Below are 62945 nucleotides of genomic sequence, written 5' to 3'. Positions count from 1 at the left end.
ATAAAAATGGAAAGCCATTGTTTTATTTCATCGGGGTAGTAGCGTGTAATGTATTTGACTTGTTGACTTAGCCCACATGTTTGTCTTCCTCCGTTTTTATAATCTCCTTGAACTCAGTTTGTGTAGTTGGAATTTATTTATTTTTAAACTGTATTGGCTTTGTTATAGGACATACAGGGACCCTAAATTACCTCTCTTTGCCAGAGTCAGTTGTTATTTCTGGATATAGCATTTAAGGTGGTTTCGAAACAGCTTTTCATCACATACATTAAGTCAATATGATGTGTAGAAGATATGTAACAGAGGAGTACTGAAGGTTATGTTCTATTTGATGGTAAATGCTTGTCTTCAATTTGAATTTTTAACCACAGTTAAGCCCACACTGCTAGCAATGTGATAGGGAAACAGGGCCTTTCCAGAGGACTAATCCTTTAAAAGCCAACCAATCAAATGCAGAGATGTTCCCTTATCCAGCTCTGCTAAACAGAAGCAAATAGCTCACCTTGTCACACAAAGATTGCAGAAGATGACTTGGAAGCCTAAACCCCCGTGAAAGAGAGTTACAGGACAAATTAAGGTTAAATTGAAAAAATTGTGGTTTGGTCACTAAGTCAAAATATCAAGCAACAATTGTTTTTAGAAGCATCTTTTAAACATTTTGATAGCAGATTTTGTATTGGTGTCAGAGAATTGAAAGAAGGCTTCACTAGATTCCAATCGTACAGAAGTTGAAATATCCAAAAAGTATATATAACCAATTGAATACTTAACTTCCCATCTTCCAACATACTTTTTTTAAAAGATTTTTTTTTTTAAGTAATCTCTATACCCAACATGGGCTCTAACTCACAACCCCAAGATCAAGAGACACTTGCTCTCCCACAGAGCCGGCCAGGTGCCCCTCCAACATACTTTGAAAGGACAGACTTCCTCTCACTTCCACAAATAGATTTGTTTGTAGTTTATTTCTAAGAAAATTTTAATGATTCTGACTTTTTCTTACCAAAAGGAAATGGAAATTTCACTCTAAAGCTGAGCCATTTACCCCATGCCACTTGACAAAAAAAAAAAAAAAGAACTCTTAATATTCCTTATTTTATGGAGTTGTTTCTTAAATTACATTTCATTGCATAATATAGTATTAAACAAACGCTCTGAATGATTCTGAATATCAGAAGATAGAGTAAGAAAAGCGCATTCTATAGTGGGAGTTCGGTTATAAAAGTTGCAGTCTGTAACTTCTGGAGCTGGATTTGATTCACACTGAAAAGAATAAATGAGCTACAATTCAAAGGCTTGAGCCCATAGGGAGAAAGTTGGCCTTCAAGTAAGGAAAGATGTCTTCCTGCCTTCCAGGATATTCTAGAATGTTTTTCCTTCAAGAACCATTCCAAATAGATGAGCATCCTATGTTCTCTAAGAGGTCTGATCTGAGCAATGGATGTCTTAGCTTCTTGATACATGTTAGAAAGTACTGTTTTATAAATAACCCACAGTGAGGCTGCCGCCATGTAAGCTCATTTGCCCTTGCTTGGTGTCCAAAGATGGAGGCCCTCTGGTTAGCATTCTTTTTAGGAGTTGAACGAATGTATTCACAGTTCAACTTTTCGTTCTTCAGCCCGAATCACATACATTGGAACCTGGCCATTGTACTTTTTCACCTACATCATGGTTCTGCTGCCTGGACCCCAAAAGACAATGATATGGAAAGACTCCAGCTTAATTATGTTCTCTTTTGTCTTTCTATATAAATAGGTTTTAGAAATGTAGATTATTCTTTTGAAATCCATGGTAACAAATGTGAAGACTACTGCATTTTGGTTTGAATAGCAAAAGACTGTTGAGGTCCAGGATCTAAAAAGTTAACTACTAATTCTTTTGCTTAATAAAGCATTGAGTGGTTTTATTTTTTAAATTATTGAATAGTTACTTTTTCAATGAGTTGGGCATAGAGAAAAAGCACTGCTAGATGAAAAGTCATTCCATGTGATTTTTTAAATTAAATTAATAGTAAAAATTTTAAAGCCACCTTAAGGATGCTTTATTTTGAAAAGGAAAAAAAAAATCAACATCACCTGCACACTAGTTTGGAAATCACTAGAGTTTTTTTGAATCCGATTCTTAAATATATTTATTAAAGATAATTCGGGGGTTGCAATAAGAGAAAGTTGATTACCGTTCACCAAGAACACCAGAACTATATGCTCTGGCGTCTGGTATTAAAATATGACTAAAAATAGATGCCTTAAAGGCAAATTATGGAATGAGAAGCCATTAGAACAAGACTGTGACTAAGGGTAAGCTAGGCTGAAAAAACAGAAATGCAATTAATTTTGAACTTACTATTTGTTTTATTTTATTTTTTTCCTTAAGTAGACTGCATGCCCAGTGCTGAGCCCAACATGGGGCTTGAACACAACCCTGGGATCAAGACCTGAGCTGAGATCAAGAGTCAGATGCTTAATCGACTGAGCCACCCAGACACTCCCCTACTCATTTGTTTTAATCTATCTGCAGTTGAAGTTTGCCACTGAAGAAAAAGGTACTAAAGTCTATTAAGATATAGGCGATAGAGAACAGACTTTCTAAGAACTTTTAATATTTTTAGTATTTGCCAATAGTGTTTGTTTGTAAAAGTACATAGCAAAAGTGTCCTCTCAGATTATCTCCTTTGTGGCAATAGTTTTCTATTTGTACCTATAAGTAATTATTTTAAAATATAAACTCTACAACTCTTCTTGAATTAGAGATCAATTTCATGCATTCTGAGAAATTAGCCATTTTTAAATGAATTTCTAGTTGAAATAGCAGGTCCTCAGAAGAGTATACCTATACCCTAAATTTTCTCTGGAATTCCTGAATCCCAGCAACTTGAATCTAAAAATTATGCCTTTATTTGCACATGACCGAACAAAGATAGCAATGTTAGGTGTTTGAGGACTTTTACCCACCAGAGGAGCACAGGCTTTCCCCTGCTAGATTAGTTCTGTCCCAAGAATTCACCTGAAATCATTTTATATGCCTTCGCTTCTCTCCTTTCTCTCTCTCCCTCTCTCTCTTTCCCTCTCTCTCTCTTTCCCTCTCTCTCTCTCTCCCTCCCTCTCTCTCTCTCCCTCTCTCTGTCTCCCTCTCTCTCTCTCCCTCTCTCTCAGCAGAGAGAGAGAGAATTCCAAGCAGGCTCTGCCCTGTCAGCAAGGAGCCCAACACTGGGCCCAAATTCACAAACCATGAGATCATGACCTGAGCCAAAACCAAGAGCCAGACTGAGCCACCCAGGTGCTCTTCTACATATATTTGAAGGGAACTTGAGTTGAGTGTGACAAGTATTCTTTACTAGGCTAGACTAACTCATTATGTCTGTGTTTCTTTTCTCTTTTTTTTTTTAAATTTATTTTTAATGTTTATTTATTTTTGAGAGAGACAGTACAAGTGGGGCAAGGGCAGAGAGAGAGGGAGACACAGATTCTGCAACAGGCTCCAGGGTCTGAGCTGTCAGCACAGAACCTGATGCGGGGCTCGAACTCACAAACCGTGAGACCGTGACCTAACTGAAGGTGGATGCTTAACTGACTGAGCCACCCAGGTGCCCCTGTGTTTCTTTTCGTATGGAGAAGCAATGCTATAGATGAGGCCAAATAGCAGGCAAACACGAAGCCTGTGGATTGCGGTGTGTTACCACTTTTTATAACAGCTAAAGAAAGAAACAATATATTCATGTGCCCAGGAAAAAAGTTGGGGAGAGTGTGCCAGAAAATGTTTCAAATATTTTTTTTACAAAGTTTCTCTATGGGTGATGGGGTTACAGTGTTTTCTTGTTTATGTTTTTTCAGTTGATAACTTTTGCAATGAGATAAAGTTATTTGTAATGGACATATAGGTATAGCAGATTTGAAGGATGCTTGTGCTAGTTGGAATTCTTGGCTGCAGACAACAGAAGCTTTCCCTGACCCGTGCAAGCAGAAAATAATTTCATATAAGGCTATCACAGAACCTAAGCAGAACAGGGTCCGGGAAAAGAGCAGGAAACGGGAAGCTGGGCAGCCTGGGATTGCCAAGATGGTGTTCCATGTATAGTCTGCAGAGGAACCCCCCCCCCCAATACCTCAGAAGTCATATCTGGACTGTGGACTCTGCCTCCCTCCATTGCTGCAAATGATCTCTCAGGAGCCTCCATTTTTGTGTCACTCCCTCAAGGTTCAGAGCCCTTGGCAGGAACACTTGCAGATGCCCCAGCTATCAGGGAAAACGATTATCTGCCCTCTTTAGCTTCTACGGTGGGATGTGTGACCCTGCCTCCTATCTGTTTCAGGATTCTGCCCAAAGAGTATTCTGATGTGAGGTGACCAAAAGTAAAATCCACTAAAGCGTTCTGGTTGAATAATACTGTGAATGTTTCTTAATGACCCGAATTACCCCTGTCTTAGCTCCTCTCTGGCTCTCTACTACTTACCAGGAAAAGACTTGCTATGGTCTGAATGTGTTTCCCCCAAATTCACATAATGAAATCCTAATCCCCAAGGTGATGATATGAGGAGGAGGGGCCTCCAAGTAGGAGGTGACTAAGTCATGAGGCTGGACCTTCAGGACTGAGATTAGCGCCCTTATTAAAGAAGACCCACAGAGCAACTCAGAAGACGATGGTACCTGATCTCAGACTTTTAGCCTCCAGAACCGTGAAAAATAAATGTTTTGTTTTGTTCCTAAACCACCCAATTTGATATTTTTAAAAAAATTTTAAGTGTTTATTTTTGAGAGAGAGAGACAGAACATGAATGGGAGAGGGGCAGAGAGAGAGGGAGACACAGAATCCGAAGCAGTCTCCAGATTCTGAGCCGTCGGCACAGAGCCAGACGCAGGGCTTGAACCCACAAATCGCAAGATCATGACCTGAGCCGAAATTGGACGCCTGACTGACTGAGCCACCCAGGCGCTCCCCAATTTGGTATTTTGTAGTAACAGCCCAATCAGACTAAGACAAGACTGCAGCATCTTCCTAGGGTCAACCTAAAACAGAGCTAAAAATCTGAAATCCTTGATTCCCTTCATTTCCTTTCAAATGCTTCCCTGTCCAAATCCTAAGCCATAATAAGTGATGTATATATGTGTGTGTGTGTGTGTGTGTGTGTGTGTGTGTGTGTGTGTGTGTGTATTATTGTTCATGTCAATGAAATACTTAACCAAAACAGAGCTGATGATAACTCTGGGACTTTGAGAAGAAGGATCCCGGTAGAGATATTTGATTTTAAGTCACAAGGAATTTAGTCCTGAGGAACACACCAAAGATAGGAGTGATCTACGTGTTATATTTCATGACTAAACACAGCAATCTCTGGATATCTAGTGATCTAAGATCTTGAGTAGTGATGCATTACTGACAGTGGGTTTCAATGTACTGCTCTGAGCACAGGTTCAGGCTCCAGTGCAGAACTAAGCTGAAGTGGATGAGATTTGTTGTAAAAATTTATGGGGAGTAGGCAAGTGGTCACAGGCTAAGTAAGGGATCATAAAAGGATGCAGTCACTTTAAGGACAATTTTGAAGAAAAAAAATGCTGATGGTGAGAAAAAATGTCAAAACCACAAACACATCAAAGAGGCCATCTTCCTGGGAACAGAGAGGAAGGCTGCAGAGGATCTGCTGATAGAAAACATATTAATCCTGGGGTACTGCCTCTTTCCTCTTGCCCCCCATCTTCTCAGGTCACTTAGCATAGATTGCTTTCGGTGAGAAAAAGCAAATGATAACCCTGCGAAGACTCTCAACAATGATCTAGGCATTCAGCTGTTTTCTCGTTTGATATTTATAACTATTAAAGCATGGCCTAACTGTTACACGAATAGAAGTTCCTCAGGAATGGCAATAACTTCTCTCCAGAGAGGCAGTGCTAAAGATGCTGTCCGTTGACACACAACATGCTCTTCGTGACCAACTGCTTTATTTATTTAAATGTAACATTTACTCAGACGATTTGATGCAAATTGTGGCAGGCTACTAATTATTCAACAAAATCTGTTTCCTCTTCTTCCTGGACACAAAGTTTGACTATGCCTCCCAGCTGCCCTAGTAGTTAGAGCAGGCCATATGACCGAGTCTTAGGCAGCAAAGCATTCTGAGAAGTGACGTTTGCCGGCTTGAGGCCTTATACCTCCCACGCAAGCCGACTGAGATGCAGGTAACAGTGACCTTAGTTAGAAGCCATGTGTCGTTCTTGAGGGTGGAGCCTTCCGCAGCTTGGGTCTCTAAGGAGAGCTGGTCTACCAACCTATTCACTTGCTAATCAAGAGATAAACTGTGACCGAGACAGAAACTTCCATGGTGCTGGGCCATTACATGTTTGATCTATTTATTACTGCAATCCTATGCTAACTAATACACTAATAAAGTTGCTTTTCCTGTCTTAGTTTTCTGTCCATTTATGATTTTGTAGATGCATTGCAAATTTGAAATATTTATTATTGTGTTTGCAGTGTATCTTTGAATCATAGGTTCTCAGAAGCACCATAAAGCAGGCATAAAAGAATTGTGTTAAATAACAAGGACTTAATGAAGAAAAGATCATTGTAAGAGAGTCTACATAAATGACACACAAATATCTCTTTCCCCACATATAATGTTCGGTTCATAGTAGGTGTAAAATAAATGTCTGTCATCTCATCAATAAATGAGCCTCCCTCGCGAGCTCCACACTGACATTTCCATTGCCCATGAGACAGTTCCAAACAGCTCTCCTCAGGAACATCCACAGAACATTCCCCAAACTAATCTTCCCTGTCAGCCTCTGCCTGCTTTGCTTCCACCAAAATACCATCGTGCTCCTCACTCTCTTGTTTTTGTCCGTCGCACCCTTGGCGTTGTCCTCTGTTGACTCACATAGCCAAACGGTTGCCTGTCTTCTGAGTCTGATTTCCCAAAACTCTTTGTCCCTTTCAGCCATTTACTCTACGCTAAGAGTGCTTGACCCAGCTCCTGTCTCCCTCATGTCTACATTGACCAAATGCGACCTAAAGTTCCCAGGCTTCTGTTTTTTCCACCAAAAATGTTTCAAAAAAAAGTGTTTTAAGGACCAACATAGGATTACCAAATTTTACTTTTGCCAGATAAAAAAATTTTTTTATGGTTGAGAGATGTATATACACACACATACACATACATACACACATATATAAATATATGTTTATATATTTTCTTTGTCCGTTCATCCGCTGATGGTCCCTTACGTTGTTTCCATGTCTTAGCTAGTGTAAATAAGGCTGCAGTGAACATGGGCATTTATCATTTATTTATAGACTTTTAAAAATGGTAATGTAGAGAGGACTCATTCAGAATATAGGGGAGTCCTTCACATTACATATTAATTTTATGCAAACTCACCACAGTGTCCAAGACTTTCTACCCACGTAATTGGAAACTCTCCTGTGGGCCCTCGCTTGCCCTGAGGTCCTGATATCCTCTTATGGCCAGATGAATGTTGTTCTGAGCTGTGGTTACAATACTCCCATGACCAACAGCCTCTGGCTCCTGGTGGCCTACACCGCCCCCCCCCCCCCCCCCCCCGCCACAGCCTGGCATTGAAACTCCCAACAAGGAGATCCCACACTACCTTCTCCCTGTTCTCTCTAGTTTCCAGACAAATTGGACCTTCTGCTATTCCCTTCTTTTCTATCTTTCACTGTATGTTTCTCCCAGCTTACATATTCTTTTATTTATTTATTTTTTGCACCAGTCAAAACTCCACCCAGAATTTAAGACCAAATTTGATGCCACTGCTTTCGTGAAACCTTTTATGATCCACCCAAACAAACAAGATCTTTGCTCACCTTGACCTTCTGTAACAGGTCAAGGGCAGCAGGGGGCTGGTGCCTCCAGGTGCTTTTTTATCGACCCCTCCCACAATAAGTCCCTGAAGATAAGAATAATGTTGAACACATTTTTGTTACCCCTGCCTTACTGGAGCATTAAATATTCGGTATATATTCAGTAACTAAATAAATGTTTTGAACATACTGGGCACCCTATTTTTAAAAAGCCCCTTTGACACATTTCAATAACTTTAATCTTCAGTGTCAAGTAAATAGCAATTGAAACGGATTGCTAAGTAAAGTATTCTTTCTAACATGAGGGAAGCAAGAATAAATCCTTGTTTCTATGAGCATAACACAGAAGCTTTCCTACTATAAAATTTTTATTTTAGGCTTCTACCCAGGAATTGTCTTGTCTTTTATTTTAGGTTCCCACCCAAGGATTGAATTGTCTTAAAAGCAATTCGTAAGAGAGATGGGAATTACAGAGCTCACTAACTCTAATTTTGTGTCTATGCCAATTTTAAAGAGGATACACAATTTTCCTTCCTTTGAGTTTTGCATTCTTCCAAAAGCAAGAAGGAATGAGATGGCAAAGCTCAACGATGTGAAACCATGAAACTCCTAGAAGAAAACATAAGGGGTAAACTCCTTGACATTGGTCTTGACAATGACTTTTTGGATGTGACACCAAAAGCAAAAGCAACCAAAGCAAAAATAAATAGGTGGGACTACATCAAGCTAAAAAGCTTCTGCACAGCAAAGGAAACCATCAGCAAATGAAAAGGCAACCTACAAAATGGGAGGAAATATTTGTAAACCATACATCTGAGAAGGGGATAATATCCAAAATATATAAAGAACACATACAACTGAATAACAAACACTCCAATGATAAAAAATGGACAGAATGGGGTGCCTGGCTCAGTCGGTGGAGCATACAACTCTTGATCTCAGGGTTGTGGGTTGAAGCCCCACGTTGGGTGTAGAGATTGCTGAAAAATAACATCTTTTAAACAAACAGATGGGAAGAGGATCCGAATAGACATTTTCCAAAGAAGACCTACAAATGGCCAACAGGTACATGAAAAGGTACTCAACATCACTAATCATCAGGGAAATGCAAATCAAAACCACACAGAGATATCACCTCACACCTATCCAGAAGGTCTAGTATCGAAAAGACAAGAGATAACAAGCGTTGGTGAGGATGTGTGAGGAAAGGGAACCCTCGTGCACTGTTGGAAATGTAAATTGGTGAAGCCACTATGGAAAACAGTATGGAGTTTCCTCAAAAATTAAAAAAAGAGCTACCATATGATCCAACAGTTCCACTTCTGGAATATATCTGAAGGAAAGGAAATCGTTATCTTGAAAAGATATCTGTACCTTCACATTCACTGCAGCATTATTTACAGTAGCTAAGACATGGAAATAACCTAAGTGTGCATCAGTGGATGAATGGGAAAGAAAAATGTGAGATCTATCTGTTTATATATTTATAACTCAGTCATAAAAAAGTAGGAAATTTTGCAACAACACGGACAGAACTTGAAAGTATGCTAACTCGTTGTAAGTGGAATAAGTCAGACAGAGAAAGAAATATTATATGATCTCACTTATGTGTGGAATCTTAAAAAAAAAACCAAAGTCATAGGTACAGAGAATAAGATTGTGGTTGTCGGAGGGAGGGGTCAGGAGGTTGGACAAAATGTGTGAAGGTAGTCAAATGGTATAAACTTCCAGTTTATAAGTTCTGGGGATTTATTGTACAGCATGGTGACTGTAGTTACTACTGTATCATATATTGAAAAGCTGCTAAGAGAGTAGATCTTAAAAGTTCTCATCACACACACACACAATTGTAACCATTTGTGGTGGTGGAAGCTGACAAAACTTACTGTGGTGATCATTTTGCAATATGTGCATATATCGAATCATCATGTTACACCCCTAAAGCTAATACCATGTTATGTGTTCATTATATCTCAATACAACCGGGAAAAAAAAAAATCTGATTTTTTTCAAAAAGAGGGAATGAGAAGACAAAGCTCGTCTGTTTCACTCTCCTTTAACAGCTGGAGTTCTGAGCACTTTCACTGCCATGTTCTGTCTCTGACCAAAGAAATCTAATTTCCACCTCTCATGGTCTATAAATATGAACATCAGTATGTCAGTGTTGCAGGCTTACTCCAATTATATGAACAGGAAATTTAGCAAAGGTGAGGATGAGTATATTTGATTAAGCTATTCATTGTTTTATTGAAGGTGTGAAAATAAAGGACTTTCGACGTGGGATTTGAATTTGACAGAGACTATTTGGTAAGAGGCTTTATGTGTTTAGCCTCACACTAGAGTGAGAGATGGGAAAAAACAGAACGGTTCTTTAAGTTAATTCCTTTTAAAAAATGAATTCTCTTGACTTCCAGCTCTAGTTATGATTGAGTGCCTGACATTGGACTCACCTTCCTGCTGTAAACAACAATAGAAGCTAGACAATTGTATAAGACAACAACTGCGGGCTTTGAACAGAAACCAAGGCAGGGTTATTACCCTTCAGAAAAGGGAAGCGCATGAGGTCAGCCTTGCATTCATCCCAGCACAGGGACGTGGAGCCCAGGCAGGGAGCAGCAACGTCTCTGGGCAGAGGAAACAGAGGTCAGAGCACAAGCCCTCTAACACTGCTGGGTGTGGAGGGCAAGGTGCCTGGGAGGAGGGAGTTGCAGAGAAGGAATCCTCCACCATTGCATCCAAACTTCCCCTGAGTACTTGGCCCACTGGTAAGCTGTGTATGAGCAGGGCAAGACTCCAGGAGACCCAGCAGGGAACAGTTTCCAGGAGGTGATTGCCAAACAGACTTCAGAGGCTTCACTATCAGGGGAAGGAGACAGGGGAGGTTAGGCCCAGCCTAATGCAGAATGTATAAACATTCATGAATACGGAGGCACGCATGGAGACCCCAGAAAGGTCACACCCCGGGATTGAGGACCATGAAATATCAACGTCAACAGAAGTTTGGATTCCAGTCCACGTGGAGGACTTGGAGGTGTCAAGTCTTCAGTGGAAGAAGTAACTGCGGATGTGGTAGAAATAGCAAGAGAACTGGAATTAGAAGTGGAGTCTGAAGACGGGGCTGAATGGCTGCAGTCTCAGGATAGAACTTAATGGACGAGGAGCTGCTTCTCATGGGTGAGCAAAGAAGGCGGTTTCTTGAGATGGAATCCACTTCCGGCGAAGATGCGGTGAAGATGGTTGGAATGACAACAAAGGATTTAGAATATGACACAAAGTTAGTTGATCAAGCAGCAGCAGGGTTTGAAAGGATAGATTCCAATCTTGAAAGACTAAAAGATAGATTTCCAATTTTGAAAATGCCATGAAACAGCCTCACATGCTGCAGAGAAATCGTTTACGAAAGGAAGAGTCAGTCATTGTAGCAAACTTTGTTGTTGTCTTACTTGAAGAAATTGCCACAGCCACCCCACCCTTCAGTCATTACCGCCCTGATCAGTCAGCAGCCATCAACATCAAACAAGACCATCCACCAGCAAAAAGTTGATGACTCACTAAAAGCTCATGTGATGGTTAGCATCTTTTAGCAGCAGAGTATTTTTTACTTAATGTACATTGTTTTTTAGACATGATACTAACTGCACACTTAATAGACTACAGTGTAAATAAGCATAACTTATCTGTGCACTGGGAAACCAAAAAAATCACTTGAATCTTTATTGTTTTATTCACTTTATTGTGGTGGTCTGGAACTAAACCCATAGTACCTCTGGTATGCCTATATACTGCAAACTATGAACATTGTGAGAAGATTTAGCAAAGACCTAAATAAAATGAAATGTGTAATGGTCATTGAATAAAAAATTTGATATTAAGATGGCAGTTTTCCCCAATTTGACCCATAGATTCAACGTAGTCCTTTTTTTAAAATTTCATTAAATTTTTTTAATGTATGTTTATTTATTTATTTATTTATTTTTTCAACGTTTATTTATTTTTTTGGGGACAGAGAGAGAGACAGAGCATGAACGGGGGAGGGGCAGAGAGAGAGGGAGACACAGAATCGGAAACAGGCTCCAGGCCCTGAGCCGTCAGCCCAGAGCCCGATGCGGGGCTCGAACTCAGGGAGCGCGAGATTGTGACCTGGCTGAGGTCGGACACTTAACCGACTGCACCACCCAGGCACCCCAATGTTTATTTATTTTTGAGAGAGAGAAAGAGCGCACACGTGCACAGAAGTGGGAGAGGGGCAGAGAGAGGGAAACACAGAATCTGAAGCAGGCTCCAGGCTCTGAGCTGGAGTACAGAGCCCGATGAGGTGCTCGAACTCACAAACCGTGAGATCATGACCTGAGCCAAAGTCGTACGCTTACTTGACTGAGCCACCCAGGCACCTTAGATTCAACACAGTCCTAATCAAATTCCCAGGTAGCATTTTTTGGCTAATCAACAAGCTGATTCTACAATTTATATGGAAACCCAAAGGACCTAGCAGAAACAATCTTGAAAAAGAAAACAAAAGCGAAGGACTTACACTACCTGATTATAATGTTACAATAATCAAGTACAAGAGGGGTGTTGGTATCTTAGTAAACTACAGATCAATGTAACAGTATAGAGAATACAGAAACTAATCCACATGTATATAATAATTGTTTTTTGACAAAAGATTCAAGGTCATTCATTAGAAAATGAAAATCTTTTTTAACAAAAAGTATAGGTACAACTGGGTATCTGCATGGAAAAAATAACCTTGGCCTTTGTCTCACAGCATAAACAAACATTAATTTGGGGTGGATCAGAGATCTAAACATAAAATCTAAATTTTAAAGCTTTTGAAAGGAAACACAGAAGAATATCTTCATGAGCTTGGAGTAGGCAGATATTTTGGATGGAATACAGAAACACTAGCCATAAAATTAAAACTCATAAGTTGGACTTAATAAAAAGTAAAAATTTCACCATTAAGATAATAAAAAGGCAAGCCACAGAGTGGTTGAATACATTCTCAAGGTATACGTTTAAAAAGGACCTGAATCCAGAATATATGAAGAACTCTCTCAAATCAAGTAGACACCTGACAAAAGAAGAGGTACGAATGGCCAATAAGCACGTAAAAGAAGCTTATATCATTAATCAGAGATATGCACTCTAAAAACATAAAGACTATGTCATACCCTATAGAATAACTAAAATTTAAAGGAATGACAATAGGTCCATACCCCTTGCTCTGTCCCTTCACTTCCCAAATGATTCAGTCCTAAAATCATTATGTGGAACAGAGCAAGGTAGGTGCCACATGATGGAGATTTGGGGGAAGGGGCAGCCTCATTGGGTTAGAACAGTGTATCAGGACTCTACCAGGGTGAGGGGGCAAGCATGTTTAGGAACAGTTCAACATGGCATATTAGAGCATAAGCAACTTGGGACAGGTACTCACACAGAGGGAAGCCCGGTATTAGATGTCAGAGGCTAAAGAGGAAGAGCCCAGAGTCCATAATGGGAGATAGCCTAACATGGGGAGTTAGAGCCCAAGCTGAGTGAGAAGGTATCCGTGTGAGGGTGACCCAGCATGGAAGTCAGAGCCTAAGTGGACTAAGGAGGTCATCCACTTGGACAGGTGGCCCAAAGCAGGGTCTCAGAACCTGAGCAAGGAGAGGAGGGTATCCTGGTAGAAATAGTGAGAAGGGTGACCACACTGGGGAGGAGATAGCAGTGGACATGGGAGATTGGATATATTCAGTGTATTGATCAAATAAATGAATATAATGATAACATATGTCAGAGAAAAGAGCTAAAAATATGGAAAGTGGAAAAACAAAAGCGAACCCCACCATATGAGTTGTGTTAAAATTGGAAGTATTGGTGTAGACTCATGGTTTTCAATCAATGTAAAGGGGGTATGGAAATAAACATAGATGTAAGTGTGTGCATAGGTGTGTGTGTGTGTGTATGTATCCATCCACATATTCCCTAGTTTTCTCCTGAGAGAGGCCTTGGAGCAGTGATATGCTAATAACAATGAGCACATGAAGTGCCTAAATCTTGGTTTCTAAATACCATCTTCCATTAAAAGAAACAAAGACTCCTTGGATAAATGGCTGATTCCAGAGGTAGGCAGAAAAAGTTCACGGCAATAGTGAATGTTCTTGTGCCAGAAAGCAGAGAATTGTTCCAAGAATGATAGGGACATTTCAAAAGGACACAGAAGTCACTTTATAGGGCCAAATATGGTACAATTTGAGTATCAAAATAAACAATGATAGTAAGAGATTATTACCTACTGAAGAACATTGGAAAACACAAGTCCATGCAGATATAAATTAATAAATGAACAAACTGAAAGTTTGCAAAGCAATTAGTTACCTAATATCAGAATACTTCCCTACAAAAATATAAATTGCAAAGAGAAAAGAGTAACTTTATATTGGAGAAGACATGTAGACGCCACCTTATTCAAATGATCAGAGTCAATATTATCAGTAAGGACAAATTAAATCACATATCTTCTATGATAATCTTGCCAAAGATGTATAACATGGATACGATTATGAAGAAACATCAAACGGCCCTCAAATTTGAGGCCATTCTACAATATAGTTGGCTTGGAAACTTTAAATCTTTAGGAAAGGCAACCTGAGAAAAGTTCCTGTTTAATGAAGACTAAAGAAATTTGACAACTAAATGCACCATATACTTTTTGAACAGGATTCTTTTACTAGAAAGAACATTATTAGGACAATTGTTAAAGCTTGAATAGTGTCTGAGGATTAGATCTCTGCAGTGCACCAAGATTAACTCCCTAATTTTGATTGTCATGTAGAAGAATGTCCTTGATTGTGTAAAATACACACTAAAGAATCAGGGGAACATGGAGCATCACATTGGCAAAGGAAAATGTTCTTTGTACAGTAGCTGCAACTTTTGTGACTGTGCTACAACTTTAACAAAATATATTAAAAGTATGATCACACACACGTACAAGAGAAGATCGAGTTTTGGCAAGGATGTGGATCAGCTGTTCCCTACTGTGGGTGGATGGTTAAATGGTACAGCCACTTTGGAAAAGTGTATGTCAGTTTCTTATAACATCAGAGTTACACCTACCCTATGCCCCCATAATTCCACTCCTCGAAGTGCCCATAAAAAGTCTTTTATTAGAATGTTCTTAAGCAGATTAATTTGACATAGCCCCAAACTGAAAGAACCCATGTGTCCATCAATAGGTGAATGGATAAATAAATTGTGATTTATCCACGCATTGGAAAACTTCAGCTATAAATAGAACTGCTGATACACAGAATAACGTGAATGACTCTCAAAAGAATTATGTTGAGGTGTACCTGGGTGGCTCAGTCAGTTAAGCATCAACTTCGGCTCAGGTCATGGTCTCATGGTTCATGAGTCTGAGTTCCGCGTCGGGCTCTGTGCTGACAGCTCAGAGCCTGGAGCCTGCTTCGGATTCTGTGTCTCCCTCTCTCTCTCTGCCCCACCCCGCCCCCCTTGTGCTCTCTCTCTCTCAAAAGTAAACATAAAAAAAAAAAAAAAAAGAATTATGTTGAGTGAAAGAAGCCAGACACCGTCAATTTATACTTATGATTCCACTTATATTTAGTTTAAGAAGAGTCAAAACAAAACGAAAGAAATTGAAATTAGAATAGTTAATTGCTTTGGGGAAATAAAGATTGACTGGAAAGGGACAGGAGAGAACTTTTTGGGTGCAGAAATGTTTTATAGTTTGATTGGCTGATGGTTATATGTGCATGTGTGTGCGTCAAAACTGATCGAACTGTACATTTAAGATCTATGCATATTATTTTTATAATCTATACCTCAATTTAAAAAGCTACATTTAAAAAAATTCACTAAATCATCAGCAGTGGTTACTCTAAGGAGTGGGATTCTTTCATTTTCCACATAGCGCATTTCTGAGGTGTTTGAACTTTCTTCAACATGCATGTGTTAATTATTTAAAAGAACCACATTTAGAATCCAAAAATATAACTCCATAAAGGTAGGATTTGTCCAAAGGGTGCTCAAGCAACTAGTTGTTTCAGGAGGAAGTTAAGTTGGACCTTCTTCTGTAGTTTATACCCTGCCCCCAAGTTCAGGTAAGTGAAAGAGGTAATTAATGTGTAAAGTCAAGCCATAATTTTAAATCAAGCCATAAATAACAGAAAATAGAGGTTAGCATTTATTTCTGAATGGCAAATAAACTAATATTGAAAGCAGTGTTAGGAACTCTAAAGGAATAGATTTTTGCTACACAAAAATATTAAGATACATAATAAAATTATATGCAAACAAAATTAAACACAACAGGAAGTTGGGGGAATTTACAAAAATACAGTGTTTGACAGATTTATAGGCAAAGCATGTGAATTCTAGAAAGGAAGGAAGAATAGAAGGGATGAAGGAGGGAGGAAAAGAGAAAAAAGGAAGGAAAGAAAGAAAAAAGGGAAGGGATAAAAGAGAAGAGAAGGGAGGGTAGGGGAGGAGAAAGGAGGAAGGAGGGGGAAGGGAGGGATAGGAGTTAAGAAGGGAAGGAAGAGGAGGAGGAACACAATGGCTAATCAAGTGAATAAAAACTAAACCTGAAATTTTACCTATCCAATTAGCAAACATTATTGTTACATTCTAGTATTTGATGGCAGGCATAGGCAGGCAAGACAAATTCTTGGTCACTACTTGTAGGAGTGTAAATTGCTATATTTCTGAAAACCAATCTAACAATGTGTATTCACAATCGTGAATATTGTTTATATTCTTCGAACCAGAAATAACACTTTTTGGAATCTTTCTAAAGGAAATAATCATAAGAGTCACTCTTTTCAGGATTATTCATAATTGCCCAAGTGATTTTAAATAATAACCCAAGTGCCAACAGTATGGGACTAATTCGTTACATCATAGGATATCTGTTTGATGGATTATTATTCTACCATTAAATAAAGCTTACAATGAGTTTTCAACAACTCTTTTTTTTTACGCTTTCTTTTCTTTTTTTTTTTTTTAATGCTCATGATAAATTAAGACTAGCAAGGCTGACTCCAGTTTGCCTCCAAAACAGAAATTTCCCACTGGTGCAAAAACACTGTCTCTAGACACACCACATCCCCCCCTCATTATATTGTAAATATATTAAACGTTAAATGGTACCTCTGCCCCATATGTACTATTCAGGGTTTGTTCAGGACAACACAAGCCACTTCACGTCTTCTGGGTCTACAGGTTTAACACAGCAGTAGGGGTTTACACGGTTGTTGGACGAGCAGGGAGGGAGCAGAGCTGGGGCAACTGCTGCGAAGGCACAGGTGGACGCTGGAGGTCTCAGCCGAAGCAGGGGTTCCCCGAGAGCTTGCCGGACAGCCTCGGTGACGGTGACGCGCATCTGCTCAGCATCTGGCTGTCACCACCTCTGGAGAATAGCAGGTTCCCTTTCCCTTCTACCTGCCAAATTTCCCCTGAATTCCTTTCATGCAAACGCCAACCTCCAAGTGGGGGCATTCTGGGAAATGTAGTTCCTGGCTGCTCTGCATTGCGGAAAAGGGGTGGGAGGGATGCTGTGCTGAACAGTCTATCTGGCACTAGGTACCAAGTCCGAGGATTGTCCTCACACTCACCTGTCCAAGTCGGCAAGTAGTCAGGAGGCCACAGGCGTTAGGGTTGAATAAAAAAAGAATTTGGATTAGAGATAACAGAAGTTGAATTATATATTTTCTTATTAAAATAGCTCATTTTTTCACACATGAGGCATTTCTAGCTCATTTTATTACAAATTGGCAAAGCAAAACAAAGCACCAAGCTGTATGAGTGAAGCCAATTTACAGATCCTCTTTAGAAAAATTAGAAAATGGCATTAATAAAACTACTCAAAAAACTATTCAAAACCCTCATACACTGGTAGGAATGTAAAATGTTGCAGCCACTGGGGAAAACAGTAAAAAGCTAAGCATATTACTCAAAAAAAATTTTAGGGGCGCCTGGATGGCTCAGTCGGTTAAGCGTCCGACTTCGGCTCAGGTCATGATCTCGCAGTTTGTGAGTTCGAGCCCCGTGTCTGGCTCTGTGCTGACAGCTCGGAGCCTGGAGCCTGCTTTAGACTGTGTGTCTCCCTCTCTCTCTGCCCCTCCCTCACTCGTGCTCTGTCTCTGTCTCTCAAAAATGAACAAATGGTAAAAAAAAATTTTTTTAATTTTTTAATCTTTATAAATAAATAAATAAATAAATAAATAAATAAATAAATAAAGAGGCACCTGGCTTGCTCAGTTGGTAGAGCATGTGACTCTTGATCTCAGGGTTGTAGGTTCAAGCCCCATCTTGGATACAGAGATTATTTAAAAATTAAAAAAAAAATCTTTTCTCAAAGAAGTTAAGCCTAGAATGACCATATAACCCAGCAATTCCACTCCTCGGTGTATAGTCAAGAAAAATATAAATATATGCTCAATATGCTCACACAAAAACTTACACACTAGTGTTCATGGCAGCATTTTTCTTACAAGCCAAAAATGGAAACAAGCCAAATATCCACCAACTAACTAATATACAAGCCAAATATCCACCAACTTACTGATATAATGACTTATACTAATGAATAAACAAATGTGGTATATCCATACAATGGAATACTGTTTGGCCCTGAAAAGGAACGAAATACTGACACATGCCAACACGGATGAACTTTGAAAATACTATGCAGTGTGACAGACATAAAAGCTATAGGCTTTATTGTATCCTTTGTATAAAATGTCCAGAAGAGGGAAATGTATAGAGATAGAAAGTAGATTCAGCGCTGAGGAGAAGCGGGGACCGGAGAGCGACTGCTGGCAGTAATTGCTAGTAATCGCTAATACCGGGTTTCTTTGGGCAGTGATAAGAATGTTCCAAAACTACAGGGGGTGACAGCACTATGTCTCTGTGAATACACTACAAATCACTGAGTTTTCAAAACTTGTGGCAAAATATACGTAAAATAAAATGTATCATTTCGGGGCGCCTGGGTGGCGCAGTTGGTTAAGCGTCCGACTTCAGCCAGGTCACGATCTCGCGGTCTGTGAGTTCGAGCCCCGCGTCAGGCTCTGGGCTGATGGCTCAGAGCCTGGAGCCTGTTTCCGATTCTGTGTCTCCCTCTCTCTCTGACCCTCCCCCGTGCATGCTCTGTCTCTCTCTGTCCCAAAAATAAATAAACGTTGAAAAAAAATTAAAAAAAAATGTATCATTTCAACAGTGCTTAGGTGTATGGGTTCTGTGGCGTTAAGCACGTTCCTGTCGCTGAGCAACCATCACCTGCATCCATTTCTGGAACTCTTTCTGTTTTGCAAAAACCGAAACTCCGTGTCCCATTAAACAATAACCCTCCGCTCTCTCCTCTCCCAGTCCTGAGCTGGACATCTTGAGGGTCCTGGTAAATGGACTCATACTCCTTATCTTTTTGTGACAGGTTTATTTCACTGAGCATGATGTCCTCACGTTTCATCCATGTTGGAGCATGTGGCAGAATATCCTTCCTTTTCAAGGCAAGATAATATTATGTTTATCCCTTCATCTGTTGACAAACACTTAGGTTTCTTCCATTCTCTGGCTATTGTGAATAATGCTACGATGAACATAGTTGTTCAAATGCCTTTTTTCTCCCCCCCAACACCCTGCTTTCAATACTTAGGAGTATATACCTAAGACTGGAATTGCTGGGTCATATGGAGGTTCTGTTTTTAATTTTTTTTTAACGTTTATTTATTTTTGACAGAGAGAGGGAGAGAGACAGAGCATGAGTTGGGGAGGGGCGGAGAGAGGGAGACAGAGAATCGGAAGCAGGCTCCAGGCTCCGAGCTGTCAGCACAGAGCCCGACGTGGGGCTCAAACCCACAAGTGGAGAGATCATGACCTGAGCTGAAGTCAAGCACTTAACCGACCCAGGTGCCCCTCTTATGATAGCCATCTTAACAGATGTAAAATGGTATCTCACTGTGGATTTTTTTTTTTTTTTTTTTTTTTTTTACAGTTCACAAATTTGTGTGTCATCTTTGTGCAGGGGCCATACTATCTGCTCTGTATTGTTCCAGTTTTAGTATGTGTGCTGTTGAAGGGAGCACTCATTGTGGTTTCGATATGCATTTTGAATTATTCACTTTTTAAGGGGTAATTTTATGGTATGTGAATTACATCTCAATTTAAAACAACTATTCATTGAGAGGCCTTGTGCACTGAGCATACCTAATGTCCGGATCTTGGCTTCTATGTTTCTTCACTAAAAGAAACCTGATCTGTGGTGAAGAAAGGACAAAGTGAGCCTGGGATATTAAGCAAGGAAGTGCTTAAACAGGGATGCGGCCTGTCTAAAGGACACTGGCCAAATTGGGGACAGATTGAGCATCAAAATGAGTAATGACTATACTTGATTGTAAAATATGGCATAAATAACAATCCATGAACTCATGGCAATAGAAAGGGAGAGAAAGAGAGAAAACAGTGATTCTTTATAGAAGAATCCCAGCTAATAGACGTAAAAGGAATTACAGAATTTAGAAATCACCATTTTGCAACTCCTAACGAAATAATTGGTTCAAGCAAGGGTTCGGTAATAGGTGCTAGAACCATTAAGTGAACAACTATTAGGAAACCGAATATTCACATGGTGGCATCTCCCAGATTACTTTTAATTACAAATGGAAACATACACCTTTGCAGTGGAGAAATCTGGCAATTACTACTTTAAACACGCGGTCAATTTAAACATCATGAATGGTAGAAAAACTTGACCTCTGTGCTTCCGAATATGACGCAGTAGTAAGTACACAACATCAGCTATTATTCTTACTAAAATGTGTGGCCTGAATGTAATCAGCCTTCTCTAGACCTGATCTTCATTTTCCAGGAATTCAGCAGATAGTGGGACTATTCTCTAAGACAGTTGACCTAAAATCTTCAAAAAGTTAAGGCCATTAAAAAAAAAAGGGGGGAAAGAAGCAACAGCAGCAAAGGGACTGCTGTAGGTTAAAAGACACTGAGGAGGGGCGCCTGGGGAGCCCCTGGGGGCACTCAGTTGGTTGAGCCTCCAGCTCTTGGTTTTGGCCCTGATCATGATCTCCTGGTCTGTGGGGTAGAGCCCGCCATCCGGCTCCGTGCTGTCAGTGCAGAGCCTGCTTGGGATTTTCTACCTTTCTCTGTGTTCCTCCCTGACTCACGCTGCCCCCTGTCTCTCTCAAAATAAATAAATAAACTTTACAAACAAAACAAAACAAAACAAAAAAACCGAGGGGCACCCGGAGGGCTCAGCCTGTTGGTTGAGCAGCTGACTTGGGCTCAGGGACCCTCTGTTCCCCTCTCTCTGCGCCCCCCCCCCCCCCCCCCCCGCTCACTCTCTGTCTCAAAAATAAACAAAAAAAGACACTTAAGAGACCTAATTAAACAATAGCAGCAGCAACAAAACTTCACACCTGTTCAGTAAGGGTCTATTGCTGGCTGCATGTAGACTTTGTAAACTGGTGTTAAAATCAGGGAGGCACATTATCACGCTTTGGTGATAATCTAAAATACTTATTATTAAAACTTGTTAACGAATGGAAGTTTTCATGGCAAACCTCTTTCGTATTCCCTCCCCTGTGGGAAAAGAAGTCATAATCACAGGAATGGCTGCCCTTGAAAGCATGTAACACAGCATGTGCTTCAAGATATTTGTGTGATTTATCACTAAATCACAGATTCAGCATGGAAGAAAAGAGAAACGTACGGAACAACTTCTCGTTTCACTGAGCGTGCAAACCCTTTCCACCTGTTAACGTCATTAACTGCGGTATGGGCCACTATAACATACCATTTCTAGACAAACGGAGCTTTCTAAACAGCACTGCCCAATGGAAATATAATGTGAGCCACAAATGTAAACCCATGTATAATCTTACCTTTTTTTAATAGTCATGTTAAAAAAAAAAGTAAAAAGAAGTAGGCAAAATTCACTTTAACAATATATTTTACTTAACCCAATACATTCAAAACATTATAATTTCACTAAGTAATCGATATAAAAATGATTAAAAAGACATTTTACATTGTTTTATTGTACTGCCTTTGAAATCGGTATATAATTTGCACTTGTAGCACACTTCAATTTGGACTGACCACATTTCATACACATATAAGTTGGACAGTACAGGCCTAGAGTGTAAATACTGAAATACTGAGTCTAAACTTTTAAGTGCTATAAATGAACAGTGTCAAATACAAAACTTTTTCCTAATTATATACATTTGATTTGCTTTTGCACTAGAAATTTTTTCAGGGATGAAAAAAAATAAGCCGAAAAATTCTGTTAACCAAGCACGTGAGTAATATTTTTGTACTTAGGGTAAAAGAGTGGAAATAACAGTGGGGGGGGGGGGAAAGAGCCTCCAATTTTATACATACACATTCAAAGTCATTAAACACTAAATTACCTTATAATGCAGTTTACCCAGAGTATCTGGATGCAAGGGACATAAATGTTCCAAATTCTCCCGCCAAGCCAGCCTTAGTTATTTTCCTCTTAGGTTTCCACCACCCAGACCTTAATGCACCAGCACCTGGGCTGATGCAGTTTCTCTCTGCTCTGTTCCAGAAGTTGTTCCAGCCCTGCCTCACAGACACCACCAGATCTGTCCTCCTCTTCCACGTCCCCGCCTCACAGACTGATGCTCCTGTAGGTGCAGCATCCTTCCAGCCATCCTGGATGGAAGGTTTCTGTTATCTGGCTTAACCCCATCTTTCTATCTTGAATGCCATCCACCTTCCCCCAGTAGCCCAGGCTTGCCCTTGATGTTGCACTTTCTATCTCCCCTCTATCTCTATGCTCCCCTCCCTCTATCTGGCAAGTTAAGTCCTAGCTGCCTTTCCCTGCCTGGTATAAATTTCAAGTCTTTCAAGGAAGCTTTGCTGTCCTGCCTGCCAGCAAGCTACTCTCACCCCTTGTGACCACACTGAGTTGCTTGTTGTCCACTGCCATTCACTCTCGTGACCGTCCCCAAGGGTATCTTACCTTGCTTGTGAGCCCGCAGGGCCAGATCACTGAGTGCTGCAGATTGTTGCCTCACACTGGCCTCAGCCCCCTGCATGGGGCTGCAGTGGGCACTCGGGTATAGAATTGCCCCCTTCCCCTGCCCCCGGAAGCCTTCTCCACAGTTCACAGATGCCTACAAAGTCCGAAGACATGCATAATTCTTACACTTAAAAACATATGTGTGAGACTCATGGCTACTTTTGGACAGAGCGAAGATCAGGGCCTTGGAAGATATTTGCCCCTTGTGTTATTCTTAGTTTTTTACCGTTGTGTATCCACGCCTGCTGCAACGTGACTTTGTCGCTCCTCCTGTCGAGAGATGGACCCCACTTCCCCAGCCTTGAATTTGGGCTGGCCGTGTGACTTGCTTTGGCCATTAGAATAAGGCAGAAGAGAGAAAGTGCCTGTGGGACCCTAGGCCTCCAAGTAAACCAGGATCCGTGTGGACACAGTGGGAAGAGAGGGGGGTCAGGGGTCTGCCCTCCCCCTCCCACCGTATGCCAGTCTGGCTCTGCCAGTAATGAAGGAAGATACCTAAGGGCAAGGCCTTTCACCTCCTGGACCTCGGTTTCCTCATCTACCAAATGAAGAGATCCAACCAGGATAATGCTAGAGTCTTCTAGATCTTTATCATTTCATGCTCATGAAAACTATTTACACATGTATATTATGTACAGCCATTCTCACCCAACTGGACTACTGAATTAAATTTTTGCCAGCCATTGTAGAAAACGAGAGTACCCTCTATGTGAAGCAGATAATGCAGACAGGGTGTTCAATGTCTTAGCAATCATTGAAATCTTAAACCATCTTTGAAAATAGTCACTAAAATTAGTCACTAATTCTCCAAGTGCTTTCACATACCATTGTCTTATCTCGTTCTTCCAACCCTGCAAGATGGTTATCAGTTTCTTGTTTCTTTTGGGGAAACAAACCCCCTATTGGTGAAACTGCTGGGGGTCGCACAGTTAGTGCATGGGGGATAGAGCTGAGATTTAGACCTTGGTCCTGCCCAGAGTCCATACCCTGCCTGCCAGGCTGCACTGTCTTGCAACAATTGGGGTGGCTCAAAATGAGACATAGAAGTTAGTGCATAACTACCTTCTTGCATTCTGGTGTGAAGACAAATGTAGTAAAACACTTCTATTTTTTTATTATTTTTTCAATTTTATTTTTGAGAGAGAGAGAGGAAAAGAGGGGGGGAGGGCCAGAGAGAGAAGGAGACACAGAATCCAAAGCAGGCCCCAGGCTCCGAGCTGTCAGCACAGAGCCCAACGCGGGGCTCGAACTCATGGCCCACGAGATCATGACCTGCGCCAAAGTAGGACTCTTAACGGACTGAGCCACCCAGGCGCCCCTACTAAAACACTTTTAAAGCTGGCAATTTTTTTTATACCTTCATCCTTTTCTTTCAGAGTTTATGCCTAGGGGCAAGGCCTCAGTTAGACCTTTCTGTTTAATTTGCGTTTCTCTGGTACAGTTCCTCCCGTTAGAGCCTGTCATCGCCAGGGATTCACATTTCACAGAACAGCACTCACATTTACAACGTGGATGTTATATCACAATGTGATGATATCTCTACTTACAAGGTACACTGACAAGAATGGGGGGGGGGGAGTTGTTTTTCTTATGATTTTAAATTTGTGGCCCTTTACTGGATACCAGTGCTGATAGAGCATTGTTAATTAACAGCCTTACAATCCTTCTGGGTATCTAACAAATAACAAACTGTAAAGAATCACATGTTTTGTATTTTGAAAAAGGTCATGTTCGTTATGCATAAACATTTAAAATATGCTCTAATTTGGTTAACTCCAGCTTGAAATTTCTACATTTTATAATACAGCCTCGATGAAAGGAAGAAATGGGCTACGTACTGAGAACAACATTTTCCACTCACATCTGAGCCCTTCAGGGTACAGAGAACCCGAATCGGATAGGATGGCTGGTTTCATTTTCTTTCTAGAGAGGAACAGAATACATCTAATTTCCTCCAGCACCTAAAGAGGGAATTACTCTAGAAGGGTGGCTGGCGGTCTACACACGCTCCCGTCCTTTCCCCTGAAATGACACGGGACACTAGCGACTTACCAACTTGAAGGAACGTGAAACAAAAAGCAAACACAAAACCAAAGGTAGACGTCCGCTTCTAGCTAGGACAGAGTAGCTGGTATCAGATTTATTCTGCTGAGAACCACTACGAAAACCACATTTTTAAAAAAGCTGCTTTTGGGGGCGCCTGGGTGACTCCTGATTTTGGCTCGGGTCATGATCCCACATCTCATGAGATGGAGCCCCCCTTCCCCACCGCCCCCACAGCACGGAGCCTGCTTAGGCTTCTCTCTGCCGCTCTCCAATGAGTGCATGCGGGCACGCATTCTCTCTCTCCCTCTCTGAAAGTAAATAAATAAACGTTATTAATTAATTACTTATTTATTTCTTAAAAAGCTGCTTTGTGACTGCATTGGAGGGTAAGCAAGCCCGCTGGCGCCTGGAGGAACAACATCCTAAAGCCAGGAGAAGCAGAGCGACTGGGACCTACACTTTTAGTAACGTTCCCCCTCGAGGTGCGTTGCCAGTTCGCGGTTCTGGCGATAGAGACTGCAAAGCAGCAGCGTAGCACCTGCAGCAAACTTAGCAGGTTATGGAGGCAAAAGTTGGAGTACAGGGCTATCGTTAAGGTAGCCAGGATTTGAGGCGTGAAGACCCCGGGAAAAAGGGAAATACAAAGAAGCGAGCCTGAAATTGTATTCATCATCCCATCTCCAGACATTTGTTGACACCTAAATTGAACTCATGAGACGCCAAGAAAATTAGCAGGCCGTTGCTAAGGGGCTAAAAAGCTAAGCAGAGATTTTGGCAATCTCACCAAAGGAGACAAATACGGGAATTTAAAATCCACCAAGGTAAAACCCAGGCCCTCCCGCTGAGACTCATGGATGGTCATTGCTCTAAGGGGTGGACATAGACCAGCTTCAACTCGACCGAGGTGGTCTGCCTGAGTCTCTCTGTCTGCCAGGATGAGGAGGGCATCCATGTGGGCGGGTGGCCCAAGGCAGAGTACAGGAGCCAGAGCACCATAAGAGGGGCTCCTGGGTGGCTCAGTGGGTTAAGCATCCGACTCTTGATTTCAGCACAGGTCGGGATCTCATGGTTCGTGAGTTCAAGCCCCACACTGGGCTCTGTGCTGACAGTGGGGAGCCTGCTTGGGATTCCCTCTCTCCCTCTCTCTATGCCCTTCGAAGCCCTGCTTGCTCGCTCTCTCTCTCTCAAAATAAACTTAAAAGAAAAAAAAAAACACCATAAGAAGGGTATTGCATAACAGAGATGCCCAGCACAGTGTGAGGAGGATAGTCATGTGGCAGGGGGGGGGGGCAGACTGGCACAGGAAGTGCATTCACAAGTCGGGTGGCCCATGCTGGAAACTCAAAGCCCAAGCAAGGTGAAGAGGAGATCCCCATGGAGACAAGGGCTATCGGGGGGTGTCAGATACTGAGCAGGATGGGGGCGCTCAGGAGGCCCCGAGTGGGGTGTCAGAACCCGCCCAGGAGAAAGAAGGGCATCCATCTAGAAGGCCAGCCTGATATTGGATGTCGGATCCCAAGCAGGGTAAGGACGAGTGCTTATGCAGTGGGCTCGTCCAATGTGAGAAGCTGAAGCCCGGATGGGAATTTTGCATGAGTGAGGGGTTGGTGGCAGTGATGTGAAATTGGTTATACACCAAATAACTAAACATATTAGGGATGATGGAGCCATGCTTCTCACTCTCAGAAAAGAGTTACAAATATGGAAAAGGATACAATTTGAACGCTGTGATGTCAGACTGGAATTCAAGGTATTGGTATGAGCTTCTGGCTATCAATAGATACAGATAGAAATAAATATGGGTGGAAACACATGCCTATGTTTGTACCATATACATACATATGTACATGCACACTCATGTGCCTGTTCTCTTGCTCTGTCTACTGAAAGGACCTGCAACGAGGCACATCCCCACAGGGATGAGCACAAGTGAGCCTGAGCTATCTTATGCTGGAAAGCCAGGAAGTACTCAAAAATGATGGGGATATGTCAGAGGGACATAGATACCAGCTGAAGGACTCTCATTAGTCAAATCAGGGACGATTCGAGCCTCAAAACACATAATGATCGCAATGGATTATGACCATCTAATCAGTCAGGAAACCATGAGTTCATACTGCTATAAACAGGTGAATAAATAAATAGCAAGTATGATGAAGAACAGGATATTATATAGTTTAATATTACTTCCCCGTGAATATGAGTTGCAAAGGGCAATAGAATAACCTTAGCTATTACACATACTGCAGAATTCCACTTATATGACATTATGGAAAGGGCAAAACTATAGGATGGAGGACAGGTCAGTGATTGGTAGGTGTTAGGAGTGGAGGGTAGACTTGACCGAAAAGGGGCAGCATAAAGCAGTATTTTCTGGAGGGACAGAATTGTTCTGTATCTAGCCTCTGGTGGTGGTTACATGACTCCACATATTTGTCAAAACTCACCGGACTGCGCACCCAAAAACACATTTTACCGTATACAATTTTTAAAAAAAAAATTTTAAAGGAGTACCTTTGCGGTTGAAAACCCTGAGAGACAACACTTTAATCAAACGATCAAAGTGAAAATCATCAATAATGGCACCAACTGAAGCCCTGTGATACCCGAGAAGATGCAATAACCAGCTACAGATCGTGTACACATTGTGTTAGATTCAGATCTAGGTATTTCACTTGTTTTGGGGGGATTATAAGTGGCCTTGTGTTTTAAATTTTGTTTTGCACATGTTTGTTGCTAGTATATTAAAATGTGATGGACTTTTGTGTGTTGATTTTGGATCCTGGAACCTTGCCAAGGTGCTGTCTCTCAGGCTTTTCCTTGAACATTAGAACTTTATGTGACTTAACCTATGCTGGGTTTTTTCTTTCCCAGAATACTAGATTCATTTATTGTTAAAAATCCACACTTCTCAGTACGACCTTCTTACCATTGCTTTGTTGACTGTCTGTTTGTTTTATTGTGTGAGAACAGTTTTTTAAAAAACACTTTATTTTTTTTTAAGTTTATTTATTTATTTTGAGAGAGAGAGAGAGCACAAGCAGGGGAGGAACAGAGAGAGAGGGAGGGAGAGAATCCCAAGCAGGCTCCTAGCTGTCAGTGCACAGAGCCTGATGTGGGGCTCAAACTCACGAACCGTGAGATCATGACCTGAGCTGAAATCAAGAGTCAGATGCTTAACCAGCTGAGCCACCCAAACGCCCCATGGTGAGAACATTTAACGTGAGATCTACTCTCTTAACGAATTTTTAAGAATATATCACAGTATTGTTATAGGCATGATATTATATAGCAGATCTCTAGAACTGATTCATCTTGCTTCACTGAAACTTCAGGTCTGTTGAATAAGAGCTCTTTATTCCCCTCCTTCCTGTTCCTGGCAACCACCATTCAGCTTTCCGTCCCTATGAGTTTATTTTAGTTTCTTCAGATGAGTGGAATCAGGCAGTGTTTGTCCTTCTGTGACTGGCTTATTTCACTTAGCATAGTGTTCTCCAAATTTGTTTACATTGTCACATACAGCAGGATTTCTTTCTATTAAAAATTTTTTTAAACATCTTTATTTATTTTTGAGAGAAAGAGTGAGCGGGGGAGGGGCAGAGAGAGGGAGAGGGAGAATCCCAAGCGGGCCCCGCGCTGTCAGTGCAGAGCCCAATGCAGGACTCGAATCGTGAGGTCATGACCTGAGCTGAGATCAAGAGTCAGACACTTAACTGACTGAGCCACCCAGGCACCCCATTTTCTGGTTTGTTTTTAAGTTTATTTATTAATTTTGAGAGAGAGAGAGTGAATGAGAGCAGGGGAGGGGCAGAGAAAAAGGGAGAGAGAATCCCAAGCAGGCTCCATGTTGTCAGTGCAGAGCCCCTTGTGGGGCTCAAACTCACGAACCACGAGATCATGACCTGAGCTGAAATCAAGAGTTGGATGCTTAACTGACTGAGCCACGCAGGTGCCCCAATAGTAGCCATTCCAATAGAGGTGAAGAGATATCTCTTTGTTATTTTGATTTTCATTTCCCTCATCATTAGTGATGTTAGTCATCTTTTCATATACTTTTGGATATTTGTATGTCTTCTTTGTATCTATAGAGTTTTTGAAGGTTTCTCTGTCATATATTTTTCAGTGGTTGCTCTAGGTATTATGTTATACATGTATAACTTATCACCATTCACTAGTGGGCTGAATTATGTTCCCCCCAAATTCATATGTGGAAGCCCTACTCCCCCAATATGACTATATTTGGAGATAGGGTCTAGAGGAGGTAATCAAAGTTAAATGAGGTCATGGGGTTCAGCCCTAATTGGGTAGGACTGGTGGTCCTATAAGAAGAGGAAAAAAGATCTCCCTCTGCTTTTCTGTGGGAGCACAAAGAAGAATTATGTGAGCATACAGCAAGGGAGTGGCCATCTACAAGCCAGGGAGAGAGCTTTTACCAGGAACTGAATCAACTGGAACCCTGATCTTGGTCACCTAGTCTCCAGAACTGTGAGAAAATAAATTTCTGTTGTTTAAACATAGTCTGTGGTATTTTGTTATAGCAGCCCAAGCAGACTAAGACAATTGGTCTCAAGATTTTACGATTTTGAGTGACGTGTAGAAGGATTTAGGTCTCTCTATCCTCTTCCATATCATAGTCTTAAATATTTATTCATATGCATTAAGAACCATACCACACAGCATTTTAATTTTTGCTTCAACCATCAAACATAACTTTAATTATCAACATTTTAATTTTTTTTTGTTATTCTTTTTTCATTGCTGATTTTTCAAATTTGCTCCTTTTATCATTTCCTTCCTATTGAAGAACTTTCTTTTTTTTTAAGTTTATTTATTTTGAGGGAGAGAGAGAGAGACAGAGAGAGAGAGCAGGAGAGGGGCAGAGAGAAAGGGAGAGAGAGAGAATCCCAAATAGGCTCTGAGTTGTCAGCACAGAGTCAATGTGGGGCTCAAACTCACAAACCGTGAGATCATGACCTGAGCCTAAACCAAGAGTTTGTTGCCTAACCGACTGAGCCAAAAAGGCACCCCTAGAACTTTCTTTATCTACTATGTTGGGGTCAATCTTCTGGTAACAACTTCTTGTAGTCTTCCTTCATCTGAGAATGTCTTGAACTGAGAATTGTCTTGTCATTACCGAAGGATATTTTGGTATTTTCTCATGATTATATTTGGGTTATGCATCTAGAATTTCTAGAATCCTAGAATTTCTGATTCTTTAAAAAATTTTTTCTCATTTCTCCATTGAAATTCCCTATCTGTTCACCCATTTGTCCATGTTTTTTTATACGTTCTCTATCATATTTATTGTACCAATTTCAAGGTCTTTGTCAGCCAATTCCAACATAGGAGTCACCTGTGGGTCTGCTGCTACTACCTCTTAATTCCAGGTCACATTTTTTGCTTCTTTGCATGTTTAATAATTTTCTTATTGCATATTTTAATAATTTTCTTATTGCCCAATAGGGCATTGTGAATAATATGCTGTAGAAACTCTGGGTTGAGTGATCTTCTTGTAAAGAGTATTATATTCTGCTATGGCAGCAGTTAAATTACTGGCAAATTACCTTGATTCTTGGGGGATTCGTTTTGGCCCTTGTTAGGGTAGCTATATTCAGTTTGGCCTGTGGTCCTCAGATGTGGTCTTTACTCATAAAGTGTGGCTCTTCTGTTTTGTCAGTGGAAAGCCCAAGCCATGTACCAAATTTCTCTCTTTTGGTTGGACTTCAATGCCAAACTTAAACTCCCGAGTCCTAGGCAACTGCTAAAATCTCAGCTAAGTTCCTTAGCCTCCTTTTTTTTTTTTTCCTAATGTTTATTTATCTTTGAGAAAGAGAGAGAGAAACAGACAGAGAGAGAAAGAGAGAGAGAGTGGGGGAAGGGAAGAGAGAGAGGGAGACAGAGAATCTGAACCAGGCTCCATGCTGTCAGAGCAAAACCCCATGTGGGGCTAGAACCCAGGAACCATGAGATGATGATCTGAGCCAAAGATGGACACTCAACTGACTGAGCCACCAAGTGACCCTGACCTCCTTCTTTTTGCTGGATTTCTTGGAGCTTTGTTACATGCATACGTACCTTAGGAATCAGTCAAGGATTTAAGGGAAATTTATATGAAGAATTCAGATCTTTTTCTTTTGTGGCTTTTTTTTCTTTCTGGGACTCCCCATCCTTCAATTTCCATTGTGTCTAGATCACTTCCAGAACTGGAACTGTCTTCTGGGGAAAATCTGATTCAATGTGTACATCACACAGGAGCTTCCCTTTTTCAAGGATAATATCCTTCCCATCTCTCCCTACTTTGGGTTGCTCTCCTGTGCCTTCACACAGTTGTTTTTTATATTTTGTCCAGGATTTATAATTGTTATTGGCAAGAGAGTTAATCTACTACAGGCCACTATCCCATTACATGAACTGGAGCTAGATAAATATGTTTTGATTCAAGGGTATTTAGAATTAACTATAAAGATGAAGAGGTAAATCAAACAAGCCGTGTTAATATTTATTAATAATTTTAATGAATTTATTTCTGTCCGTCACTTTAGGAGTTTGTACTGTTTGACAGAATTTAGCATGCTAGGTTTGCAATTCTAACTTATAATGTGTAATTGAATAATTGGTTTAAGCTTGTCATTTAATGTTTAAATCTCATTTATTTTATAAGCAGTATGGGAACAATTAAAGGCATTTTGACTCATCATATTTATATTTAATTGATTGAATTTGCAAATAGATACTTTGGAGAGGTTTCTCTGTAAGTCAGATATTGAAATACTTAAAAAGGAAACTGACTATATTAAATTTCAAAATTTAACTTGAAATAATTAAAGCATTTAATTACATTTATAAGAGGAACCAAAATTCATACAAGCTCCTTATTAATAATTATTAAATTGTTCTGCATTTATAAGGAAAATAAGAGAACGATTTACATTGTAAATTGAACTGGGATTTTATGTTTGTAACTTTAATAAATTGAACAATTAACTTTAAAACAGTATTCTAAGTGGGGATTTACTTAGATTAATAGACATAGATTAAGTGCATGAGTTTGAATTCTATAATACTTGGTTACAATTGCTCTAGAACATAATTTATTTAATGTCTGTCATCCTCAATTTTTAATCTGTAAAATGGGGGTAATGGTACCTCCCTAGAAGTATACATTTCAATAAATAATAATACTCATGATGCTAATAATGATGATTAATGATAACGTATTTTCAGAGGAGAATTATAGAACAATGTGTATAGTATGATTCCAGCTCTTGGTTAAAAAAGAGATATACAAACATAGGTAGTACAAAAAAAACTCCAGGAGATGTGGTGCCCAGGTGGCTCAGTTGGTTAAGCATCCAACTCTTGATTCTGGCTCAGATCATGATCTCATAGTTGTGAGATCAAGCCCATGTCAGGCTGCTAGCTGACAGCATAGAGCTTGCTTAGGGTTTTCTCTCTCCCTCTCTCTCTGCCCCTCCCCTACTCTCTCCCTCTTTCAAAATAAATAAATAAACTAAAAAGAAAAAAGAAAAAAAAAGCTCTAGGAAAATGGGGCACCTGAGTGGCTCAGTTGGTTGAGCATCTGACTCTTGGTTTCAGCTCAGGTCATGATCCCAGGGTTGTGGAATTGATTCCTGTGTGGGGCTCTGTGCTAAGGGTGAAGCCTGCTTAAGATTCTCTCTCTCCTTGTCTCTCTCTCTCTCTCTCTCTCTCTCTCCTCTGCCTCTCTCCCCCACTTGCTTGCTCTCTTTCTCTCTAAAAATAAAAATTAAAACAACTTTTTTTAAATTAATAAAAACCTCCAGGAGGCTATGTATTTGACTTTAATTTTTATACACAATTAGCTATCATTTCTAATTTTTCCACCATGTAAATATATTATGATGTGTGTGTGTGTGTGTGTGTGTGTGTGTGTGTGTGTATCTGTGTATATAGTCATATATAAAACTTTTAGTTGTAGCTAATTATTTTGTGGGCTGGGATCATGAGTAATTTTTACTGCTTGTTTCTTAATTTTATTTATTTTCTATGTTGAACAGATGTAATATATAATCAGAACATATACCTGAGCTTTTTAAAGTTAAGAAAAAGACATCCATCTTTCCTTGGTTTTAATCTTTCATGGAGATCTTACCACAAGGATTCAGGGAAATAGAAAGAAGTCATGCTTGGTATAATCCATCAGCATAGCCATTAAGAAATCCTTTTTTTTTTTTTTTTTAGCACATTTGGTTTGAGATTGGGTGCAGACTGATTTCCATCCATCCACGCTTCATTCCTGCCAATAAATGTGGTCTTGCTTCACAGTGTGATGGAGGTGTGCCTTCGCCTGCCCTGGGTCTGCCAGTAGAGTGTGTGTCTGGGGAGAACCCTTGTATCCTTTCCTTTTTCCCTTTTGCCACTCAATTTCACTCTTCATGCTCTTTTCTAAAGACCTTAAGCACTCTTGAGGCCTTCCTGATCCCCCCACACCCACTCTAGGGATTTCCTAATCTGTCTCTTAAACTCCTTCCTCTCCCCAGAACCCACATCAGAATATCCAAATGTCTACTGAACATACCCGCCTCAAACTCAGCAAACCAAACACTGAGAGAGTTTTGTACTCTACAAACCAGCTTTTTGTTCTTTTTTAAAAATAATCGTTAATGTGATCTCCAGCTGTGTATTTAAGCAGACAAACTGTATTTAACTTGAACTCACAGGTCATTTCTTCCCCAAGGTGCCTATAAGATATTCTCATCATTTGTTCATTGTCTTGAAGCAAAAGCAATACATTGTGAGCCTCAAAAATGCACTCCCCTACTGAGAAGAGGCAACTTCTTTAAAGAAGAGTCCCAAATAATCTATGTAGATACCCCATCTCTTACTCCAACTATGGCCTGCATGTAGTGACTCACTTACAAAGAGTAGAGTATAGGAATGGAAAAAAATAATAATCTTACAGTATTAGAAGCCTTGCAAACACCTTAATCAAGTGATGAAGGTTAACATCATCAGTGATGCCAGGTAGATATCAGGTACCTCCTGGTAAGATGTGATGAGTAAGGCACTTCACCTCTGTGCTTCACCCCAAAGCCTGTATCTCCAGTCTAACCATGAGAAAGCATGTGGCAAACCCAGACTGTGAGACATTCTACAAATACCTGACCTGCACGCTTCAAAACTGTCAAGATTATTCGAAAACAAACAAATAAACACATAAACAAAAAGACTTGAGAAACCATCCCAGATCAGAGGAGACTAAGGAGACATGATAACTAATGTGATGTGGGATGCTGGACTAGATCCTGGAACAGAAAGGACACTAATGGGAAAGCTGGTGAAATCTGATAAAATCTGGAGTTTCCGTAATGATGACGTTGCCTTTCTAGTTATGACAAATGCACCATGGTAATCAAGAAGCTAATATTTGAGGAAACTGAAACTGGTTAAACAAGGAATTCTCTGAACTATATGTGCAAGTTTTCTGTTAAGTCTACAATTATTCCAAAGTTAAGTTTTATTAAAAAAAAAATCACTTCCCCATATACTATACCCTGTGTAAAGGCCAACAGCTCAAGCATGTCTATCTGGATATAAATGGTACCTCGTTAGTTAGATACCACGTAGAATTGAGCAATACAAGCAACATAATTTATTTTTTACTTTATATTGATGATAATGGTTTGTGGAAGAGAATGCCAACTGCCTGCATATCCATCCTTCACTAACAGAACCCACGTTGGTGCTCAGCTGAATGGCTACATATACTATCTCCTTTGTAGCCTCAAGTGACCCTATGACTAAGTTCTGACCAATGCAATGGAAACAGAAGTAGACGGCATTTCTGGGGAGTCTCCTTCAACAGGGTGGAAAAAGCTCCCTTCCTCTCTCCTGCGGCTGGCATGAGAATGGGAAGACCCTAAGGTGGTCTCCCAAGGCTGATGGACCCACAAGAGAACATGAGTCTGAGTCTTTGATGAAGTCTGGGAGGTGTCACACCCAATTCTGACTGATCCACATGCACATCATTTTTTAAAAGTGGGAACAATTCAAAAAAGTATATTGGTGCATACAGAAGACAATAAACATGAGTTGCAATTCCACCACCCAGAAATAGATTGTTTGGGGCCTATCCAGTATCACTTATTGATTAAAAAAAATTTTTTTAGCGTTTATTCACTTTTGAGAGAGAGACACAGAGCACGAGTAGGGGAGGGGCAGAGAGAGAGGAAGACACAGAATCTGAAGCAGGTTCTGAGGTGTCAGCACAGAGCCTTGACGTGGGGCTCGGACCCACCAACCACAAGATCGTGACCTGAACTGAAGTCTCCTAACCCAGGTGCCTCTATCTAGTATCATTTATGAGATAAATATATATTAGATTTTAAAAACCTCTTAGGGGGTGCCTGGGTGGCTCAGTCAGTTAAGTATCTGACTCTCCATTTTGGCTCAGGTCATGATCTCATGGTTCTGAAATTCAAGGCCCGAGGCAGGCACTGACAGCACAGAGCCTGCTTGGGGTTCCCTCCTCCCTTTCTTTCCCTGCCCCTACCCCACTTGCTCTCCCTCTCAAAAAAAATAAATACACTTAAAAATTTTTTTAAAAAATTAAAAGCTCTTAGGATTCTACATAGTGAGCTATCTTTTTTAAAAGTTTGTTTATTTATTTTTTTAGTAATCTCTACACTCAGTGTGGGCTCGAACTCACAACCCTGAGATCGAGAGTCACGTGCTCTTCTGACTGAGTCAGCCAGGTGCCCCTCTATCTTATTTTTATAATGGTTTGTTTGGGGTTTTTTTAGTGTTTGTTTATCTTTGAGACAGAGAGAGACAGAGCATGAGCAGGGGAGGGGCAGAGAGAGAGGGAGACAGAATCTGAAGCAGGCTCCAGGCTCTGAGCTGCCAGCACAGAGCCCAGCTTAGTGCTTGAACTCACGAACTGGGAGATCATGACCTGAGCTGAAGTCAGACGCTTAACCAACTGAGTCACCCAGGTGCCCCGCCCTTCTATCTTACTTTTAAAAACAATATTGTATCACGGGAATTTTCCATATATTTATTTTCTTAAATATTGTCTTGATGTTTGTACAATATGCATTATGGTGATGAACGACTATGAGGAGTACGAATTTGGTGTTACACAGACTTGTGTTCAAGTCTCACTTGCGCTGTTGACTGTGTAACCTCAAGCAAGTTGTGCCCTCTCTCTATAAAATGGAGATAAAGAGGACTTACCTTTGAGAATTATCAAGAGGATGAAATGAATTAATGCATGCAAAATCACCAGCACAGGGTCTGGATCTTAGTAAGTTCTTAATAAAAATAAACTATGGTGATTATTATCATTCTCTAACCAGTTCCCTCTTCTTGGACAGTTAACCTGTCAGGATCTAATTAAGAAGTAGAAACTGCACGGGAGAACTTAAAACAGAAGGAATTTAATGCAGGGAATTGGCTACGCTGCATTAGGTGATAGGAACGCTGAGAAATCAAACAGGAAATTAACCCAAAGATTAGCAACAGCAAGAAGGCACTACCACTGTTCAGTGAAAGGAGAGAGGGAAATGGCAGTGGAAGCGGAGCCTAAGGGCAGGGTCACAAGGTGAAGCCAGAATCGTGGTGGATCTTTCTTTTTTTTTTTTTTAATTTTTTTTTCAACGTTTATTTATTTTTGGAACAGAGAGAGACAGAGCATGAACGGGGGAGGGGCAGAGAGAGAGGGAGACACAGAATCGGAAACAGGCTCCAGGCTCTGAGCCATCAGCCCAGAGCCTGACGCGGGGCTCGAACTCACGGACCGCGAGATCGTGACCTGGCTGAAGTCGGACGCTTAACCGACTGCGCCACCCAGGCTCCCCGTGGTGGATCTTTCCTATGGGAGCCACAACCATGGAGGAAGTTCAGCTACTTCTGGAGATGCCATTAGAGGTGAAGAAGGGTAGGGAGAAAGACTCTGGATTCTCCCTTTCTCCCACCTCATATCTCTTTCCAGACCCTCTCATTGGCCAGACCCATCTAGGGGTCTGGGAAACAGAGTCTTCAGGGATCGGTTTTGGGGTACAGAGCAGAGCAGGGGAAGAGGATCTGGATGGAATGGATCCAATGGAAGCAGATCAAGGACTAGCACAGCCTACCCCTTTTACTATGGAGTATCCATTCTCACCGACCCCTCCCCCCCCCACCATATCTCACAACTTCATATTTGAAACGCCTATCTCCTACACTTGCTTTCTCCTTCCCTCCAATGAGAGGACTTGCAAATCCCACTAGTCCTCATAGTCACGTTGGGTCTAAGACCTCTGGGAGCATTTCAGTCCTCCCCATTTAGTTTGGATGTGGCTTGTCATGGTCTCGTGAATTCATTGTGAAACTAAGCACCAACAACATTCCTCATATAAAATACCAAGGGAAGAGGAATGGGGGGAAAGAGATATCAATGGTTAATACAAACCAAAAAGTATGTACTGATCTTTCAGTTCTCATTTCTATACCTGGTCACAAGGCCATCACCAATCACATACCATTTTATCATTGATATTTTATTCCACCACCCATTCCATCTTACCCTGGCCCTCAGTGCCTTCGCTAGTTGTGATTATTCACTTCGTGGAAAATACCTTCACACGTGAATGACCTGAGTCCTTGTTATTCCGTGGCTTTATTGGGTAACTTCAGTCTTTAATTAGCCTTTAGTATTGGACATACAATTATTATTCTGTAGCTGTTTCTCTATTCTAAGTGGCACCCCAGTGACGCCCCTTGGTTGCAGATATGGTTCTTCCTACACCAGATGTGTAGTGGAAAAATTATTTTCCCTCCACAATTGGTACCAATCACCCCGCACAGTGCCCTTCTCCTTTCTCAGCCTGTCAATTCAACTCAACTTCAAGTTTATGGAACCATTATGGAATCTCCTGAAAGGAAAATACTTTTCTTGAGGGCCTAGATCATGAAGCCAGCAGAACCCAAGGTTTGGGAATGGGAAACAAGAGATCTTCAGGTCTAAAGTGAGAGGGGCCACTCCCAATGTTACATCTCAGTTCCCAGACCCTTTAGGGCAGCATTTTAACCTTGCAGGTGCTGTCTCTGAGTAGACACCAAAAAAAATAGTCTTAAGCAAGTGATTCTCTGTTTAACAGGGCACCTGCTTCTGGGTGATGGCCTGTGTGATCAAACCGGTGAATTTCATCGACAAGAGCCCATTGATGCATTTCTACTGCTATGAAGTGAGTACTTCGGTAAAAAAATAAGTGTATGGGATTTAATGATGATAAATAAGATTTTCTCTAACTCCACAGATGACATACTGGCAAAACCCTGGTGGGCAGGGAAGACAAATGGATACAGCAGAACAAGAGTTTATCCTATTTAGGACAGATGGATGCATCTCCATCTTGGAGTTGGTTTTCTGTGGAACCAAACACGCAGTCAAGCGTTCAGACTCTATGAAGTCCTTGAGGCATGCCACGGTCTTCTTCTCAAAGGAAGGCTAGTTACTAGCTCAAAAAGACACAGCTTTGCTTGCGTCAAAACTCTATGAGATTATGCTGTGATTTTCTTACTGGGACTTTCTTGTTCCATAAAACTTTGAGTACCATTGAACCTGTTGGGTCACAGGCCAGAGCCACAGCCTGGACCCACTATAGAATCTGCTCTTACTCTGAGCCCCACTTAAAACTCACCGTCTTACAGATCACTTGGCAGATGGGCTGGAGCATCACACCTAAATATGAAATATATACCCTTTGAGATCTAACGTTCGGGAATGGTACAGGTAGTTCAGTAAAATACAATAATTTTATAAATACTTTGCTTTGTCCACCATATGTCAGTCACTCTGAGAGGGGCAGGAAAAAAGCGAAAAGTGGATTCACCCTTTGAAGAATTTCATGTAGTCAGTCGCACAGCAATAGGAACCATGACTATGGCTCCTTGTGGACAGCGCCACGCTACATTTAGGTGTGCAGGGTTATGAGCATCACTCAAGGAGAAGGCAATCATTCCTGCCCTGGCAGGCTGAATAGGAGGAAGAGGCAATATCTGGTCATATTAAACTGAGCTGATCAGCTCAGTGAACAGCAAAATATTTTATTTGGGCCAAATATGAAAGGTGTTTAGATATTTCATGACTCTGATATTTAAGCTGTTCTTAAGTATGTAATATACCTAACAGATAAATTTGGTTTCCGGATGTCGATCCTAAAAAATGCAACAGGATGGTTGGGTGGCGCTTGGGTGGTTCAGTTGGTTGGGCGTCCAACTTCCGCTCGGGTCACAATCTCACAGTTCCTGAGTTTGAGCCCCGCATGGGGCTCTGTGCTCACAGCTCAGAGCCTGGAGCCTGCTTCAGATTCTGTGTCTCCCTCTCTCTCTGCCCCATCCCCACTCATGCTCTGTCTCTCTCTGTCTTAAAAAAGTAAATAAAACATTTTTAAAAAATTAAAAAATTGCAACAGAATGAATTTCCATTTCGCCTTTATAAAAAGGGAGAATTTAAAATTAATTCAGACAATTTCTGATTGCTCTTCAAATCAGCAATATAATCTTCACCGTTACCACTTTCTGCTCATGGCCTGGCACTGAATCATACACTTAATACAAATATACACTTAATTATAAATCATATGCTAAATGTGTGTTCTATTATTGGACATAATATTGGCACCAAATTTTGAGAGTTGAATACAGCCATTCTTTTGTCTCATAATGATAAATCAGATGCAAGGTACTCAGAACACCCTAGCATTAATTCTCATTCACTATTTCTTTTTTTTTTTTAATTTTTAAAAAACGTTTATTTATTTTTGGGACAGAGAGAGAGACAGAAAATGAACGGGGGAGGTTCAGAGAGGAGGGAGACACAGAATCCGAAGCAGGCTCCAGACTCTGAGCTGTCAGCACAGAGCCCGATGTGGGGCCGAACTCACGGACCACGAGATCATGACCTGAGCCGAAGTTGGACACTTACCCGACTGAGCCACCCAGGCGCCCCTCTCATTCACTATTTCTACTCTGTGTGTGTGTGTGTGTGTGTGTGTGTGTGTGTGTGTGTGTGTGTAAGACTAGGAAGTCATGGAAATACATCAGGAAATGTTCAGCAACTTGAATCAACAATCTGTATATGACATCTTGTATAAACTGATGTCAAATGTGATTAAGATTGAATAATTTATATTTTCCTATTGATAGCAAAAATATTTTGAGCTTTGTTTATAAGAAATGAATTTCTCTGATGTCTCTTTTCTAGGGGCCCCTGGGTGTCTTAGTCGGTTAAGCGTTCAACTCTTGATTTCGGCTCAGGTCACGATCTCATGGTTTCGTGGGTTTGAGCTCTGAGGTGGGCTCAGCACTGGCAGCTCAGAGCCTGCTCAGAGAGAGATTCTCTCTCTCTCCACCTCTCTGCCCCTCCCCAACTTACACTCTCTCTGTCTCTCTCAAAATAAATGAATAAACTTAAAAAAAAAGGTTTAAAAACATAAAAAATACAAAAACAAACTAACACATACACAGGTAAATTTAAATGTCTTGCCTTATCCTGTGATAGCTAATATCTTAAGGTTTAATGTATACTTGAGGTGATGTTGATAGTTAATAACAGTGTGTGTAAATAATACATCTCTCATAGTCTTCCTGATAAGTTCAAACCTTTTTGGCTAACTTTTTGTCAGACCTGATCCTTTAACGGTTGCTGTTTTTCAGCCTTGTGGGTTGACGAGAGATATATAAGGTTTTGCCTCTCTTTGCTGTTGTTCAATTGTACTGGCTTTACTGGTGTCATCTGTGATCCAAGGTCCCTTTGAAGGCCCAACTTTACAACATGTTGGGAGGGTTATTTAAGTGAAAAGGAGATAATACAGTCCGTAAATCATTGTAACCGAGTGCCTGTAAACTTCAGTGCATTGCTGTGAGCTGGAAGAGAGGAAATTCTCGAAGGCACCATTGTCAGCTGCTCCAGGTCGTGGAGCCACCTCTCATCCCCCAGCTCCCCGGGCTTCCCCTTGGATAATGTGGCTGTCCTATGTTGAGGTGACAGTACTAATGTCAGCCTCATTACAGGCACCTCGTTTTATTGTGCTTTGCAGCTACTGCATTTTTTTATTTTTGTTTGTTTTTGTTTTTGTTTTTGTTTTTACAAATTGAAGGCTTGCGGCAGCCTTGGGTCGAGCAAGTCTATGGGCGCCATTTCTCCAACAGCATTTGCTCACTTCATGTCTCTGTGCCACGTTTTGGTAATTCCCACAATATTTCAAGCCTTTTCTTTATTATATTTGTTATGAGCATCAGCGAGCAGTGATTATGACTCACTGAAGGCTCACATGACGGTTAGCACTTTTTAGTGATAAAGTATTTTTTAATTAAGGTATGTACATTGTATTTTTTTAGGCATAACGCTATTGCACACATAGTAGACTACAGTACGGTTTAAACATAACTTTAAGGGGCGCCTGGGTGGCTCAGTCCGTTAAGCATCCGACTTCAGCTTCAGCTCAGGTCATGATCTCACAGTCTGTGAGTTTGAGCCCTGCATTTGGCTCTGTGTTGACAGCTCAGAGCCTGGAGCCTGCTTCAGATTCTGTGTCTCCCTCTCTCTCTGCCCCTCCCCTGCTCACACACTCTCTTTCTCTCTCAAAAATAAATAAATGTTAAAAAAATGAATATAACTTTTATACTCACTGGGAAACCAAAAAAATCACTTGACTCATTTATTGTGATATTAGCTTTACTGCAGTGGTCTGGAACTGAACCCACAATGTCTCTGAGGTAAACCCGTGTTACAAAATCATGCCTGGGTAAAAATCCATTCAAACTGCAAGGCAGACCAATGGATTTTAATGTAACAGCCTACTAAAAGTTTATTGATATGGTTTCAGGTTCTGCATTGCAACTAACCTAAAAAATCGACCACAATGATCTGGAAAGACTACTGAAATATTTCTCCTTTTCCAATTACAAGTCTATACGAAATCAGATTATCTTCAAATATTTCTACCAAATAACATATCACAACATATTAAATGCCAAAGCAGATATAAGAATCTGGTTGTCTTCTATTAGGCCAGACCTTAAGGAGATTTGTAAAAATTAAATTTGTGTAAAATACAATTTTTTGGTGTTTTTTAAAAATACAGTTATTTTCATAAAATCGTTTATGGTAATATGCAATGGGTTATTGTTGTTATCTTAAAGGCAATTAATACATATTTTAAGATTCACAAATTAAATTCTAATATGGTGTCAATAGATATAGCTTTCATAAGGGAAAGCTCTTAGAAATCCTCGATGATATTGAAAACACGAAAAAAAATGAATAAAATGAATGTACCATGGTAACATCAACAACATGAATAAATTTTATTAACATAATAAGGAGTAAAAACAAGTTTTGCCAACACTAGTATTACGTCTGCTTAAAAAATTCAAGCCATAATGTCAGCATCATGGCCGAATAAGATGTCCCTCATCTGTGTCCTCCCCTCCTGCCCCCAACAACAACAGTTTGGCATCCATCCATGGACAAAAAGTGCCTTTGTGGACCCTGTGGAATCCAGCACCATACACCCAGGGACCTGGGAGGAGTCTCACCCACCCGTGCATTGGGTAATAGACAGACACACCTCGGTCTCAGCTGTGGACCCTGCAAGGGGCCACAAACTGGCTACAGCCCCTCTCGGTCATGACCTGGAAGCCCCTGGAAAACTGTCTTAGACAATCCCCCACAGATGGAAGTCCAGGGTTCTAGTACGCTGTTAGAGCAAACAGAAATATGAGTTTGGATGCATCGTAGAGGGAAGAGAGACAGTTTGACTTTACTTGCACACACACACACACACACACACACCCGCCTCAAGGTGACGACTTAGGGCCAAGAGAGATCTTCTCAGCTTATGACTTCTCTCTTGGGGAAAAGAGAGCATGTGAATGAGCACCTGGCTTCCCCAGCTGTGTGGGATGCTCCCAAAGAAGCTCATCTCTCTCTCACTGCATCCAGCATACTGAATCATGAGCTGCGTGAGTTGGGGGTGGGCAAGAAGAGGCTGAGAGAATAGCACATGTGACTCTCTGAGGGCATTAAAGGGTGCAGATCTACTAACTGTGTTGCAGACTCCATCACAGAGCCTGTACGCAAGCCACTGGGGACACTTTGCTCATGAATCTCCCAAGTGACCCATGGGCACCCACAGCACTCTGTATAACACACACACACACACACACACACACACACACACACAGTGGCCAGCCCCCGTGTGCTCCTGATGGTGGCAGTGAGAGCAAGGTCTGGCAGATGTCTTAGCGAGCATGTGCAGAAAGCCAGCCGGCATCTACAGGCCAGGGAGAGACCACAACTTGAGCTTTAGCACCACCTTTGGGAAAACAAAAGAGAGGCTGTATCAGTGCTCTCAGCCCGGTGCATTTCAGAATAGAAAGAAGGCATACTCGCTTAAGAATTCTGCCACAAGGGGGAGCAAGAAACACGGAGCAGGTGTCTCCACCGAGTTTCTGCGAAAGCCTCAAAATGCCTAGTGGGGCTGATGGAAGGAATTTCTCTCCCAGAGGCAGTTAATAAAGACTGGAGGATGTGGCCCAATGCAAAACTTCAAGAAACATGACAAATTAGGGAAACCTGACACCACCAAAGGATTACAATAATCTCCCGTAGCCAGATCCAAAGACATAGAGATTGGTGATTTAACCGATAAAGATTTCAAAATAACTGTTTTTAAGAAAACTTTGAGAAAACTCAGTTATAAGAAAGCACCGACAGCTGGGGCACCTGGGTAGCTCAGTTGATTAAGTGTTTGACTTCAGCTCAAGTCATAACCTCATGGTTCATGAGTTCAAGCCCCGAACTGGGCTCGACTTTGACAGTGCAGAGCCTGTTTGGTATTTTCTCTCTCTCCCTCTTTCTGCCCCTCCCCTACTTGTGCATGTGCTCTCTCTCTCTGTCAAAATAAATAAATAAATAATCTTTTAAAAAAGGTGAAGAAATCTTATGGAACCTATAGATTCCATTAAAATAAATAATTTTCAAATTATTTAAGTTCCAGAAGGAGGAGAGAGAGAGAGAGAGAGAGAGAGAGAGAATGGGGCAGAAAACTTATTTAAGGAAATAATGGCTAAGAATTCCCAAATCTGGCGAGAGAGTTGGATATCCAAGTTCATGAAGCTTATAGGCCACCAAACAAACTCAAAAAGACCCTTTCCAAGACACATGATAACAAAGCTGTCAAAAATCAAAGACAGATAAACAATCTTAAAAGACACAAGAGGAGAGAATTGTGTAACTTACAAGGAAACTTCTGTAAGGCTGTCTGTAGATTTCTTAGCAGAAACCTTACTGGCTGGAAGAGAGTGGGGTGATACATTCAAAGTAAAGGGCTGAAAAGAAAAAGCTAACCAAGAACACTCTACCCAGCAAAGGTATCCTTCAAAAATGAAGGAAAAAATAAAGGTTTTCCCAGACAAACAAAAGCTGAGGGAGATCATCACCATGAGATCTGACTTACAAGAAATGCTGAGAGGAGTTCTTCAAGCTGAAAGAGAAGGATGGAAAACAGTAACATGAAAATACACAAAACTGGTAAAGGGAAGTGTATAGACAATTTCAGAATATTCGGATACTATAATACGGTGGTGTGTTAACCACTAACTCTAGTATAAAGATTAATGGACAAGAGTGTTAAAAATAACTACAGTGATAAAAAATTATAGTGACAGTAATTTGTTAATGAATGCGCAATATAAAAGACGTAAACTGTGACATCAAAAACAGAAAAGGGGGATAAAGAATAGACTTTTTATATGCGACTGAAGTTAAATTGTTACCAGCATAAAATAGACTGTTATACCTCATATAAGATGTTTTATCTAAGTTTTTTGGTAACCACAAACCAGAAACGTACAGTAGATTCACAACAGATAAAGAGAAGGGATCTAACAGACATATACAGAATATGCCATCCAAAAACAACAGAATATACATTCTTCACATGGAACATTCTCCAGGATAGATCATATGTTCATTTACAAAACAAGCTGAGCAAACAGAAGAAGACTGAAATAATACCAACTATCTCTTCTTACCACATGGCATAAAACTAGAAATCAATCAGAGGAGGAAAGCTAGAAACTCCATAAATATGTAAAAATTAAACAACACATTCCTGAAAAACCAATGGGTAAAAGAAGAAATAAAAAGAGAAGTAAAGAAATACCTTGAAACAAATGAAAACGGAAACAACACATCAAGACCTATGACACACTGCAAAAACAATTCTAAGAGGGGTTGAGGTAAATGCCCACATCAAGAAAAAAAGAGAGCACTTAAATAAACAGCCTAACTTTTCACCTCAAGGAACTTGACAAAGAAGAATGAACTGAGCCCATAGATAATAGAAAGAAGGAGCTGACAACGATCAGAGAAGAAATAAATGAAATAGAGACTGAAAAAACAATAGAACAGGTCAACAAAACTAAGGTTTTTTTTTTAAGTTTGTTTATTTATTTATTTAGAGAGAGAAAGTGTGAGTGGGGGAGGGGCAGAGAGAGAGGAGAGAGAGAGAATCCCAAGCAGGCTCCACACTACCAGTGCGGAGTCCTATGCAGGGCTCAAACTCATGAACCTCAAGGTCATGGCCTGAGCCGAAGTTGGATGCTTAACCGACTAAGTCACCCAGGCTCCCAAGAGTTAGTTTTTTGAAGACATAAAATTCACAAAACTCCAGTTAGACAATGAAAAAAAAGAGATAAGTCTCAAATAAATAAAATTAGAAAAGACAGAAGAGATGGTACAATTAATACCACAGAAATATAAAGTATCATAAGAGAGTGTATAAACCAAGACACCAACATATCAGATGGCCTAGAAGAAATGGAGAAATTCCAGGAGGCATGCAACGTACCAAGACTGACTCATGAAGAAACAGAAAATCTGAACAGACCAGTAACAGGTTAGAAGACTGCATCAGTCATCAAAATTTTCCCCGGGGCACCTGGGTGACTCAGTCAGTTAAGCATCCAACTCTTGGTCTCCGCTCGGGTCGTGATCTCATGGTTCTTGAGTTCAAGCCCCGCATCAGGCTGTGCACTATCAGTGTGGAGCCTGCCTAGGATTTTCTCTCTCCCTCCCTTTCTCTCCCTCCCCAGCGTATTCTCTCTCTCTCCCTCTCTCTCCCCACCCCCTCTCAAGACAAATAAATAAAGTTTAAAAAAAATTCCCAATAAGAAAAGCCCAGGACCAGATGGCCTCCCTGGTGACCTTCTGCCAAACATTTAAAGGAGAATTAACACCAAACCTTCTCAAACTCCTCCAAAAAATAGAAGAGGAGACAGCACTCCCAAACTCATTTTACCAGGGCAACATCACCCTAATACCAAAGCCAGATAAAGATCCCACGAGACGAGAAAACGATAGGCCAATAACCCTGATGAATGTCGAAGCAAAGATTCTCAAAAATAATTAGCAAACCACGCTGAACAGCACATTAAAAGGATCGGACACCATGATTAAGGGGTCGGTAAGCCAGACGGAGAAAGACAAAGACTGTTCTCTAATATCTGAAATACTGATATCACTGACATGTGGAATCTAAAAAAGCCAAATGCACGGAAACAGAGTAGAATGTTTGTTGCCAGGGGCTGGGGGTGGGGGCAAAGGGGAGATGTTGGTCAAAGGATACAAACTTCCAGTTGTAAAATGAGTACGTTCTGGGGATCTCACGTACAGCATGGTGACTATAGATTATAATGCCGTATTATATACATGATAGAGTTGCTAAGAGAGCAGCTCTGACATGTTCTCACCCCCCAAAAAGCAATGGTCATCATGTGAGGTGATGGAGGCTAGAGTGGTAACCATTTCATAATAGAGAAGAGTAACAAATTACCACTTTGTACACCTTAAACGTACACGACCTTAGGGGCGCCTGGATGGCTCTGCTAGTTAGGCATCCAACCTCAGGTCGTGATCGCGCGGTCTGTGAGTTCGAGCCCCGTGTTGGGCTCTGTGCTGACAGCTGGGAGCCTGGAGCCTGCTTTGGATTCTGTGCCTCCCTCTCTCTGTGCCCCTCCCCCACTCATGCTCTGTCTCTGTCTCTCAAAAAGAAATAAACATTTAAAAACCATTTTTAAATGTTCACAATTTTATATGTCAATTCCATCTCAATAAAGCAAGGAAAAATGTTGACCAGAAAGACTTATTAAAAGTGGTTGCATAAGGGGGAAAGGGAATGGAAGAGGAGCTGGAGGAAGAAGTGAAAAATAAATAAAAAAGAGGGGCTTTGCAAGAACAATGTGAAGAGCGTGCCATAAATTGAGGAGAAGAAATACCTCGATTTTATGTAGTTGAGGTTAAAAAAAAAACTTTTTTTTTTTTTGTCATGTAATGTGATATGGCCTAAGCAGGCCGAAGAGATCTTACTGAGGTAAGCTTCCTAGTACATAAAAGGTTCTACTAGTTTCCCCAGGTTGTCTTTTTTATGAGAGTCCCATTCCTGCGGAAAGGTAATTTCGATTCTCTCACAGTGTCTCTTGTATCTCCTTGTTGGAATGTGTTTTAACAGAACACAAATCTCTCTCGTTTCTCAAATGGAGATATTTAAAATGCAAATAACCTTGAGAGGGACAGCCCACAAATTAAATTTACGGCAAGGAGTAAATGATTGATAGTAGATTTCCTTGTTAAGCACGTACTTAGTGGGAGGCTAACAGAGCACGACTTTAAATTTCTTGATCGGGTGTGGGAATGGAGGGGATAGAAAAGAGGAGGACAGACAGGTGCATCGAGGCACCAAAGGCAAATTAGATCCCTCGTAATTCTGCTGAAAATTAGTGCTCATGACACGTTTTATTTTGGGGTTGAAACAAGAAAGAGTTCACCTTGCGTTTATGGTTCAAGACATGCCACAGGGAAATGGCCACCTGTTTAATTTTCACCGTGATTAACAACTAAATAAATATTAATTTACTCTCTAAAAATATACAGATTGTATAGGCATACATATTTATGGGATAGGTTATTAAAAATGCAAGTGGATGATAAACACACAGTTGAGAAGTAATGGATACCTGGTGTGAGAGGAGCATATGGGTAGCTGTAAGTTACCAATAAAATTCTGGTTTGACGGATTGAATGAAGGAATGAATTAATGCAATAAAAGAGGGGCATTGAATGGACTGATGGTTTTGGTGCCATATTTAAAAAGAAATTTTTTTTAATGTTTATTTTTGACAAAGAGAGAGACAGAGCGTGAGTGGGGAAGGGGCAGAGAGAGAGGGAGACACAGAATCTGAAGCAGGCTCCAGGCTCTGAGCTGTCAGCACAGAGCCCGATGTGGGCTCGAACTCACAAACTGCGAGATCATGACCTGAGCCGAAGCCAGACGCTCAACCGACTGAGCCACCTAGGTACCCCTGGTTTTGGTGCCATATTAACTAAGCATCCTCACTAATCAAATTCTGTACGTCTGAAATTCAACAGAAAAAGGGGAAGTTAAGGCCCAGTGAAGTAGGTGAAATCGAGGATTAGGTTCTGTTAGTGGCGTCTACATATCTATTGCTTTCTAGTAGAGGAAGCAGCATTGGTGATGTTGGAAAACAGGTTCTTGTTTAAAAAAAATTTTAATGTTTATTTATTTTTTGCAAGAGAGAGACAGAGCACAAGCAGGGAGCGGCAAAGAGAGAGAGAAAGAGACACAGAATCCAAAGCAGGCTCCAGGCTCTGAGCTGTCACCACAGAGTCTGACACAGGGCTTGAACTCACACACTGTGAGATCATGACCCAAGCCAAAGTCGGACGCTTAACCGACTGAGCCACCCAGGCGCCCCTGGAAAACATGTTCTTCAGCAGCTCTCCTGGACTGGTGAGTCAGGCCAGGGCTATCCTGAGAGGCAATCAGATTTTGCTGGATCTCTTGTAGGGAGTAAACAGAAGCAGCTGTGCATCTATCCTGAATGACAGAGCCCTTGAGATTGAGTCATCAGGGGTCTGCTCAATAATTGGGTGGGCTGGAGCCCCACAAAGTGTCAGCCCCTCGGAGACCAATGCAGGAGACTGTGAGAGTAGATCTTAAATGCTCTCACCACAAAAGAGAAATGGGCCTTCCTTCCAGGTGGCCTTAGCAGGGAAGGAGGTAGTGACAGAGGCTATAATGACCGAGGCTGGTAAAGTCCAGGAGAGCAGCCCTCCCTCGCAGAGCCTTCCTGGAGGTGTTTGTTATACAGGAGAAGCCCAGAGCACTGGACAGGCAGGGGCCTGCCTCAGTGTCAAGAGCCTTATCTGGGAGCCGGCCACTCCTAAATATGGCAGGCGCTGTGGAGGGAGGGATGGCGGGGCCCACAGCTTCCTTGTTTGTCGGTGGCAGTGAGTAGTGGCTTCTCCAGCCACTGGAGGAGTTGATCGGGAACATTCAACCACTCACTGGGAGAGCCCCTCCAGCCCAAGCCTGGCATGGGACCCTCTCTGATCTGTCATCAAGCCTCAGTTTATTCACTCCCGAGGCAGCCTCGGTCTCATGTGGGGTCTACTGGTTGGGCCTTTCGTGAGATTCAACCCTGTCCACCGACCTCCGGTGTTCTCGTTTATTTGTTTATTGTAATAAATTCAAGTGCTCATAAATAGGTAATATAATGGCATATTCCAGAAATCAAAAGCAAGAAAATGCTATATACAGTGAAAACTCCCTGCCTTCCACCCTTAGGCAGGCCTTCTTTCCGGAGGCAACAATTATTGTCAGATCCTCATGCTATCTCTGTTATATACCTACGTGTATGTGCATCTCAGCAAGCGTATGCTCCTTTTTTGATCCTTTGCACACTAATAAAGAATATCATAGGGACACCTGTGTGGCACAGTCGGTGGAGCGTCCAGCTCTTGATTTTGGCTCAGGTCATGATCTCACGGTTGTGGGATCGAGCCCTATGTAGGGCTCTGTGCTGAGCATGAAGCCTGCTCAGAATTCTCTCTCTCCCCCTCTCTCTGCTCCTTACCCGCCTCAAAATAAGTAAATAAACATAAAAAAAAGAGAATACCATATACATGGTCCCGTACTTTTTTCCTCTTCTTTATCTTGAGGATGTCTTCATATCAACAGACTAAGAGCTTTGTCCTTATTTTTAACAACTGCGTGATTTTCCACTGTGTGCACGTGTCATAGCTTATTTAACTGGCCACCTATGGATGGATATTTAGATGTTTTCCGGTCTTTCCACATTGTAAACAATGTTGCATACAATAACCTGGTACCGTGTAATTCCCATGTGTGAAGTGTGAGAATATCTGTAGGCTTAATTCTAAGAAAATCTGAGGTCACGGGTATATTCACGGCTTTGATAGACACTGCCAGATTCCCCACCACAAATGCACCGATTCCCCGAGGACTGGGTGAGAGGCCTTATTTTTTAGAATCTGTGCCTCCTGGGTGTATTATTAATCTTCCTGATTGCTGCTAGCCTCCTAGATTTAAAAAATGACATCTCCCTGGTGTTTTCATTTGTTTTTCCTTAAAAGAGGGGAGTTGAGCATGTTGTCATATGTCCAAGATGCATTTTCACTCTTCTCAATAAACCATTCATTCAAATGTTTTACCCATTTTTCTATTGCGTGATCTGTCTTCTTAGTGATTTGTATGTCCCTTTGGATGTGCTTTATTTCTGGCATTTGTCTTGATTTTTCTCACAGCATTGTGTGTGTGTGTGTGTGTGTGTGTGTGTGTGTGTGTGTACAAGCGGGGGAGGGGCAGAGAGAGACAGGGAGACACAGAATCTGAAGCAGGCTCCAGGCTCTCGATGCCAAGCCCATCTCGGGGCTCAAACCCATGAACCACAAAATGGTGACCTGAACGGAATGAGCTGAAGCTGGATGCTCAACCGACTGAGCAACCCAGGTGCCCTGACAATGCGACTCTTGGTCTCAGGGTTGTGAGTTCAGGCTCCACAAATGGGTAGAGGGCCTGCTTAAGATAAAAATTGAAAAAAAAAAAAAAAATTAGAACCAGCCTCTTCAGATACACATATACAGGCAAAGCACCCATGTTAACCTAAGGAAAAGTCACATCTTTGACATATTGCTTGATCCTTTTCATGCACGTGGCAAACTTCCATTTGTTCAAGTATTTTCTTGTGTAGTGCAGGGGTAATATGATTATCCGTCCTCTCATGGCCCCTGCCCCTGAGCTCAAGTCTGCCATCGTGTGGCCACTGCTGAGCCAGCGAGAGGGCTCCAGATTGTATTAGCCACCCAAGGGTCCACCAGTGGTATCTGTCATTGATTTTTTTTTTTTTAATCACCTTTATTGAGGTCTAATGCAGACATAATAAGCTATATCTTATGCACACATGTTGGCTCAAAAAATAAAATGTCACAAAATTTTGCTGAGAAAAATACAGCACATCGTCACTGAAAAAAAAGAGTGCTGGCAGGTTTTCCCAAGCCCACGAATGCTGTTTAATCAAGGACTACTATGTGCCATCCCTGCCGCATTCGCCTCCCTCTGGCCCCAAATAGGTCAATCTTCAACTCCGTTGTGGAGTCTGTGACCCCAAAGCATCATGGGATGTTGGAGTTGGAAGAAGCCCCTTGCAGGCTAAGGAATCCAGTTGACCAATTCAGTATCATGTAGGAGAAAAGATGCTGTGTTAAGGCAAAGGACACCTGGGCATCCTTGTCGCGGCCCATCCAGTATCCAGTTGCCTGGCCAAGACTTTTAGTGTTTTTGAGACTCTATTTCTACAACTACGACTGAGGGGTAAGCAATACATGCTTGGTCTATCTTTAGGTTGTTCTGAGGATGGAATGAGATAGAAGGTGTGAAAGGTATTAGTAAAGTCAAAAGACGAAAATATAAGGGGTTATGATTACACGGATAAGAAAGAATAAAATGCAGTCATATGAAGGTCCCCTTACCCAAAGTCATCTTCTTTTTGATTTGGTGACACAAATTCAAGGAGCTCTGAATCTCATTCATCACACTCGACAGAGTCTACCCCCCTTCCCCACCCCCCGCCAAATGTTGTGTTAACAACATTTACTGTGTTAACAATTGTGGTGACTTATTGTGTTAACAAACAATAATGGTTATCCCTGCTCTGAAGAAACTCATCATCTAGTGGAGTAATCTGTTTCCTTTTCAAAAATAAAATAGACTTTTGGGTATGGTACAGTGAAAACTGGTGTACTTTTCTGTACTGTTCTATACAGAGTTTACAGAAAAGTAATCTAATTCATTTGAACTTTGTGTTTGTAAGACGCATTCACAGATCTGAATATAGCACAGCGTTTTATCATTTATTTTTATCACTTAAATTTTACCATTTATTGCACTACATTTTTTTTTAACCTATTCTAGTAGTGACGGGCATCTGGTTGTTTCTAGTATGGGGCGATGGTGAACAAGGCTGCCGAGAAGTTCCTTAGATCTGTCTCCAGGGGCACAGGTACCCGAGTTGCTCTGGGGGTAGACAGCTGAGTCGTTGGTTATGGGTAACTTCAAGTCTACTGGACAGTGTTAAACTGGTTTTTGAAGAGGTTGCTCCAGTTCTTCTCCCCACCAGGAATGTAGGAGACTTCTCCAACTGCTGTTGACAGACAATAACATTTTTGCCACTCTGACCAGTGCTTTGTGGGATCTTATTGTGGTTTTATTTGCATTTTCCTGATGTGGAACCTTTCTATATGTCTATTGACCTTTTGGATTTCTTCTTTGGAGAAATGCTTCCTCAAGACTTTGCCTGTATCTCTACTGGTTTTTCCTTTTCTTACTGATTTGGACTGAGGATTACTTAAGAATTCTGGAACTCTAAGTGGACAGGTACCCGGGGATCCTGGTGTGGTCCAATGGGAAGAAGTTATAGCTTTGACATCTCTGAAGTCGCCAGCTCTACTTCTTCTCTCAATAGGTCGCTGGGAAAGATGGCTTCCATTATACTTTTGTTATCAATTTTTATCCTAATCGCATTATAGCCAATCCTCTGAAGTTGTTGAGACTTGATTGATGAACTACTGTACTGTCATTTTTGTAAAAACTCCAAGTGTGATGGGACGAACGTACCTTTTGCAGATACTTGTTGGAGGTCTGTGCGTGTGCATCATGTCAAGTGTTTTCTTGGTGCTCCTCAAAATCTGTACCGCTTATGATTTTTTTTGTCTGCTTGTCCTCATCGTTACTGAGTTGAGTACATCAAGATATTTCGTTGCAATGACAGATTTGTCTATTTATCCCTATAATCCTGTCCACTTGGGCTTTACATACTACCAGACCATTTCTGCCCGCTTTTGCTGTGTTACAAATCCACGTTATTGACCCACCTTGCTGTCACAGGATATAGGAAGCCCCTTCATCTGCTTAATGATGCCTGTAGCTCAGGTATCATGAAGTATTTCCTTCCACCTCCCTTTATAATTCTACTTCTCTCACTTTACAAAAGGAGGGCACCTCACTCACCCATTTCACTTCCCACAGTGCTTCATTGCTTCTGGAGCACCAAAGCGTTCTCTGAAATATTTATTATTAATACTAATCAAGCCTTGAAGGCAAGGCTTTGTGTTTATCATTGGTTAGACATATATGTGTTAGAGCACAGTGTTACATTAGATTATCATGGGATTTTCTGGCATATAACCCAAGAACATTTAAAAAGTTGAACGACATGACATAATAAAATGCCTCCTTTTTCTACCACTGATCTACGTAACCATCCTTCCCTGTTATTTACATATATAGAAGTGGCAACAGAAATAGAATTTATTTCGAAACCTGTCTCATTCAACTGATCAGTAGCATTTACCACAGATTTGCAAACTAACTGAAAAACAAAAGTCCCAGCCATTTCATCAAGAAATATAGACATAATTTAATTTAAATAAAAGATATTTAATGTGATTTAAACTTTTATGTTTAATACATATAAAAATTTATAATTATGCTGTTTTAGTTAATTTTATGCCAATAATAATTGCAATGGTAACAACTAGAATTTTTTTAACATTTGATCTTCATGGTCACATGAAATTAAAAAATGAAAATCAATTTTCCCATATTTTAGTTGCAGATAAGGATAATAGGGTAATTAATTTAAAAAAAAACCTTTAAATATAAAGATTTTTTAATGTAGAATTCTGACTTTAAGGAGGAAAAAAGAAGGATGTAAAATGTTTGGCTGTTAAAGATGAGTTAGTTCAGGTATATTTTAAACAGACAGCAATGGGAATCAAACTGCATAGTATTTATTTTCCATTGTGTACATTCATTTTTTTTAACTTTTTTTTTTTGAGAGAGAGAGAGAGAGAGAGAGAGAGAGCAAAGCACACCAAAAGGCAAAAAGTTTGAAGAGACTGAGCAAGCATCAGAATCAGGCATGTTGGAATCATCAGGCTCGGAATTTAAACAACTATGGCTGAAATACTAAGGGATCTAATGGATAAAGTAGACAGTATGCAAGAACAGATAGACAATGTAAACAGAGAGATGGAAATCCTAAGAAATAACCAAAAAGAAATGCTAGAGATTAAAGACACCAAAAAACCCCACTATTATAGAAATGGAGAATGCGCCTGATGAGTTTAATAAACTGGACACATCTGAGCAAGGAATCTCTGAGCATGAGAACATCTCAATAGAAACCTCCAAGTAAAGAGCAAAGAGAATAAAGATGGGAAAACAGAACAGAGTATCCAGGGATTGTGGGATAACTACAAAAAGAGCAACATACATGTGATTAATGGGCACGCTAGAAGGACAGGAAGGAGAGAAAGAAACAAAAGAAACACTTGAAACAATAATCACTGAGGATTTCCCCCAAATTAATGTCAGACACCAAACCATAGATCCAAGAAGCTCAGAGAGCACCAAGCAGGATAAATGCCAAAAGAAGAAGGAGGAGAAGAAGGAAAAGGAGAAAAACCCCACACCTAGGCATATGGCTTTCAAATTGTAGAAAATAAAAGATTAAAAAACTCCTGAGAGAAGCCCGGGTTGGGGGGGGGGGGGGGGAGATACAAATTACATCCAACTTCTCTTGCAAGCAAGAAGAGAATAGAGTGAAATGTTGACAGTGTTGAGAGAAGAAAACCACCACCTGAGGATTCTGTGCCCTGTGAAATTATGCTTCTGAAGAGAAGGAGTTTGTTTGAGCCTTTCTCAGATAAACAAAAATTGATGGAATTTGTTGCCGATGGACACGCTGGCAAGAAATGTTTAAAAAGTTCTTTGGAGAGAATGAAAATAACGTGGGTCAGAAAGTTGGATCTACATTAAGAAGTACATCAAAGGATTAAGTAAAGGCAAAACGAAAACTTTTGTTGTTCTTATTCTTTTTTTAATTTTATTTTTAAGTAATCTCTACACCCCACGTGGGGCTCGGACTCACAACCGGAGATCAAGAGTTGCATATTCCCACTGACTGAGCCAGCCAGGCACCCCTGTTGTTCTTATTCTTAACTGATGTCACCGATAAAGGTTTGTTCAAAGTAACAACAGCAGGAGCGCCTGGGGGGGCTGAGTCGGTTGAGCAGCTGAGCATCCGACTCTTGATTTCAGCTCAGGTCACGATCCCAGGCTTGTGGGATCCCGTCCCGCATCGGGCTCTGCGCTGAGTGTGGATGGAGCCTGCGTAAATCCTCTCTCTCTCCCCTGCCCCGCCCTTCTCCTCTCTCTCCAACAAAACAAAACAAACACGAAACAAAAAATAAACCCCCAATAATGTATTTGATTATGAATGCTCATATATATATATACTTATATATAAGTGAAATGATATCTGGGGGCCCTGCACCATCCTCTAAATTTTGTTATGAACCTAAAACTTCCCCCACAAAAGAAAGTCCTTTAAAAAAAAGTCTATGGTAGGGATGGACATTAGTGTTGTTAAAAAAATAAGGGGCACCTGAGTGATTCAGCTGGTTAAGAGTCCAACTTCAGCTCAAGTCATGATCTTACTGCTTGTGAGTTGGAGCCCTGTGTCGGGCTCTGTGCTGACAGCTCAGAGCCTGGAGCCTGTTTCAGATTCTGTGTCTCCCTCTCTCTCTGCCCCTCCTCTGCTCTCGCTCGCTCTCTCTCTCAAATATAAAATAAAACATTAAAAAAAAAAGTGTTATGAGAAGAAAGGAAAAGCACAATAAATTGCAATTGGAGAAATGTGTGAAGAAGTTTCCCAGAAGACATGTCATTTGAACAAATTTTGAAGAATTAATTAGATTTTCTTAGATTTGGCACAGGGGTGGGGAAGGGAGGCCCTTCTGCTTCAGAAAAAGAACTGCACGAGGCTTTATTTATTTATGTCTGTACCGAGCACATACTGAGTGTGTTGCTAGGTGCCGTGTAGGACGCAGAAGTACGAGAACTTTCCACTATGAAAACAAGACAAAACACATCACATGGGGAAAAAAAAAAAGCGTGCTGTTAAATTCCACGGTGTAATTAGGTGTCAGTATTATCAGCAGGACCCAGAGATGGGGCAGACCATTGCCTGAAATAATTTGCAGCACAGTGGAAAGAAGCCTACCGGGGACCGAGGGAGAGATGAGAGGTACATTCTTACCACCCCCTTTCCTTAGTCTTCTAGCTTAAAAGTATTATTATTTCTTTTTTTTAATATTCATTTATTTATTTTTGAGAGAGAGAGAGAGAGAGAATATGAGTGGGGGAGGGGCAGAGAGAGAGAGAGAGAGAGAGAGAGAGGGAGACAGAGTCTGAAGCAGGCTCCAGGCTCTGAGCTCTCAGCGCAGAGCCCCACATGGGGCTCAAACCCATGAACTGCAAGATCATGACCTGAGCCAAAGTCAGATGCTTGACTGACTGAGCCACCCAGGCACCCCTGTTATTTCTTAATGCTCTATGAGCGATACCTGAAAACACTTGGACAAGAAATTCAAGTGTAAACAGTAAAAGAAAATCAAAGCCTCCCTTTACCACTTCCAACTCCCCTCTAATCCTATCTCTCTCCCCAGATAGAACTACCATTGCCAGTTCGGTGTGGATTCACTCAGGACTTCATGCGTTTATGTACAAGTAGGTACATACACAAATACACAGGGGTTTGTTTTTTTTTTTGAGTTCCTGCATCTTTTATATAAATGATTCTGAACATTTCGTCAACTCTTATTTTTACTCCAATATATTTAGGGAACTTTACATGTCAGTCTATTTAGATATACCTCGTTATTTTTAACTAGTATTCCATGGTATCCTTAGTTCCTTAACTATTCCCCTCTGATCAACCATAATAGGGGCAACCCATTAAGGTTCTACTTAATTTGAACAATAGCAACAACAACAACAACAACAACAACAAGAATGAACCCCAGGCTGCGTTTAGTAAATGGAGCCCTCACTCTAGGGAGGCATAACCCTACTGCTGATTCCAAGATCTGAATCAATGCACAGATCCAGAATGGAGGGGCATCTGGGGACCCTTGAAGAAGAACACAGCAATGGTACTACAAGGGTGACCTGAGGATCTTTTTCCAAGCCTTCCCCAAAGAGATTGGTGGTCTTTGACTAAGTAACTACACACTGAGAAAAGAGAAATACCAAGAGCTCGACAGCCATGGTGGTCCATCAGTGAGGGTGGGGAGTCCAGTGGGCAGGGGAATAAATGGTGCTTAGATATGAGATATGCCTCATAGGAGGCGCCAAACTGGAAGAATGTTCCAAGATGTTTGGGGTGGAGAAGGCAAGACTAGGTAGAGCTCTTTGCAACACTACAGATTAAAGAAATGAAGATAAGAACAAGATACCCATTCACCAAGCTGAGTGGTAAGTCAATCCATCGTTCATGGGATGGAAATCAGTGTTTGCCCTTTGACCCGGCAAACTTACTTTCAGAAATTATCCCATAGAATTGCCCTCACATGTAGGTAGAGGGAAAGCAGAGAGTGAGAGAAGCTGGTAAACTTCTGTTTTACTTAAATCATGGGCTTAACCTCTGGGGTAAGGTGTTTTGAACCCATCTGGTCATTACTTTCCAAGTTCCTGAGGGTAGTGTTGAAACTGATACACTTAGAAACGGGCAGAATCTTTACTCTGGATCCTGAATCCCCCGGAGTGAGGGCTGTTATGGTGGGAAAACCCAGACCTCCCCTTTTTACCATATCAAAGAGTAAAATCGCATCCCCGGAAGGAAGGACTGCAGCAACTTGCAGGATGCAGGAGTGGCGATTTTTATCACATATGCAATTTACCTGATGAGGTGGCTGAGGCACAGCTTAGAAGAACATGGAGAATGGAATGACAATGACTTTCACTGCATCTCTTTTACAGATGTTGTCTCTTTCGTAGCCCCTGGTATGTCATTATCAGTTGGGCCAGTGCTTCTTCCCCTGTCCCAATAAACAGCGACACCAGGAGCGGTTTGCTTTCCCATGACAGGGACTGTCGAGTACTTGCAACATCTTGGCCTCAGACATATCAGCTACATGGTTTTGTTCCTCAGTCTTTTTTTGTTGTTTTGTTTTTTTAATTTAGAGAGAGAGAGAACGTGCAAGTGGGGGAGAGGGGCAAAGGGAGACAGCGAGAATCCCAAGCAGGCTCCATGCTTGGCTGGACATGGGGCTCGATGCCACCAGCGTGGGATCATGACCTAACCCGAAATCAGAAGTCAGGCGCTCAGCTGACTGAGTCACCCAGGCATTCCTGTTCTTCAGTCTTGTACTTAGAAACCTTGATCCTGTCACCAACCCATAGGACATAGTCCTGGTCCTCTATACTGATGTCTCTGTGCTAAGCGGGCCTGATGAGCAGGAAAGAGCAGGCACCCTGCCTGACTTGGTAAGATACTTGGATGCTGAAGGGAGGGGATACAGCCCAAGAAAAATCAGGGAATTGCCACATCCGTAAAGTTCCCGGGGTTAGGGGGGGTCCAGACATCTGAGTTATGTTGGATACTTGCTCCAGAATGGAAGGCAAGGCTGACAGACATAAGGTACTTTATAGGACATCTTTGGAGATGCCAGCTTTGAGCGAGGCCCAGGGAAACAATGCTTCTCAAGCTATACCAGGCTGCAGTGAAGGTAGTCTGTCCCTAGTCTAACCCAGAACATCCAATGGCGTTCAAGTGCGTGTGGCAGGTTGGGCTGTGTGGAGCCCAGGGCAAGCCTCAACATGAGAAAAGTAGTATGAAGGGTACTACATACATGGCCTAATATACATGTTTCCTTTACTGTAATTTCCTTTTGCTATAGTACCACATGAGTTTTGTTGTTAATGTATTTTTTTTAATTTTTAAAAAAAGTTCATTTGTTTTTGAGAGAGAGCACAAGAGCAGGGGAGGAGAGAGAGGGAGACACAGAAACCGGAACAGGCTCCAGGCTCTGAGCTGTCAGCACAGAGCCCGACGCGGGGCTCGAACTCATAAACTGCAAGATCATGACCTGAGCTGAAGTCAGACATTTAACCAGCTGAGCCACCCAGGCGCCCCCTCATTCAGCTCTTCTGACCACAGGCAAGCAGCTTATTTCAAGTAGTACAAAGATTAAAGAGGGCGACCTAGGAGCCAGAAAATTTACTCCCATTACTGAGGGCAAATGAGGGTAAACTGAACACCTGGATAGAGTTCCTCGTTAGACTGAGTGGTCGAATTTGGTGTCGGAAAATTCCTGGACTAATCATCAGACTAAAGTCCAATGCATTACAGTTCTGTTTTGGGAAGTATTCTGGACTCACTCATTTTGATCACGGTTCTTCCATGTGGCGCAGAAAAGTGAAAGAAGGCTTCTCTGGAAGGCATTCTAATTGTATCAAATTTGAATCAACTACTTTGTAAGTTGCAGTATTCCAGGAGTATATATAACCAACTACACACTGAACATTAAAAACATTCTACAGCATACATTAGAAAAAACATTCCCCTCCCCTCCTGATTTTATAAATGGAGCTTACATTTGTAGTTTCTTTCTAACATAATTTTCATCTAAGCTTGATTATTTTACATGTATAAAAAAATAGAGTTACATCCTGGATAGGAAGGCTGAGTGGTTTACTCTGTTACCTACTACTAAGGATGGGATGAGTGGTTATGATGTACCCCTGAGGTGATGTAGAGTGAAGCACACAGCATCACACATGCAGTACCCTTGCCTAATAAAAAAGAAAAAAAAAAAAAATGGAACCTGAATCTCATCAACCAGGGATCCAACAACATGTTAACCCATATCATAAGAATACAATCAGGCTGCCGGTGCCTGGGTGGCTCAATCGATTAAGCATCTGACTTCAGCCCTCATGATCTCATGGTTTGTGAGTTTCAGCCCCACATTGGGCTCTCTGATGTCAGCACAGAGCCCACTTCAGATCCTCTGCGCCCGCCCCCATCTCTGCCCCCCTCCCCTGCTTGTTCTCTCTCAAAATAAATAAATAAACTTTAAAAAAAAGAATACAGTCAGCCTAAAGTTATCTTTATGCCAAAGAATAGCGTTCCTTTTCAGATTATTGGTATACGTGATTGAACTGGTTCCAGAAAGCTAAATATTTACACACTCACCATAGTGAGCAAGAATTCATCTTACTGCACTTTGACCAGAATTGCTCATAATCATCCATTTTAAATTATGTACACTATTTGAATTAGGCAAGATAGTATTTGTTATTGCATTAATTTGAACACAATTGAGGTTAAGTGTATTTTTTGCTTATTGATTAGCTATTGTTTTCTTTTTTCAGAATTGTGTATTCATATTTTTTGCCCATTGTTCTGTTCGCTCCTTGATAATTTTCTTGCTTCTACATATGAGGCTTTTATTTGGTAAAGAGATTTACCCTTTATTAAATTTGCTGCAATTTTTCCAGCTTCTACTTGGTCTTTTAATTATGCTTATAGTCTCATATAATTTTAATGTTGCTAAACTTGCCACTACTTTCCTTTGAGTTTCTAGCATTGCTCTTGAACTTAGGAAGTTTCTCCTTACTTAGAGAGATATTCTCCTGACCAATAGAACCTGACAGATATACAACTCTACTTTTTTTCTATTTATTTCTTGATGTTTATATACTTAACTGTTTAATCTATCTAGACATTTTTTGGTATAAGATATAATAAAACTGGATCTAACTTATTTTTCCCCAAATAACAGCCCCGTGGCTTGAACACGGTATTGATAATTCTTATATTCATGTAATTATTAGTATGTGAAGTTATAAAGTTATCAAGACCCAATGTTCCTGCTTTATTGCCAATCTAGAAAGAGCAATTTTGCCAAAACCTGACTGGCTTTGGTCTTGATGTATTTTTGCTCAATTTTGCTGTTTTCTTTGAAGTAAAAACGGATGCTAGCTTTTCCCTCCCTTATGTTACTGATTAACAAACAAGAGATCAACTCATTTGCATTTTATAATAGTGAATAACTGCCTAATGCATATTTTGCAAGCTAATATTTAATTTTCACTAACAGCAATAAATTTTGATTTCTGTTTGCACGCACTATTCTAAAACTAGGAAACCCAATTCCTTAAATCACTACAAGTGAAATGCTGACTGATTCTAGTTTTAAAATGTACTCCTAAAGAGAAGTTCAAAAATGTTTTAAAAGAATCAATTGACAAACAGAGAAAGTAATTAACACCCACATGTCTGTTGCACTAATGAACCTTGGGGGGGAAATGACAAGGTAAATTTCATCATGGGAAGAAGAGAACCACCTACCGGACAGCGTCAGAGTGGGTTGGCCAGACATTTCACAGAGAAGCCATGAAATCCAATGAGAACCCAGCAAGGCTGGTTTCTGGAATGCCGCTGGAACATGTCTTTTAATATATTTAAAACCCAAACGAAAACATTGTCTGCTTCCAGATGCATCACTGGGTTTAAATATATTAAATGATGCCGAAGAAGGAATACAGGTTGCCCCCGTTATCCAAAAGTAGAGTATGCCTATGATACCTATCGGAAGCTGAAATGGCATAAAGTGAAGAAGCAATTACCATTAATTTATACCGAAAATTTTTTGAGTGTTCCCGGACCCCCCAAAAATAACCTCTCTTAGGCTTTTCTGATATCTTAGGGCACATCTTGTTAACAGATGCACAAAACAAATTGAGATAAAGCACAAATGCTCCAAGATACTGTTCAAAGCCGAGGGCTCGCTGCTGATACCGAGTGCAGTTCCCAGAGAAGGCGCTTGGCGGCGCCACTCTCTTGGTGCCTGCTTGGTGTCCGCTGTCTCCGCAACCGCTCACTGCAAAACACTGAACGCGCTCTTTTCGCGTGTGGCCTTCTTCACAAAAACAAAACTCCTCTTCGGATTTCTTTCCGTCAGTGAAACCAGGTACTAACGTAGGTCCCTCGCAAAAGCCAAGAGGCATATCGCAAACCTTCGCACGGTGGGGGTGCCTGCCAAATGTATACAAATCTTACACGCTCAGAACTGAGCGTTGAACAAGTCGCCAGGAGGCGACAGGTGCTGCGACTGAGCAGAAAACTAACCTAGCGAACATGGCAGAGTGGCGTTCTCAACTGAATCGTTACTACATTATTAAATTATTTCACTTCGCACACACCTGCCATTTTGAGTTCATCCTTCTACAAATTAGGGAACGAACAAGCCGAACTGTTCAAGCTAAGTTGGACAGCCTTTTCGAAGGTAAGAGCAGAAAACGTTCAGAAACTGTTTGGTGAGGGCCCACTGCTAGCTAGATCAGAATGTGTTACGTACATTAAAGCTAAATTTAAACCTGAAGTCAAGTCTACCATGATTTGGAATAAATATAAAGTGCTTGTATTGACATTATATTTTATGTTGCCTTCCCCCCGGGGAAGAAAAAGACCCATAAATGTGTGTCCTTGAAAGTAGAGAGTGTAATATGTGCTCCGTGACATTCGTGTGACTCATTGCTACAGGGTAGAGCTAGCCTGGGAAGAAAACAGAAAGATCTGGAACAACCTGTGCCTTCACTGGACATGTAAAACGTCTCCAAAGGTTACTGCTGTAAGCAGCGTGATAGACCGTTCCGTGAACAATGCCTAGGGTCTGTCTAAATGTTGGACCATGATGGGATTGGCCATGCGTAATATCAGTACAAAGTCTTTAAATGTCTGCTATGAGTCTCTCCCCGG

The 62945-nt window shown here is 41.1% G+C and overlaps 1 non-coding gene across 1 annotated transcript; it reads right to left on the bottom strand.

The window, feature by feature from the left end:
- Positions 1-19799: 19799 nt before the first annotated feature.
- On the bottom strand, positions 19800-19905 carry LOC113602061 (U6 spliceosomal RNA). The gene has a single exon (XR_003423443.1). It is a non-coding gene; the product is annotated as a U6 spliceosomal RNA (small nuclear RNA).
- Positions 19906-62945: the final 43040 nt, after the last annotated feature.

Source organism: Acinonyx jubatus, chromosome B3 (genome assembly GCF_027475565.1).
Source record: "Acinonyx jubatus isolate Ajub_Pintada_27869175 chromosome B3, VMU_Ajub_asm_v1.0, whole genome shotgun sequence".
NCBI classification, from domain to species: domain Eukaryota; kingdom Metazoa; phylum Chordata; class Mammalia; order Carnivora; family Felidae; genus Acinonyx; species Acinonyx jubatus.
Note: the sequence above shows the minus strand (reverse complement) of the source record. Positions and strands in the feature narration are given on the sequence as shown.